Source organism: Homo sapiens, chromosome 13 (assembly GCF_000001405.40).
Source record: "Homo sapiens chromosome 13, GRCh38.p14 Primary Assembly".
Taxonomy (NCBI): Eukaryota; Metazoa; Chordata; class Mammalia; order Primates; family Hominidae; genus Homo; species Homo sapiens.
In genome coordinates this window covers 67686114-67749752 of record NC_000013.11, presented here as the reverse complement: position 1 = coordinate 67749752, position 63639 = coordinate 67686114, and the positions used below count along the sequence as shown (strand labels likewise).

The following is a 63639-nucleotide window of genomic DNA, read 5'->3' as shown; positions in this document are numbered from 1 at the left end:
TAGTGATAGAAATATTTTAAATCTAAGCTTGATAAAAGTGGATATAAATAAGTGTGCATAGTTTGCTAAATTTGGCATATTAAATCACTTTGGGATTTTAAAAGATGAATTTAAATCTCTCAATTTCAGGAAAACTTTCCTTGTGGCTTTAAATTTATAATTCCATGAAAATAAATACTAAGATACAAGTAAATAAAAAAAAAACATTCTTTCCTGCTCTAATAAATGACAAGACTTGCATAATACATAGAAAATTATGTGAATGATCTTCACAGCTTTGACATTCGGTAGAATAATTTACATGAGTCCAGAGTAGCTGCCAGAAAGGAAAAGAACAAAAGAAAGACAAATGACGGTCTGTTCTAAATGGCAAAAATCAGGTCGAGAATGTTAACTAAAGAGACAGGACAATATTCCTGAAAGGCAGTTTGATATCATGTATAAAAATTTTTGAAAATGTACATATCCACTAGTCTAGGAATTTAACTTTCGGAAATGAGATACATCTTTTTCTAAGAAGTATATAATCAGAATTAGAAAAAGCAACCCTAAAATGTATATGGAACCAAAAAAAAAAAATAGTACAAACAGCCAAAGCAATTCTAAGCAAAAAGAATAAAGCTGGAGGTATCACATTACCTGACCTCAAATTATACTATAAGGCAATAGTAACCAAAACAGCATGGTACTGGTAAAAAATAGACACTCAGATCCACAGAATAAAACAGAGAACTCAGAATTAAGGACACATATCTACAACTAACTGATGTTTGATAAAGTTCAACAACATGTACTCCAGGGAAAGGACACCATATTCAATCTTAATGGTTTTAGGAAAATTGGGGAGCCATAAGAACAAGAATTAAACTGGACCCCTATCCCTACCATATACAAAAATTAATTCAAGATGGATTAAAGACTTACATTTAAGACCTGTAACTATAAAAATCCTAGAAGGCAAATCATTTATGACTACGTTCTCAAAAAGAAATGCAACGAAACCAAAAATAGACAACTAGCACTAAACTAAAAAGCTTCTGCACAGCAAAAGAAATAATCAACAGAGTAAACAGACACCCTACAGAATGAGAGGAAATATTTGCAAACAATGCATCCAACAAAGGGCTAATATCCAGAATATAGAAGGAACTCAAACAAATCAACAAGAAAAATGCATAAATAACTCCATTAAAAAGTGAGCAAGGAACACTAACAACCATTTCTCAAAGAAGAAATAGAAGTGACCAACAAATGTATAAAAAATGTTCAACAGCACTAATCATCAACGCAATGCAAACTAAAACTGTGATGGAATATCATCCTACACCAGTCAGAATGCCTATTATTAAAAAGTCAAAAACAACAGATGTTGGTGAGAATGCAGAGAAAATGGAATGCCTATACACTGTTGGTGGGAATATAAATTAGTACAACCTCTACGGAAAATGGTATGAAGATTTCTGAAAGAACTAAAAATAGAACTACCATTCCATCCAGTAATCCCACTACTAGGTCTCTCTACCAAAGGAAAAGAAACCATTAAATCTAAAAGACACCTGTCGTCATGTTTATTGTAGAACTATTTACAATAGCGAAGTCATGAAATCAACCTAAGTGCCCATCAACAGATGATTGGATTTAAAAATGTAGTATATATCATGGACTACTACTTAGCCACAAAAAAAGAATGAAATCATGTATTTTGCAGCAACATGTATGGAACAGGAGGTCATTGTTTTTAGTGAAATGACTCAGACAGAAAGTAAAAAACTGCATGTTCTCACTTATAAGTGGGAGCTAAACAGTGGGTACACGTGGACATACAGAGTGGAATAATAGACATTAAAGACTTTAAAAGGGGGAAGCGTGGCAGGGCAGTGAGGGATGAAATATTACCTATGGTGTCCAGTGTACACGATTCGGGTGATGGGAATATGAAATGCCCAGGCTTCACCACTATGCAGTATATCCATGTAGCACAACTGCATTTATATCCCTAAATCCATAAACATAAAAAAAAATTTTTTAAAGAAGAAAAGGGAAAAAGGTATACAGTCAGGAAGAAGGGCCCAATATTTCCTCTTGATTCCATTATTTCTCATTTTAAAATATTCAAATAATTCAAATGCTTAAGAATAAATGATAACTTAATTAAACTAGTATGTTGTATATAACAATTTAATGTCATGAGAAATAAATACTGTTAAATTGTTAAGTAAAAAATTCATTTGAATCAATAATATGATATAACAATTGTATATATGTGTGTCATCTATATTAGACTATCCCTGTGTTGAAATTCATTTTCTTTCAATTAACTCCATACAGAAATCATGAATTTATATATATAAATATAATTTAAAACAGGATGTCCAAACTGATAAAATATTCTTATTGCTAGCATTAATATAGAGCTGCATGGCCCTTGAGTTAATATTTATCAAGTAGTTGCTCTGCATTAGGCAATGTGTGGTAACTTTATATAAATATGTGGGTATGTGGTAGAAGTGAGTGGGTGCATGTGGGTATAAAATTATATACATATTTATGTGTATATATAAAACTTTTTGTAATAGTGGTACTTTTATCTCAATATCTAAATGCCTATGTTACAAAACACTGTCATCATTTGCCTTATCTATTTTAATCCCCAAAATAATCTTAAGGAGAAAATGATATTATCACTGCTTGACAGAATGTTCATTAAATTTTATCATGTATTATTTCTAATCTTCATAAAATAATAAATGAAAAATAACATTATCAAAACTATATAGACACAGAAAATGAAGTTCAGAAAGTTTTAAAAATTGCCCAGGGCCACACATCTCTAACTGTCATCAGGAATTAAACCAAGATCTCCCTGACTTTACAACTAAAATATGATTATCAAATTTGTGCAGATAGAAAAATGAGACAAGATGTAGAGAGAGACCCAAAGTCACACAGTGATTCAAAGAATGCTAACCACGGTCATCTGGGTCTATATTATCTGAAGGCAAAGTCCGTTCTAGCCTAGCCCTTTATGAATGGAGTTAAGATCAAAGAGATCCAGAACCCCTTTCTCCAGGAAAATTCAACTGTTCTCTGATTCTTGTTGACTTCCCACCCAATCCCTAGACCCTCAGGACCTAAAAGACAAGGCTGGACAGTAATACTTACCCTGGCACATCCAGTTTTCTCATTACTAAACCAAGTGTCTTATCTTCTTTTAATTTCATTTTCCTCCTTTCTAAAATGATACTTACTTTATAGAAATGGAAGAATGTAGACATGTGCAAACAGGACAGTGCCCCACACGGAGGAAAAAAATGAGTACAAATCTTGCTTTCCTGCATATTCCCTTTGCTTTCACTAGCCTCTATTCCTGTTTCTCTATTTCTGTTTTTACTTATGCTTTAATACTCCACTTATATTCCTTCTTCCTTCAGAAAATGTTGTTTTATGCCCTAGGAGAGATCTTACCCACTGCTGAATTCTGAAAGCCTTTTCGCCGTACCTTTATGGTGACCATATTTTTACTTTGTATCAGAATCAGATTGATACATTTCTTAACCTCCTACTTGGCTATTGGCTCCTCAGGAAAACTTAGTTTTGTTCAAAATTCATGAGGTACTTCTTAAGAGTCACTACTTATTAAGTCATTAGATATTCAGAGAAAAAAGGCAGAATCCATGCTATAAAATGTCTTACAGTCTGGTAAGATTGAGCCAGCTTTATAGCCTTCATACTCCCAGCAAGATGTTAGTAGTAACACATTACTGAAATACTCCCCTGTGGATGAACAAAGAAATGAATTAGTTGGTTATTTGGCTTATTTATTGCCAGGAATTTTACACTCTTTATCAACCAGCTAATTGTTAAGTAATTAAGTTTTTACAAATATATTTGGAAATGTATGTGTAAATATGTTATAAATACAGACGATTCTTGACATAATGAAGTTACATACCAATAAACCATCATAAATTGAAAACATTATAAGTTGGAAATGAACGTAATACACCTAATCTACTGAATATTGTAACTTAGCCTAGCCCACCTTGAATATGCTCAGAACACATACATTAGCCTACAATTGGGCAAAGCCATCTAACACAAAGCCTCTTTTATAATGAAGTATTGAACTCTAATGTCATTTATTCAATACTGTACTGGAAGTGAAAACCAGAATGGTTGTACGGGTATTCACCATTATTGTACACAGCTGAGGGCACACTGGGCCTGAGGAATCTTCGTAGTGTTTAACTAAAATTAATTGCTAGATGACGGGGATGCTACAGCCACAGGGTCATCAATTTCTCACTCTTCAGATGAGTCTCGAGAATAGCCGGTAGAAGCCACTGAGGATCACTTGTTGATGGCTTAGCAGGCATATTATTCTTTAGGAAGGCATCAAGTTTTGACTGTATAGCTTGTTTCTTCTTTTTATTATTATCCCAAAAAAATGCTAGCAACACAGTCCTCTGTATAGTTTCAAGTTGTTTATGCTTGTGACCATGAGGCTGACTGGGAGCTGCAGCTCACTGTTGCTGCCCAGCAGCATGAGAGAGTATTTTACTACATATCGTTAGCCTGAAAAAGGATCAAGATTCATAATTTGAAATACAGTCTCTGTTAAGTGTGTACTGCTTCCAAACCATCATAAAGTCAAAAAATTGTAAGTCAGAGCATTGTAAGTAGTTTGTAATAAATATGCATACATATCTATGCATGTATATTGACAAATAAAGCAAATTTCTCAACAAGAACTTTACCCAGTAATCTTAGCTACCTCAAAGGAAGATAAAAAGAAAATGATGAATTGCCTGTTCTTCCTAACAATAACTTCTTTGTTGACACCTTAAAACTTAGCTAAAGACTTTGAAGCAGCTGAAATTTGGGCTTTGGACAAACTTGCCTCAAAATTGTGCCTCTACCTACTACACATATTACCTAGGAAAATAAACCAGCAAATTAACTATGTCCTCAATCACAATCATCACCAAAAAGCTACGGATTACCAAATGTTTAACATGCCAGATATTACATTAAGCACCTACAACATATTATCTAGTTTAATCTTCATTAAATCATTGAAATAAATATTATTAGAAACACATAGACAATTGAGGTCTAGGGAAATGAATTAATTGAATTCAATCCCATGTCTGACTCCAGTGGCTGGACCCTTAAGTACAAGCAACATGGTGCTTCCTGTTTGAATTCATTTCCTTTATCAATAAAAAGAGGTAATTACATTTAAAGAAGACTGTTAAGAAAATCGAATATATAAAATCATATGAAAGATTTGGAACACCAGGTTGACATTCAATAAACTAATGAAAAATAAAAAACAAAATTATATAGCAATGTAAGATGTGAGTGTCAGAATCAACCCTTATGATTTGTCCTACCTTTTTAGGTTGCCAATAAATTAACTAAGCAATTGGAAAGTTCAGTGACTTCCAAAGAATTCAAACAATTAGGTGGTACACCTAATAGAAGCTGTATTGGGGTTAGGTGCAGTGGCTCATTCCTGTAATCTTATCACATTGGGAGGCCAAAGCTGGAGGATTGCTTGAGGACAGGACTTCGAGACCAGCCTGAGCAACATAGGGAGACCCCGTCTCTACAAAAAAAATTTAAATAGTTAGCTGGGCGAGTGACACGCACTCTAGTCCCAGCTACTCAAGAGGTTGAGATGGAAAGATCACTTGAGTCCAGGTAGAGGCTGCAGTGAGCTATGATTGCACCACTGCACTCCAGCCAGGGTAACAGAGTGAGGCTCCATTTCTTAAAAAAAAAAAAAAAAAAAAAAAAAAAAAAGTGGCCAGGCATGGTGGCTCACATCTGTAATCCCAACACTTTGGGAGGCCGAGGAAGGTGGATCACCTGAGATCAGGAGTTCAAGACCAGCCTGGTCAACATGGCGAAACCATGTCTCTACTAAAAATACAAAAATTAGCCAGGCGTGGTGGCGCGCACCTGTAATCCCAGCTACTCAGGAGGCTGAGGCAGGAGAATTGTTTGAACCCAGGAGGTGAAGGTTGCAGTGAGCAGAGATCGCAGCATTGCCCTACAGCCTGGGCAACAAGAGTGAAACTCTGTCTCAAAAAAAAAAAAAAAGTTTAAAAAAGCGATATTTCTTCACAGCTTGGACCTTGCAATACTAAACATATTGCAAAATACAGAATGAGATTCAGAGAGAAAAGAAACAGCAATATCACTAAAGGTGGACCTCTGAAGAATAATGGAAAGTGATAGGGCTATTTAGCATTGAGAGAAAAATATCACTTAGTAACTCTCCTTAAACATACAGAAGTTTAATATGATATGTAAAATCACTATTCTCTTTTCCATTGAGAATAAAAAATATTGCCGTTAAATTCAGCATGAACTATTTACTTAATGTGAAAGCCTGTTTTGCTAAAAATAGAGCAGGTTAGTAGAAGAGGTATTAGAAGTAGTCTTTTAGGGCTCTAAGAATATAATAGATAACTATCTTCCCAAGATGAATTAGGCTTAGTGCTACATAGGCAGTAGAATAAATTTGAGGCCATCTGACGCTCAATATTTAGTAATTTGCATTCTGCCAAAGTACCAAATTGGCTTACTCCTCAGATCTATTATATTGAAAATCTGATATTTTATATAATTAAGAGAAATTCTTGAAAAATTAAAGCATTTTAAATAAGCCACTTGGCTTTAAGATTCTACCAAATCCTGCGTTAGTTGAAATAACTCCTACTGAAGAAGATAAAATAATGGTTTCCTTTTACTGTCTTTTACATTCAGTAATAATGGCTTGTAATTATAGAGCACCTCTCTTCCGTGGAGCTTAATGTGTTTTGCAGACATTGCTCATTAATCCTTTTCCCTTACTTTTAAGGTAGGTATCACAGTCCTCATTATACAGATGGAGAACCCGAGGCACAGAGAAGTTAATTGATTTGCCCAAGGTCACACAGCAAGAAAGTGACAAGGCTATGACTTCTGATTCACCATCTAATGCCTTGCACACCAGGTCGTTCAGCTTTTCCCATTGGGGAGAAGTAATCCATTCATTTTTATCAAAGTTCAACTCCAGGCTGCTAAATTCCTGGGGGCAGAGTTGCATACTTCAATTTCACACCACAGCATTGGCACCTTGTGAATTCACACAGAGAAGCTCTCATACTGAGCTGCAAGGTTACTAATAAAAATAGAGAAGAAAAGAAGTCTAAAAATGGCTTTCTGAGATGTCTGAGTTTGCACTGCTAACAACACATGCTATCCTTCTCCAACAACCAACAGCATAAAACCCTGCAAACTTCAGATATCAAATTCTAATGATCGTAAATGTTTTGAAAACACTTTACCAGTGATAAAACAAAAGCCCTTAACTAGGTCACAGTAAAAGTGTTTTACAGATGTGCTTCATTTATTTATGTGTGTGTTTTTTAATTGATTTGTCTAAGACACACAAACGCCTCTATCTGGTCTTCAGAAAACATTCATAAATAAGCACCCTCATCCAAACAAGACAACCAGCACTTAAAATGTTATCACTTCAAAACAACAGCAAAACATTATGTGAAACCACTGTCTAATGGGCAAAATAAATCGCTGATTGTGTAAAACCTGAAGGAAGATATTCCAGACGCAAAGGTTGTCTGATTATTTCATATCCCAATATTCTATGTAAGTGAGCAGCACAGAATACCATTTTCTTGCTGGCTGAAGATGCAATAACAACATTCAGGAGCCCATTTGTCCTGCTTAATTCAAAATGGGAGAAATTCAGAGAAGTGCCAAAATGTAGCTTTCTTCATTCCACGTAAGCCTTCAAAGATTATTGTCATTAATGATTTTTCCTCTGAAGCATAACCAAGCAAGTGCTATAGAATTCTTAGCTGACTTAATGTTCTGTAGATGCTGTGAAGTGTTAGTGAAAGAGAAACAAAAACAAAAATCCTTTCCCATGAAATGATACTGGGATTTAATTAGTGAATTGCCTCCTTCAGTGCAGTTCTCTTAGATTTCCAGTGGGTTAAAACTTCAGTTTACTTTTGCAGGCACTAAAAATCAATCATCACCAGCTTGTAAAGGTGTGGTATTGTTACCAGAAAGGGGTCTGGATCCAGACACCAAGAGACGCTTCTTGGATCTCATGCAAAAAATAATTTGAGAAGAATCCATAAAGTAAATTGAAAGCAAGTTTATTAACAAAGTAAAGATATAAAGAATAGCTACTCCATAGGTAGAGCAGCCCCAGGGGGCTGTTGGTTGCTATTTTCATGGTTATTTCTTGATTATATGTTAAACAAGGAGTAGATTATTCATGAGGAATGGTGGGAAATTATTCATGAGGAAATGGGTGGGTAATTCCCAGAACTGAGGGTTCCTCTCCTTTTTAGACCATATAGGGTAACTTCCAGTCATTGCCATGGCATCTGTAAACTGTCATAGCACTGGTGGGAGTGTCTCTTAGCATGCTAATGCATTATAATTAATGTATAATGAGCAGTGAAGGCAAACAGAGGTCACTCTTGTTGCTATCTTGGTTTTGGTTCGTTTTCTTTACTGCATCCTATTTTATCAGCCAGGTCTTTATGATCTGTATCTTGTGCCAACCTCTGATCTCATCCCGTGACTTAGAATGACTTAACCCCCTGGGAATGGACCCCAGTAGGTCTCAGCTTTGTTTTCCCCAGCCCCTATTCAAGATGGAGTTGCTGTGGCTCAAAGGCCTCTGACAGTATAGCCAAAAAAATAAATTATGCCTAAACGTTCTGAGACATATATGGTCATATCACTCTTGGGCTAGGATCCTCTTCACACTCACTGTTAGGTCAACGATGTTTATTCCTTGTCTGTTAGGCAAAAGATAAAAAATAAGCAAAATATTGTCTCAAAAATTTCTGCCTTTAGAAAGTAAACTCAGTGAAGGTGAGATTTGATGTCTTTCTGTTCACTGTTGAATTACAAAATCCTACAACAAGCATTTCAGTAAACATTTGTAAACTGAATAAATAAAAAGAAAAGAATCAATTGTTAAAAACAAAATCATACTAATATCTATGTGCACATATTACAGAATGATATTTTATATTTTTACAACTGAAATATGTCATGTTTATGAGGTTTTTTTTTTAAGAAAGGTGTCTTCAAACTTGTGCTAGCTTGCTGTTTAATGTTTCTAGGTGTCATAGTGGTTAAGAGTGCTGGGTTTTATTCACAGTTCTAAAACTTAATAGCCGTGTAACTTGCACAGGTTATTTGACCTTGTCTGTGCTTCCATTTCTTCTTGTCTAAAATTGGAATAATAATGCCTATCTCCTACAGTTATTATAAGGATTAAGTGAGTTAACATATATGGAAATCACATAAGAATCCTTGAAAAATATTAAATCCTATGTAAGTGTTGACTATTATTAATTAATAATTGAAATCTTCTGTTGACATGCTACTTCAAATGATGTTATCAAGTTGGAATTAGATCTCACCATTGCTAACAATTTTTGTCTCCATAACAGGTATGAAGGGAACTTGTGATCCTCTCTCCTTTAAAGCTTCTGGTCTCTCCTCTCCCCCTAACCAATAACAGCAAGCAACAAATTTCACAATGCATACAAAATAGCCTAATATTGTAAATCATAAATCATGAGTAAAATCTGGATCTTATGCAAAATATCTCTGTGCAAAGTCACTAGATCTTATGATTTCCTGAGAATTTAGATCATTGCTTATTTGAAAAGAAAAATTAGGCCTGAGCTAGAGAATACATCAACTAAGATTCTCAGCAAACACATATATCAAAGTAACCTTCAGAATGTGTACTCATCAGCACTTGCATATATCTTCTTGGTTATGGCTGTTGCTATTGGGTCATGGAAAAGACTTCAGTCTAGAACTCATATAGTTTACAAATGTCTCCCAGAAAGAGGCATTTACATGCTTAATGATTTATTTTTTCTTGCAACATCAGACTAAATTGGTTGCCCAGAGAAGCCTCTGGCTTTGGACCTCCCAACCAGCTCACAGGATTAGAGCCATGGGATCAGAAGAAATGTCAGGGCAGGTGCAATATTTCAGACTTTAAAAATCATCAATATCTGTATTTGTAACACATACCACAAAGGAAAAGCTAAACAAAATGAAAGAAATGAAAGGGAAGGCAAGGAAATGCAAGGAAATGAAGACTAACTAAAGTGACTATAGCAGGGAAATGACATATTTACCTGTCTCATAATGATGAAAGTACAATAGGAATTGTCATTCAGATTTATTCTAAATCCTCACCTGTACTTTGCTAGCTGGTAATAAAACACCTTCTCATGATAAAAATTGATGACTGCCCAATACCCTCACAATCTCCCTACCAAGAATTTTTTCCTAATCCCGAAACTAAAGCTGTTATCCAGAAATACATACTCATAGTTGTTCTGGAATCTTCTATTTCCACTACCCTTCGCAGGGAATCCAAGAGATAATTCCATAAACTCTACCTATAAAATATATTCTTTTTTTTTTTCTCTTGAGATGGAGTCTCAATCTGTCACCCAGGCTGGAGTGCAGTGGCACAATCTCGGCTCACTGCATCCTCCGCCTTCTGGGCTCAAGCAATTCTCCTGCCTCAGCCTCCCTAGTAGCTGAGACTACAGGCAAATGCCACCATGCCTGGCTAATTTTTGTATTTTTAGTAGAGATTGGGTTTCACCATGTTGACCAGGTTGGTCTCAAACTCCTGACCTCAAGTGATCTGCCAGCCTTGGCCTCCCAAAGTGCTGGGATTACAGATGTGAGCCACTGCACTGGCCTTATAAAATATATTCTAAATAGATCACCTCTCACCATCTTCACTGCTATCTCCCTCGCTTATACTCTATTGCAATAACCTCCTAACTAGTCTCTCTGTTTCTCTTCTTGCCTACCTATAATCGATTCTACTTAGCTACCAAAAGTGACTCTCCACCTATTAAAACATGCCCAATGGCTTATGTTCACATTTAAAATAAACCTGTAACTTCCATTTCTAGAGTAGAAAGCCCAAGATGGCCTGACCCTGCCTACCTTTCACAATTACCACTACTATACTCTGCATCAACTGTACTGACTTTTTCTTTTCTTCGAATACTCTGAGCTTATTCCTATTCCAGGCCTTTAGAATTTGTTGTTTCTTCAACCTGAAATATTATTTTCCCTAAAATCTTCACACAACCTCATCATTCCAGGCTCATATCAAATGTTACCTCTTCATATGCCTTCTGACATTATCCACACTAAACTAATCTCTACACACATTACGCCCTTATTCTGATTTATTTTCATCACTACTCTTTTATATATTTGTTTATGTTTTTAATATTATTTCCCTTGACTATAGGTTAGATTTATTTCTAGCTTATTCACTATTTTTAGGTCATCAACAAATAGCAGATTCTTACTAAATATTTGTTGAAAGTGAAAGTAGATGAACGAATGAGTATAAAAAGTCAAGAATCAAGAAAAGTTAGAAATATATTAAGGATCAACAAGTCCAAATCTCTGTTTCAAGAGATGGGGCAATAAAATGATATGCCCCAAACAACAAAAGTAGTTCATATTCTACATGTGTTTACAATTCTGGTGTTGGCACTCAGGTTATTATCATTTCTATTAGCCAACGCTGTCTCCCAAAATCATAAATATTGTGATGGAACCACAAAAGTCTAACAAGTATATTACACAATTGACATAAAAAGATTAAAAAAACTAATTCTAAATTAATTAATTATGTTTTCAAAAATTAACCTGCCTTGGAATCCGCATTAAATCCCGAAACATCTGTATACTCCTCATTCTTGTAATTCTCACAGTAATCTTTCTCTGAATCAGAACCTGTCTGTTTTTTGAAAGCCTGAAGATATTCTGATTAAAAAATAAAAAAAAGTAAAAATAGTATGTCACATTAAGATCATTTTTATGGTTAAAATTAAAAGCAAGAAAGGGGGATAGAAAGTACCTGAGAATGGAGTACATGGCCATAAGCAAAAGCCTCAAAGAGTTGTTCGTGAAAAAAGAAGTTTTTGATGTTTTCAGTTATTTTAAATAAAAGAATAAATTTAATATTGGTTGTTATTACTACCATGGAGTATAACCTTTATCATTTAAAAATATTCTAAAGACTTTTCTCATATTTTACTATAAAAAGCATACTGTTAAATTCAGGAAGATCTATGTTCATCAAGTTAATGATTAAACACTGGTAAATTTCCCCTTTTATTCTAATTCATTTGAAGTTTGCATTGTCAAGAATCACTTTTTAAAAATATATTGTGTAGCATGTTTTAGATTTGTTTTGATAGCATCCTTTTCTTTCCTCCAAACACAGTCTCAGTCACTCTCCATCCAGTCATTTTCAAGTATTTTATATATACTTTATGAAACCTCGTAAAACATCTTAATGGCCCAGGACGGTAAAAATGTGAGGTTGAAATGTGATATGGGTTATGATGTTTATAAAATACAGTTAAAGATTAATCTGGCAGCCTCAAATGTCTTTTTAAAAAATGGCAGTCTGCTGCTGAAATAAACACGCACACAATTTGAGGCAAAAACTTTTTTGTTTTAACTTTTTTTTTAACTACACAAGCTATTTACCAAAAAAAAAATACTTCATTCTGTGTTCTGTCTTACATTATATTCAGTATGCATCATGATGATCTCCCAGGGGACTTTTCAGGATTACTCATTCTTTGAATAATGGCTTGTATGTGGGCTTCAAAGAAATGCAGTAGGAGTGGGAAGAAAAACATTTGCATTTCCAAAGAAATGTTCTGAACTTCCCAGGGGACAGGGGACACTGAGAAAAGATTTTGTTGAACTGAGGGACACCTGACAGCCACTTAAGTGGCTCAGTGCATTCACAGTAAAAACTATTTTGCCTTCTCCCCATACCCTGGTTTTATGCATGAGAACAACTTGGTATTCAAATAATGCATAATCTCACTTACAGCACAGGGAATTCATTAATGGGTAATGCAGAGGAAAAGTGGGACAAGGTCATCCACAGAAAAAAGCAAAGCGCTCCCTTGTGGCAGGATAAGGTTTTATACAGTCTGATCTGAATTGAAAGACTTTGAGCCCCTTCTCTGCTTAGAGACAGTTTTGCTTTTCAACAGGAGCTGCTGAAGAAATGTAGAGTTTTGAAAAAAAGAAAATATGTTTTGATCAGCATTAAATTCAGGGCACTACTCTTCTGCTACTCGCTAATCATGAGTCTGACATTACCTTTCTTGGCCAAAGAAAAGTGGGGTCAATTCAATGGAAAACAAATGGCTTGAGCATGAAGCCACAATGCACTTGAGTCAGCTTTGTAAGGAAAAACTCTACCTTTATTTTCACTTAAGGGTTTGCAAAAATTTAAATATGAACCTAATGGCATGAGCATATAATGCACTATCCTCTTATACATAAATCTTGAAATTACATAGATTGTAGAACCATTAGAATTTTTTTCGTATAAAGTCTTTTATATTTTATACTCTATATTAATGCATTCATGTTTAATACTAAATATATTAATATATTTAATATATGAAATAATTTTATATTTTATAATGAAGTCTATAAATAAGTCTTTAGTAAGTCTTATAATCCTCAATATTTTCATTTAATATCAAAGTCACACAGGTAACAGATGACATCTTTTGCAAAATCTTTTTTTTTTAAATCATAGATATAGTTTTCTACTCTTACAGAATTTTCCCCTAAATGAACATATAAGTGTTCCTTGTAAAGGGTACGCATTCTGATCACTGGTAACTTTGCCCCTTGGTTCACTGACTGTATCTCCTCATTAGCATACAGATATTTAAATTTTCTCTAAATTGTCAAGAACTATAATCCACTCAGTCAGTTACTCATTGACTTTAATGATGAGTTTAACAACTTGTTGAGTTCCTGCTATGTGCCAAATACTGCATTCAGTGTGGGAAATTCAGCATAAATAAGGCAGATACTGAAACATTGTGGGGATTTTACAAGAGGATGTGTTAGTATTTTTAAGAGAGGATTCAGTTGGCATTTTAAAAGATGGTTGGCCTACTCTATGAAGATGGGTGTGAAACAAATACAGAGGCTTCAAAACCAGAGAAAAGCACTTTCTCCCCATTAGGGTAGATGTGATGGTTTTGCTTAGACTAGTGGCAGTGGAGGTAAAGTCTAGTGAATGGTCAGAGGGAAAGGACACAACTGGATAGAGAGAGAAGGAGATGTCATATTTCTTGCTACCAAGATCTCCGGGGGGCAGTTTATTTACTAAGATAGGTTAACTGGAGAAAAAATTTGTGGGGAACTACGTCTTCAATTCTGAACATGTCAAGATTTTGTTATTTCTTTGGCAAAAGAAAAAAAATCCGTTTAAAAAAGCACACACTAGGCTGGGCACGGTGGCTCACACCTATAATCCCAGCACTTTGGGAGGCTGAGGCCAGCGGATCACTTGAGGTCAAGAGATTGAGACCATCCTGGCCAACATGGTGAAACCCTGTCTCTACTAAAAACACAAAAATTAGCTGGGCTTGGTGGTGCATGCCTGTAGTCCCTGCTATTCGGGAGGCTGAGGAAGGAGAATCACTTGAACCCTGGAGGCAGAGGTTGCACTGAGCCTAGATTGCACCACTGCACTCCAGCCTGGTGACAAAGCAAGACTCCGTCTCAAACACACACACACACACACACACACACACACACACACACACACACGACACATGATTTTGGGGGTCAATGTGAAGGACTGCTCTGGATATACATTTTTTGTGATCCATTGAGATTTATATTATACCAGAACCACTGAGATTTATTTTATACTGGAAATTATGAAAATGAGTAAGGCATCTTAGAAAGAATGATTAAAATGACAATATAGCCATGATAAAGGCAAGTCTAGAAGAAGTCAAAATATAAGAATCATATAAAAAAGATAAAACCAAAAAGTAGAAACCAAAACAGTAGCCAAAAGGTGGAAACAAGAAAAGTGTGATATTGTTTATTCCATAAAGAAATGCTTTAATGAAAGAGTGTCTTGTATTGTCCAATAATTCAAATAACCTAACAAAAAGTAAAGTGAAATAAAAAAATAATTAATCCTGTGTTTAAATAAACAAGGAGATCTGAAAGAATAAAGTTTCCCCTTTATAAATTGATGCACAGCAGGGATAACAGCCTCTGAAGAAACAGTTTCAAAGAGATTAAACTGGATAGGGGATTTATAGGGATTTTGCTGATGAAGCCATGCTTGGGACAAGTGGTAGTGATTCCGGGAAAAGAAACTGCCAGGTTTTCAGTATCCTGACATTCAAGTTTTCAGCAAAATAGAACAGTTGTTGATTTGAGCAAAACGAAAGCACCTCTTCAGTTTCCTTGAGAAAGGCACAAGTTGTTACTTCTGGTAATTTTGCTTTTACTTAGAGTGGACTGGAATTTTCCATCTGGGATAAATGGGGCCTGCAAAAATGTTCTAAACATGGAAAGAGTCAAGTAAGTTGAGGAAAATACAGGTTTTAAGCTAAAATACACTTATTAAATATATCAACATGGGTGTCATTGATGACTTTAACAGAGATATATAAATTGCAATATGTTCAGAAGTTAATTACAGAAGATAAACTTTTATTAGGACTTTGGAAAGTTCTTCTGAGAAAGTTAATACTAAATAAAAGGCAAGAGGAAGGGAAAAGTAGAGCTGTGTGTGGAATAGATGGACGACTGTATATGGATGAATGATTTCTGTTTTACTTGTTTTTGTTAATTTATTACTAATAGTATTAATTTTAATGTGTAATTAATTTGTTATTTATTAATTTTATTTATCTATTGACTGATGTGATAAATCAGAATGTGTGTCAATGAAAAGATACAGTAGAGGGGAAAATGTTGAACATGGATGAGAGTTAGAGAATAACCAACAGTACAAGGTTTTAATATGTGAGAAGGAAAAGAAGTGAAACAAAGGTAATGCACAAGACTTTGAAGGAACACTTTTGTCTAATTGTATCAGGATAGAAGGATAATCACAGATGAAAAATGATTCTAAATTGGCATCAAGGAGACTAAGAAATGGTCATTTGATGACTTCCATTTTTGTCTACGATGAAAACAAAACTCTTCTGACAAGAGAGTGGGAAGAGACGTGAGATATATGAGAAGGGTGAAAATGTTTTTGTATTGTTTTTCAGGGGAGTGGAAGAAAAAGCTGTCAAGAGAAAGAGTAAAATTGATTGCAAATAATGAAAGCCCGATAAATATTAATCACCATTCACTACTATACACCCAAATGCTCAGAGAAGAAGGTGTAATCTTTCCCAACTTTAAAAATCAAATGCACAGAAACATTGAAGTGAATATCTAAAACTGGAGCAGTAGCTCTAAAGGATAGATAAAATTTTAAAAATGAAAATAAACATTATTGGGAAAACATTAAAAAGTAGAATTTTCTCAGACTCACTTAAATCATCGGCCCACCTGACATAATTTTACATATGATTTACAAATCCAGATCAGTTATCAGCAAACTAGAGCTCATGGGCTAAATCTGGCCTGTCAGCAACATTTGTAAATAAGGTTTTACTGGAACACATCCATGTCTATTCATTCACATATTGTCCATGGCAACTTTTGCAATACAATGCTGAAACTGAACAATTACAACAAAAATTATATGGGCCACAGAGCCTAAAATATTTACTATCTGGAAATAGAGACAAAACGTTTTCTGATAAACTGTCTAAATTAAAACAGTGAGAATAATAAATTTATAGAATATTTTAGATACGTAATTAATTCTTCACATAAACTCTTGTAATTCATTCATTCAGCATATATTTTTAAGCCAAATTGAAGTGTCAGGCACTTTTTCAGACACTGAATAGTTAACAGTGAACAGGACAGGCAAAGTGTCTGTACTTAACAAGTTTACATTTTGGTAGAAAGAGGAAAACTCAGTAAATATACCAGATAATTAGCCATGAATACATGCTAAACAGAAAATTAAAAACTAATAACAGAGAGAAGTGACCGGTTAGTTACTTTAGTTTGGGTTTCAGGGAGACCTCCCCAGCAGAGGAGATGAAAGTTCAGGGGCTCAGTGGGCTGGGAGCACCTTCCAGGCAGAGGGGCCAGCTAGAGCAAAGGCCCTGAAACTAAAACAAGCTTGGTAGATTCAAGAAACAGAAAGCAGATCTGTTCCTTGGAATTACCAGACAAGGAGCTCAGTGGGCTGGGAGCACCTTCCAGGCAGAGGGGCCAGCTAGAGCAAAGGCCCTGAAGCTAAAACAAGCTTCGTAGATTCAAGAAACAGAAAGCAGATCTGTTCCTTGGAATTACCAGACAAATGCGAGAGTAGCTGTAGAGGAGTTTAGTCAGATAGATAAAAGTTAATTCATGTAGTAATTAGTATATCAGGATAGCCGACAGAATTTTAATTCAGTTAAAATGGAAAGCCACTGGATTAAAGTAAGCAAGCAAAGTGGTCTGATTGAATTTGAGGTTATTTGCTGGGGCTGCTATGTAGAGTTGTAGGGGGTTAGGTGGAGAACAGACTGCTGGTGCCAAGAGGAGAAGCAGAGAGAAGTTAGAAAGCTATTACAATTTCTGAGGCTATAGTTGAGTTTGGTGCAGAATAAGTGTTTTGTAGAGATGGAGAAAATTGAACCACTTCGAGATTTGTTTTTAAGACATAGCGGTAATAGGATTTCCTGATGAAATGAAGTAGGGATGAGAACTATACACAAATAATAACATATGGTTTTGACATGAGCAATTTAGAAATCAGGGGTTTTCTGTTAATAATATTGAGCCAGAAAAGCCTGCTTTATATCATAGTAGGGGAGTTGCATAAGATATTTGTTATCCATCTGCAGTTCCAAAGAGATCTGTGTCAGAGACATAGATTGTGATTGTATTGGAAGATGTGGGGCTAGATGAGATAAAATCAAATTTATACTAGGATGGAAAATAGAAGGAGCACCAGAATGACACATACAACATTTAAGGATCAAAAGAAAAAAACTCAGTACAAAAATTGGGGTCAAAGTGCAAGAAATATAACAGTTTAAATTGTGAATTTGGTGTGAAGAAAGCCAGGAGAATAAAGATTTTTTAAAAAGAAAAGAGTTAGCTGTTTCTAATGCTCATGGTAGATTAAGAATAAAAACCAAGAATTAACTTTTGAATTTGGAAACATAGAGTTCTTTGATTTTGATAGAATGGAAGGGTGATTATAGAAGATTAAGAAGAGGATGTGAAATGAGGACATGGATATAATTTCTATAGTTAACTTTTTTATGAACTTTTTTTTTTAAATACAGGAGTACAAAGGTATATAGTGGTAGGCAAAGAAGGGATCTAGTATGAAAGGACATTGTTCATATAGGAAATTTTACCGTATGTTGTATTCCATATGAGAATAACTCAGTAAAGAGGAATTAAAATATTGATAATGGGGATAATTGAAGGAGGCTGTGCTGTATGGCAGCAGAGAAGGAATTGAGCTAAAATTATATCTAGGATGGTTCTTACACTGTAAAAAGAAGGAATGGAAGATCATGAATAAGGATGGTCATAGGTTGATGCATTTTTGGTAGGCATATAAAGTAGTTCATATCTGATTACTTTTGTTTTCACCATGATAGATAAAATTGTGTCAATTGAGATTAGGAGGTAGGATTGAAACCATATTATTTCCTGGCCTTTCAGCACAATTCTTCCCTTTCTCAATGCTCTTTTCTGTATTGCAGGTGTTATAACCCCAGAAATGTCATTTTCCAGCATCTTTGCCATCACAGTTTTGGTATGTTTTGGCAGTGGGAGATCCCCAATACTGGTGACAAGAGCAGGCAGCAGTAGAAAAGAAGTAGAGCTTTTGAAGGCACAAAATATAAGCTTGGGTTCCTTTGGCAACTGCACCAGACAAATTTCTGCTCCTTCAGGAGTATAGCAGTTTCCCATTGACTACCCTCCCTTTTTAAGTATTTCAGTTCTTCCTACAATGTTGTAACCTAGTCCCTCACAAAAAAAAAAAAAAAAAAAAAAAAAAAATCCCTTCTGCCCGAAATACTTGAGAGTGGTAGCTTCTGTTTTGTCACCCAAATCCTGAGAGATACAATAATGTATGAAGTCTGAGGAAGAGAAGCAAGTGTGATATAGTCATATTCAGAAGCCTGATATGCAATGCATATAAAATCTAGCCTGTTATGTTTTAAATAAGACAAATTTGAGAAATAAGAACTCAAATTACTTGCCCATTTCGTATTGCTTCTGTGGTAGTGTATAGTTTGTTAAGCAACTCCACAAAATCACTCGTGTCGTGCTGCATAATTTAAAATCCTCAGTGGATGTTTCAATGTACCTTTGAAACTGAGCAACAATGTTGTCCAATGACAATTTGAGTCCTGCCAGTGGAAAAAATTCTTACTTCTTAACTCCTTCGACCATTTTATTCTTTAAGCAAATGTCTTTTTTTTTTGAGACAGGGTCTCCCTCTGTCACCCAGGCTAGACTCTGCAGTGGTGTGATCTCAGTTCGCTCACTGCAGCCTCTGCCTCCCAGGCTCAAGTGATTGAGTAGCTGGAATTACAGGTGTGCGCCACCATTTCCAGCTAATTTTGTATTTTTAGTAGAGGCAGGGTTTCACCATGTTGGCCAGGCTTGTCTTGAACTCCTGGCCTCAAGTGATCCGCCCACCTCAGCCTCCCAAAGTGCTGGAAATATTTCTTAATAAACTCTTAAATATACCATTCTACTATAATAAGATTTCCCTATAGGTCTAAAGATTTGTTTTATGACTGCTTAGAAAAAAAAATTGGATTTCTTTCTTGAATAAAGACCCTTAAATATTTCAAGATACCTGTTATGGAGATACTTTATTTTTTTCATCTTTAATACAAAATTACCCTAGATCTTTCCTTGCATACAATGGTATTGAGTCTACTCAATTAGTCTTCTGACTGCTTGCTTGCTCAAGCCATTAATCTCTCCCTCTCTTTTTATTCTTCTTCTCTACCTTATTTTATTTCTGTAATTCTCTAGCTTCACATTCTGTTGTCCACCTTAGGACTTATTACGGGCTGAATTTTGTCCATCCAAAATTCATGTTAAAGCCGTACCTCCTAGTACCAGTAGGCCTGTCATCTCGACCTCATCAGGTTAGTTAATATCTCTCTTAAAGTCTGAAAGCTAGAATTATTTAAGTACAGCATGAGCAGCCTAGAAAATGCTGAGAAAATTACTTTTCTTGCATCTAAGTTTATATCAACCTTTATTGCAAACTTAACAGCATTGATAAATATTTCAATGACAGTTAATTAAAATGTCCAAGTCTGTTTTAGTTTTTTGTTTTGTTTTTTTTTTTTGCATCACATGTGGTGTTTTGGTTGTATCCTCTCTCCTTTATATTAGAAATTCAGTTTTGAGACTTAAATGTAAGGTTTTACATTCATTCTTATTTAATATTACTTTATTGCATTTGGCTTCTTCCCAGGTTGGATACCTCTTCAGTCACGTAGCCTATTCCCTACATTGCCATATCTAAATACATAAATCAGTAGATTTTATCAGCATGGAATTATTACCATAATATAGTCAATATAGTCAATATCTAAAATATTTATGGATGGTTACCTTCAGATGACATCAGGGACTTAAAATCTGTATTTCTCAAAACACCAGTGCAGATTCAGAGAAGAAGGTGGAGCAAGATGGCAGAATAATTGTCCCTCCAATAAGGACATCAAGTTAACGACTACCTACACAGAAAAACAGCTTCATAAGAACGAAAATCAGGTGAGCATTCGTAGTTCTTGGTTTTAACTACATATTGCTGAAACACTGAAGAGATTAAAAAAAAAAACAGTTTTGAATTCTCAGCACCACTCCTCTCTCACCTCTTCCTCTGCAGGTGGGACATGGTGTGGAGAGCATTTCTGGCACTGGGAGAGGGAGAGCAAAACAATTGTGAGGCATTGAACTTACCGCTGTCCTGTTAGAGCAGAAAGAAAAACCAGACCAAACATAGCTGATGTCCGCACGCACAGGAAACATTTAAAACAGCCCTAGTCAGAGAGACTTTGCTAATCCCATTGGTCTGAATTTGAGTGCCTGCAAACCCAGAGCCAAAGTGCTTCTAGTCTCTAAGTAAACTTGAAACTTGCAACAATTCTTAGGTAAGTCTAGACCCAGAAACAGTGGACTCGGGGGACACATGACATACTGAGACACCAGCTGGGGCAGCCAAGGAAGTGCTGGCATCACCCTTCCCCTAACCCCAGACTGCAGAGTCTATGGCTCCAAAATTGACCCTTTCTTTACACTTAAAGAGAGGAGAGGGAAGACTGGAGAGAACTTTGTCTTGCATCTTGGATACCAGCTAACCCACAGCAAACAGGGCACTGATCAGTCATGAGGCCCCTGTTATAGGCCCTAGCTGCCAGATGACATTTCCAAACACACCCTGGGTGAGAAGGGAATCCACTGCCTTGAAAGAAAAGATCCAGTCCTGGAAACATTCATCACCTGCTAATAGAAGAGCCCTTGGGCCCTGAATAACCAGCAGTAATACCCAGGTACCACAAGGACCTTGGTAAGCCTCTAAGACTTGCTCGCTTCAAGTGAGACTCAGCACATTCCCAGCTGTGCTTGCTATGGGACAAAACTCCTTCTGCTTGAGAAAAGCAGAGGGAAAAGTAAAGGAGACTTTGTCTTGTACCTTAGGTACCAACACAATCACAGGAAGGTAGAGCACTCACCAGGCTCTTGGGGTACCCGACTCCAGGACTCAACTCTTAGACGGCATTTCTGGACCTGCCCTGGGCCAGAGGAAAACCCACAGGCCTGAAGGGTGAGTCCCAGGCCAGGCAGCATTTACCACCAGCTGACATAAGAGACCTTGGGCCTTAAAGAAACAGTGGTGGTAGTCTGGCCATAGTCCTCATGGCCATGAGTGTCAGTGGCTATGGCGTGATGCTCCCATGCCTTTGGAAAAGGGAGGGAAGAGTGGTTTTTTTGTTTGTTTGTTTGTTTGTTTTTGTGGTTTGAGTGCAGCTCAGTCACAATACAACAGAATACCAGTGAAATGGTTTGGCTCTGTGTCCCCACCTAAATGTCATCTCAAATTATATTCCCCATATGTTGAGGGAGGAGCCTGTTAGGAGGTGATTGGTTTATGGGGATGGTTTCCCTCATGCTTTTCTCATGATGTGAGTGAGTTCTCACGAGATCTGATGGTTTAAAAGTGTTTGGAAGTTATCCCCTTGCTCTCACTCTCTCCCTTGCCACCATGTAAGATGTGCCTTGTTTCCTCTTCACCTTCCACCATGATTGTAAGTTTCCTGAAGCCTCCCCAGCCATGCAGAACTGTGAGTCATTTAATGCTCTTTTCTTTATAAATGACTCAGTCTCAAATAGTTCTTTATAGCAGTGTGAAAATGGCCTAACACAATCAGGTAGACGTGTAAGGTTTATGGCTCTATTCCCTGACTCCTGGAAGGCACTCTGGACCCACCTGGGGCCTTGACAACCTTGCTGCCCTCAAGGGAAAGACACAGGCCTGGCTCGCTTTGCCACCTGCTGATTGCATAACGCTATGGCCTTGAACAAACATAGGCAGTAGCCAGGGAGTGGTTACAGCAGGCCTTGGGCAAGACCCAGAACTGTGCTGGCTTCAGGTCTGATCCAGCACAGTCATAGTGGTGAAAAGGAGCTTCAATATGTCTGGCAGCAGACTTTTTAATGAAAACCTTACAGGTCAGGAGAGAATAATGTAACATATTTAAAGTACTGAAGGAAAAAAATTACCCTAGAGTACCATATTTGGCAAAAATATCCTTTAAACATGAAGAAGAAATAAAGACTTTCCCAGACAAACAAAAGCTGAAGGATTTTATGAATACCAGACTCATCCTAAAGAAATGCTAAATGGACTACTTCGATGAGAAAGAAAAAGATATTAATGAGCAATAAATAATACCCTGAAGGTATAAAACTTACTGGTAATAGTACACAGAAAAACACATAACATTATAACCCTGTAACTGTGGTATTACTTTCTACTTAGGATAACTTTCATCCTAAGTAGAAAGGTGAAACGATGATCCAATCAAAAATAATAACTAAAGCAACGTTTCAAGACATAGTATAATAAGATATAAATAGAAACAACATAAAGTTAAGAAGCAGAGGGACAAAGTTAAGGCAAGCTTTTATTAGTTTTCCTTTGGCTTATTTGTTTAGGCAAATAGTGTTGTTATTATCAGGTTAAAATAATAGTTTAAAAGATAGTATTTGCAAGCTTTATGGTAACCTCAAACCAAAAAACATACAATGAATACACAAAAAATTAAAAGCAAGAAACTAAATCATATCAGAGAAAATCACCTTCACTGAAGGAAGAGAAGAATGAAAGAAAGAAGGAAGAGAAAACTACAAAATAACCCGAAAACAAATAACAAAAAAGGTCAGGTTTAAGTCATTACTTATCAATAATAACATTGATTGGAAATGGATTAAACTGATTAATAAAAAGACATAGACTGGCTGAATGGATGAAAATACCAGACCCATTGATCTGTTGTCTACAAGGAACAGACTTCATCTATAAAGACACAAATAGACTGAAAATAAAGAGATGGCATAAGATATACCATACCACCGGAAATCAAAAAAGAGCAGGAGTCACTATACTTTGACAAGATAAATTCCAAGACAGAAACTATAAGAAAAGACAAAGAAGATTACCATAGAATGATGAAAGGGTCAATTCAGCAAGAGGATACAAAAATTTTAAATATATATATGTACCGCAAACTGGAGCATAATATAAATGAAATATTATTACAGCCAGCCAAAGAGAGAATTGCTTGAACCTGGGAGGTGGAGATTGCAGTGAGCTGAGATCACCCCATTGCACTCCAGCCTGGGTAACAGGCAAGACTCTGTCTCAAAACAAAACAAAACAAAAAAACCCTCAGACCCAATGGCTTCACTGCTGAATTCTACCAAACATTTAAAGAAGAACTAATAATACCAATCCTACTCAAACTATTCCACAAAACAGAGGAAAAGGGCATATTCCCAAACACATTCTATGAGGCAAGTATTACCCTGATAACGAAACCAAAGACACATCAAAAAAAAAGAATACTACAGGCCAATGTTGCTGATGAATACTGATGCAAAAATCCTCAACAAAATTCTAGCAAACTGAATTCAACAATACATTAGAAAGATCATTTATCATGGCCAAGTGGGGTTTATCCCTGAGATGCAAGGATGGTTCAATGTATGCAAATCAATACATGTGATACATTATCAGAATAAAGAATAAAAACCATATAATCATTTTAATTGATGCTGAAAAAGAATTTGATAAAATTCAACATCCCTTAATGTTAAAAACCCTCAGAAAACTTGGCATACAGGAAACATATTTTAAAATAATAAAGCCATATATGACAGATACACATCTAGTATTATACTAAATGAAGAAAAACTGAAAGATATTAGAGGAAAGACTTTCAGTTTTTCTTTGTCTTTTCTTATAGTTTCTCATCCTTGTTTGCAGGTGATATGGTCTTATATTTGAAAAATCCTGAAGACTCCACAAGAAAGCTATTAGAACTGCTAAACAAATTCAGTAAAGTTGCAGGATACAAAACCAAAATACAAAAATCAATAGCATTTCTATATGCCAACGGTGAACAATGTGAAAAGGAAATTTAAAAATCCCATTTACAATAGGCATACATAAAATTAAATATCTAGAAATTAACTTAACCAAGTAAGTGAGAGATCTTCATGACTTAAGCTATAAAACACTGATGAAAGAAATTTAAGAAGATAAGAAAAGGAAAAATATTCCAGGTTCATGGATTGAAAAATAGATATTGTTAAAATGTCCATCTACCCACAGCAATCTACAGATTCAATGCAATCTCTATCAAAATACCATGACATTCGTCACAGAAATGGAAAAAAACCCCATAAAATTTATATGAAAGTGCAAAAGACTCAGAATAGCCAGAGCTATTCTAAGTAAAGAGGAACAAAACTGGAAGAATCACATTGCCTAACTTTAAATTATACTACAGAGTTATAGTAATCAAAACAGTGTGGTACTGGCATAAAAACAGACAGACAATGGAACAGAACAGAGAAGTCAGAGACAAATCCATACACCTAAGGTGAACTCATTTTTGACAAAGGTTCCAAGAGCATACATTGGGGAAAGATAGTCTATTCAAGAAATGTTTCTGGGAAAATTGGATATCCATGTGCAGAAGAATAAAACTAGACCCCTATTTCTCACCATATACAAAAATAAAATAGAAATGGATTAAAGACTTAAATCTAAGAACTTAAACCATGAACACACTACAAAACATTGGGGAAAGTCTCCAGACATTGTTCTGTGCAAACATTTCTTGAACAATACCCCACAAGCATAGGCAACCAAAGCAAACATTGACAAATGGGATCACATCAAGTTAAAAAACTTCTGCGCAGCAAAGGAAACAATCAACAAAGTCAAGAGACAAACCACAGAATGGGAGAAAATATTTGCAAACTACCCATCTGACAAGAGATTAATAACCAGAATATATAAGGAGCTCAAACTACTCTATAGAAAAAAAAAACCAAAAACTAATAATCTGGTCAAAAGACAGTCAAAAGATTTGAATATACATTTATCAAAAGAAGACAAGTAGCAAACAGGCATATGTAAAGGTGATCACTATCATTGATCACCAGAAAAATGAAAATTAGGACTACAATGAGATATCTTCTCACTCCAGATAAAATGGCTTATATCCAAAAGATTGGCAATAATAAATCCTGGCAAGGATGTGGAGAAAGGGGAGCTCTGGTATGCTATTGAAGGGAATGTAAATTAGTACAACCACTATGGAGAACAGTTTGGGGGTATCTCAAAAAACTGAAAATAGAGCTACCATGTGATCCAGCAATCCCAATTGCTGGGTATATAACTAAAAGAAATAAAATCACCAGGTGTGGTGGCTCACACCTGTAATCCTAGCACTTTGGGAGGCCCAAGTGGGTGGATCACTTGAGGCCAGGAGTTGAAGACCAGCCTGGCCAACTTGTCAAAACCCAATCTCTACAAAAAAGAAAAAGAAAAAGAAAGAAAAGTAAAGGAAAAGGAAAGGAAAGGAAAGGATAGAAAAGAAGGAAGGAAGGAAGGAAGAAAGGAAGGAAGGAAAAGAAAAAGAAAGAAAGAAAGAGAAAATCAGCATATTGAAGACAGATCTGCACTCCCATGTTTGTGGCAGCACTATTCACAATAGCCAAGATTTGGAAGCAACTGAAGTTTCCATCAACAGATGAATGGATAAAGAAAATGGGGTACATATACAGAATGGAGTACTATTCAGCCATAAAAAAGAATGAGTTCTAGTCATTTGCAACAACATGAATGGAACAGGAGATTATTATGTTAAGTGAAATAAACCAGGCATAGAAAGACAAACGTCACACATTTTCACTTACATGTGGGGTCTAAAAACCAAAACAATTGAACTCATGGATATAGAGTAGAAGGATGGTTACCAAAACCTGGGAAGGGTAGTAGGGGACTGGATAAGAAGGTGGGGATGGTTAATGGGCACAAAATGATTAAGGGGATGGATACCCCATTCTTCAGGATGTGCTTATTTCACATTGCCTGCCTTTATCAAAATGTCTCATGTACCCTATAAATATATATACCTACTATGTAACCACAAATATAAATGAAAAATTTAGAAAATATATAAAAATTACTGCAAATATTTAGGATTATCAGAATTAACTAACATGCAGAATAGAAAACACAGAAGAGGGAGGCAAGTGGGGAAAAATATGGGCTGAAACCAGAGACAATAATACAAAAAATCACACAAACAAGGAAGGACACTGTACTAGTTTTCCAGGGCTGCCATAACAGAATGCTATAGGCTGAGTGACTGAAACAAGAAAAATTTATTTTCTTACAGTTCTGGAGCCTTGAATTCCAAGGAGCCAGCAAAGTCGATTTCCTCTGAGGCCTCTCTCTTTGGCTTGCAGATGGCCACCCTCTTGTGCTGCCTCTTCAAGTGGCCTGTCCCCTGTGCATGCATCCCTGGTGTCTCTCCGTTGTCTCTTCTTATTAGGATATCAGAGAGAGAGGTTTAGGTCCCACCCTAATGGCTTTATTTTAACATAATCACATCTTTAAAGGCCCTAGCTCAAAATTGGGTAACATTGTGCAGTATCAGGGTTTAAGGCTTTAATATATGAATTTTGAAGGGAAAAATTCAGCCCATAACAGGTATTTAGATTGACAACAAAATATAAAGCTAGAGAATTACTGAAATAGAAGAAGTGGGAGTAGAAGGGAGAGTGGAAAAAATATATATATGTGTGTTTGTGTGTGTGTGTGTGCGCACTCACATGTGTGTATGTGTGTGTATATATATACATGGTTTAAGCAAGCAAGCAGAGTGAGACTACTAATTATACTTAAGACATATATTGACATCCTTTTAGTTTTCATAATCTCTATACCATCATGCAGAAGCAGGCTTGCTACATTCCGAAGGCCAGGAAGCAGCTCTCTCCATATCTATCCCATGTTCTCTGTCTTAGATGAAACAGACACAGAAATCTTCTGGATTTCCCTATGAATTTTAAAAAGTTCTGAAAATTTTCTGAAGAAGTGATATTTTAGATTATTATTAATGACTGTACCTTCATAAAATACCTAAACTCACTCCTGATCCTCTTTCCATTACCAAAATTGGCAAATAATATTTGCCTTATCTAATTTAAAATTTCTTTAGCTTTTAACACCTTTTATATTTTTTAAAATGTATTTGTTTTCAGTATTTCTTCACTCTGCACACTCTAGTTATTTTTTTTTACCTCCTTCGACAGTTAACACTTCATTTCTTTTGATATTCCTTACAATTGGATCCCTGAAAGTGTCACCCTCAGACCTCATTCCTTGGGTATTTGCTTACAATTCCAAAATTTCATACTTCATTCCTTGTGATACAGACCTACAAAGTATGTAATTTCTCCTTAGAAGATCTCCAGCTAATTGCCTCAGTTGCACTTAAAATTCAATATATTCAAAACAACTCATTTTCTTTGTTGTTAACCTACAAATATCATCATGGATCTAATCTGCTCTTCTCCCTGTGTTACTTCTGATTGATGAGTTTTATCATAATACCTAGTGGCTGAGGAAAGTGGAGCCATTGAGAAACCATCATCGCCAGTGTTTTTCACTCCAAACTCCATGCTGCTAGGGTGTCTACAAGAACATATACATGACCTACCTTCTCCTTCCTCTCAGACATCACATCATATTATATTTCCTCTCTTTCATTGTCTTTTGTGTGTACTGGGCATCTGCTTGTTCTTAAAGTACACTAACCTTTTCTTAGTTTCAGCATATTTGATCTTGCCCTTGACCTTGACCTCTACTTACAACTTTATTGAACGAAATTTTTAGGTGACTTATTCCTTCCCAATATTCAGTTCTCAGCTCAAATGTCTCTCATCATTAAAGTCTCTGCTAAAATGTCACCTCTTCAAAGATTCCTTCTTCACTACAATATCCAAATTATGTTCCCTGATGTCATCACCATTTGTCACTCTCTCTACTATTGCCTGCTTTATTTTCTTCATGGAACTTATCATTTTTTAATATTATGGACTCGATTTGTCTTGTTCATTAAAATCTAATCCTACAACTCCATTTTTTCACATCCCTAAAATAGCTTTTCATCATCTGCAGAATGATAGCTGACATTTTTACCACGGTATATGAGCCCATTATTATCTGGCCCTACCTACCTTTCTGTCTAACTTTAGTTAATCGCCATTCTTCCTTATCTCAAACTCTTTCACTTTATAATACAATTATTCAAAATCAACTTCCCTGCTTGCCCCATAACACAATAATTCTGTTTACCTGTGTTAACCTCAATATTCTCATACATAAAGCAGTTGGGGGAGGTAGCAAAAATTGAAAGAAATAATTTCTTTATAAATTATCTTGGGGAATGTGATAATATGTGTATAGTGCTATATATAGTGACTATCACATAATAAACACTCAGTAAGAGCTAGCTGTGATTATTGTCACTACTTCATTCCTGTGAAATGCTGTTAGAGATAAAATTTACACAACTAATCTGGCGATTGTAACTTTCAAAGAGTTTATCACCTCAAAAAGCACAATTTTGTCATTGTTAGCACCCTACATTAAAATTTTCTCAACTTTATTATATTTGCGTGTCTGCTTCATAGTGACAAAGTGTCAAAAGCTTAAGTTGAAAATGTGACAAACATGATATTTCTATTAAAATATAACATTTCAAGCCAAATTGCATTCAACTTTACAATGTGTTTACTTACGTTTTCTTGCCATTATGAAGCTATTTGACTATGTAATCTCAAGAAATTATGTATAAGAACACTGAAATATGATTTATTCTTAAAATTTATTTATAGTACGTCACTACCATCCAACTCATATTAAAAATTTGACTATTTTAAATACTTTTAAAATTTTGATTTAATAATATAAACAAATGTTACCTAATGAATTATAATGACTAAACCTAACAGTAGGACTTTATAGTCATTAACTGAAACTATACAAATTCAAAAGGAATATTAGAGCCAATTCACATAATAACTGTATTACTTAATATATTTAAAGTGGTGGTAAACAAATAACAGAGTAATAATACTTGGGCTTTCAGGTGGTCTTTACACTTTATTGGTCAGGGAACTAATGAGAATCATACCTGGTTGTTTTTATGTTTAATAAAAGCAGTAGTTAAGCTTAACACAGTTACTTACATAATGGACTGTGGCTGTCTAGCACAACTGAGTCATTGCGTTTGCCTCATGACGAAGTATTGAAACGTTCATTCAAAAACTATGTAAGCCAGGTGGTATACTAATTTTCATGTTGGTATATCATTGGCTACATAGTAATAGAATCTTATGGCAGATGGTGTTTTGAAAAATGATGACATACGGAAAGTCTCTCATCAGGTGGTATATGTAATATCTGCAACATATCCATTTCTATAAACTAAAAGATCATGAAATTTGAATTCTGATATTGGAGGAAACTTAGACATCATCCAGTTCAATATTCCACCAAATGGCAAAATTCTGACACAAAATTCATAAAGTATCTCACTCATCCTTTCCTTAAAACCTTCTAATAATAAGTAATGTGGTCTTTCACATGTCATCTCATTCTTTAAAAACAAAATGAAACATAACAAAAACACCTCCAATAATGAAACATTATTACAAGTTGAATTAAATGTCCCTTCTAGTTCTTACTCCTAGAGTGATGGATAAGCCTCCTGTTCCACAGAGCAGTCCTTTTTTTTTTGCTTTGATGGTGGATATCATACTCTAATCTCTTCTAATTCAATATAAATCATTCTAGATTCTATAATACTTTACTTTTTGCCCCTATTCCCAATCCCAATGTTATTCCAATTCTTGTCCCATAGAATTGCTCAAAGTTTATTTGGTTGATACCTTCCTGAAAAGAACAAAATATAATAGAAGTAACTTGAATAGTTGAGCAAGACAGTGTGAATCACAGAACGAACAAATTATAAACCTAAAAGAACACATTTAGGTACTTCTCTAGTCTATTTTCCATTCTATCCTATAATCTGTGGTCAAAATTAAGTATGAATACCTCTAATAATAGAGACATGTCTATCTCCCAAAGATAACTATTTGTATTTTTAGACAATGAATCAATTTTTAAGCCTTTGGTTTTAGTAGAAATCAAATATTCTGTAGTTAGCATATTTATTTTTTCTTCTGATATGTTTAGATCTATATTATTAATGTAATTGCTTTCACGTAACAAATAGTTAAACATTTAAAGATAGTTATAAATTGTCTTCCACTCCCATCTTTCAAGTCTGCATTTATTTTTTTCTTATTCTAAATACTACACTGTACACAACCTAAATTTTAGAAAGATTTTTGGCACTGAATTACACCTACATTTAGCTTATGGTTTAATAATATTATTACTGTTAGTTGCTATAGACAACAGTCTTTTTCACTTATGTTCTTTTCTACAGTTTTATATTTTCTCAGTTTCAAATTATTGAGATCAAGACATTTAAGTATAGGATGAGGATCTGAGAAGACTGACACGGAATGCTGTTAGATCTATTTTTAGAGTTATAAGAATCAGGTAGACATATCCCAGACCATTATTTCTTTAAGTCTTGTACACTTACCTCTAGTAGGTCATTCGCTGATCCTATTTTATGTTTATTTAGGTACCTATAATATTAACATTTCAAACAGGAAACAAATTAGGCAAAAATACTCTTCTTTGATGAATAGAATCCTGAGAGTAAGTTGACAGAGAGAAAGAAGTGAATAGATTGTCCAAATAAGTTAATAATAATATAACTACCAACTGAAAAATTGATATGGAAAAAAATGTGAAGGCAGAATAGAAATGTCTTATATTAAGTAAACTTTAATTGACTCTTTCCAGCTTCATTTGACCTAGACTGGTTTACCAGAACTAGGTGTATGTGGCGAATGTACAACTGATAATACATGTTCCATTAGCTCTGGTATCAAATACCTGGGTTTGAACCTTGGCTCTGACACCTACGTTTTAGTGAATGTGGATGAATTTTTTAAATTCAGTATTTCTATTGGAAAATGGGAATTAAAATACTCACTACCTCAATGATTTATTTTAAATAATACATTAAAGAATCCATGTAAACAGCTTAGTGCAATGCTTAATACAAAGAAATCAATAAATCAGCCTTTCCATTATCACTATCATTGCTATTACTTTTGCTTTAATCTTAAGACTTCTCTTTAGGTTGCTGTGGTGAACAAATTTGGAGAGACCAGATACTAGCTTTGATCAGTACGGCCTCAATAATTCTCAGCTTCACTAAACATTAGACAGGTTTCTTCCTGACTACAGACCCAGATTTCTATTTTCTTAGAGCATTTACTATAGAAAACTTACAATTGTAAATATTTTTCTGTCTCTTTGAGATGTAAAACTTTTCCCAAACTCATCAGTTTTTTAACTCAGGAATGTCTTTGTCAAGGGCCTTGATGCCATGTTTTTGAGATGCAACTATCAATAAAGATAGTGCCCTCTCAGTCTCTGTAGGAATGTAGGAGCCTAACTTCTATAAGGGACAATTAGCAAACACAGATGATGTAATCACATTGACCAACTTTTTTGTAATACTCCCCAGTACATTTCCACTTGTTCACCCCAACACTTAAAAACTCTCCTACTATTGTTTCAGCAGAGTTGAGTTCAATCTTTCTCCCTTGTACCAATAATCTTGATTAAAGTGTTTCTTGACTATTTAACATGGTTTAATGCAAATTTTCTTTAACAGCTCACAAATAAAATCGTGTTCTCTGAATAAAACCATTAATGTAGAGTTCAAATTTGAGCATAACTAGGGCTTTTCCTAGGGTTCCAACACGCCTGGAGATGTCTAAAAGACTGGTTGGGTATGTCTATTTGGAAACTATTTGCATCATAGACTAAGCTGCTTCTTGGGAAAGGCTTTACTAAGTGAAGAGGGAGGAAAGGCTCAGAAGCTGAATGTCACAGCAACGCCTCAGTGCTATAGGAGTTAAAAAGAAATTATTTAGGCAGGTAGTGAGGGTAAGGAAGTCCTTGGTAAGGTTTTCCTTTTATTGAAAAGAAGCCCCCAAATCATTTCTTTTCTAACAAAGAGCAGCCTATAAAGTTGAGTTGCAAACATAGATAAGCAAGCTAAAAACTTGCATAGGTAAATGCTGACAGCTGTGGCAATAGGAGACAGATACCTGGAGGCCAGGGATGTTCAACATGGCAGCTCCATCTTCTCTTTTCTTTATCAACCACATGTACAGTAAGAAAAGACAACATGGCACCGGCTGGGTAGAGACCCCATCCGCATAATAAAAGATTAGGGCAGATGGCTGGCTTCTTTACACGTTATGCGAACTTCATACCTGGTCTGATCCATCTCTCAGGCCCTGTGTAAATCAGACACAACCTCCTCAAGCTTGTCTATAAAACCTTGTGCATTTCATCATGAAACTGGAAGACCCACTCTGGTGCTTCTCTCTCTCTGCAGGACAGTTATTCTCTATTCTTTTTCTTTTGCCTACTAAACCTTCACTCTTAAACTCACTACCTGCGTGTCCCCATTCTTGATTTCCTTGGCATGAGACAATGAACCTTGGGTATTACCCCAGACAATGACACCGCTTCATTTGTATTGTTGGGGGGCTGGGACCATTTGGAATCCATGATGGTTCCTTGTGGACTGACCTCAGACTCAGGCCCTGCCGCCTCTTGTTTGAGTCCTAAAGAGAAGGAACTGCAAATGAAATTGAAAGAACTGTTTCACCAACGATTCTGCAAGATTCTAAAACATCCTTCAGAGTCAAAGATGTGAATTAGAAGTAAGGCAAAAATGCCTCTGTACTTGCATGGAAAAAAATAGCATGACCCCAGTGAGGATGTCAACTGACTAGCTGCTTGAATGATACTAGTTGGCAGAGCTCAGAAGCCTGATCACAGAGTTGTCCTATTTCTACACTTCAACACAGTGACATTTTGGTAGTATTATCAGGAGACAAAACTGCAGACAATTCATAAACTTGACATAATAACCTGACTTTGTATGTATCTAAAGTTTCAGAATCAGATATCAAAACAAAAAGATAGAACCAGACAGGAGAAAAACACTACGTATCACATTGTAGATAAATAGGCTGTTTTCTGGGGCATTCTCTTGAGTCTTCCAGAAATAGTTAGTTGAAACTTTTCTTTGAAACTGCAATGATGTCCTGCCATTCTCCATATATGTGACTTTCACAAGCATTCTAGTCATGGATCAATATATGATAATTACAATTATAAATACTTTTGAATAGTGAAATTAAAATATATGTCAAGTTTTTACATATAAGAAAACTACTACATTTTAAATTTATCAATATCATATTCTTGCTGAATTTTGGAGGCCTACTGAATGGAATACTTCTGGCTAAAGCCTAAATATTTACAACATCTAGGCTACAGATAGCATTAATGAGAATATATTCAACAAGTCATTAGAAAAAAGTAGGGGATGGAATCTCTTCATAGCAGTTTAAAAAACAGTTCCTTCTTTATGTAACATTAACTTTATTTATTTTAGGTAAAATTGCAATTACCAGTTCCACAGTTCTATTTCATTTGACTCCTGACTGCTTTTGTTATTAAAACCTACCTGTTGTTCAATATGTAATTTGAAAAATTGACTCTGATATTTAAACAGTTAGCAATCATTTTGTCAATAATTTGTCAATCTATTACTTAAATATGTATATGATTACTTTATTGTTTTGATATTAATTAAATCTGTTATGAGAGTCCCTAATTTTAAGGGATAAAAGTATAAAATAAATGTCATACATTAGATATTTAGAATTGTTCATTCTTCATATCTGCTACTTTGTAATCTTTGACCTCCATTCCATTGCCTTCGTCTCCACCACCCCAACCGTGGTACACAACCACTGTGTTCTCTATTTCTATGTATTTAACTTAATTTTTCCTTTAGATTCTGCATATATGTGGGCTTTTGTAATATTTTCTGAGTCTCACTTATTTCTCTTAGCATAATGTCTTCCAGGTCTATTCATATTGTGGCCTGTAGCAGAATCTTCTTTTCTTCTTTTTTAAGTCTGAATAATATTACATTGACATACATATATATGCATTATATATTGTCATATTGACACACATATATATGTATGTGCATAATATTTCCTAATGTACAGAAGTTTCTTTATCCATTTATCCATTGATGGACATCTAGGTTGATTCCATATCTTGCTATTGTGAATAATGCTGCAATGAACATGGGTATACAGTTATATTCATGAGGTGGTGATTTTATTCCTTCTGAGTATTATACCCAAGAGATGTAATCCAAAACATAAGGACTATATTTAATAACAGTGTATTGTATTCAGGATTTTTGCTAAATGAGTTAATTGTAGCTGCTCTTGCCACAGGGGAAATGGGTAGCTACGTGAGATGATAAATATGTAAATTTGTTTACTATAGTTAACCATTTTACTATATATATGTATCTCATAACATCATGTTGTATACCTTAAATACACATAGTAAATACAATTATTAATTATTATTTTATTAAAATAATATGTCAAGAGTGTAAATATATGAGAGCATAGTCCGTGGGTATCTATAAATGAAAGAGTATATTATTTTCAAATGTTAGTCATTTTGATAATCGATAGCTTTATATAATCCAAATTATAATTTATATTGTATTATCAACTCATAGTAAATCATGTTTCTTTATTTTTTATTTTGTTTCCAGAAATTAGCAGATATACTTACAGAAACATTTGGAGAAACTTATCCAAATAAAATCTGAAATAGTTTAACTTGAAGAAATTTACATGTGACACAATTTATTCTCAGAAAACTTATCAAATATTATATGTTTAAAAACTTAATTATTTGCATCAGACTTAATGTGTGTTTTTTTGTGTGAGATTTGAGTGACTCCAGACATAATTCTGTAGCCAAACTAAATATATGTAAGAATAAATTCAATCATCTTAGGTGAAATTATAAATTGTAGTTAAAGAGTATTGTTTGAAATTAGAATAGATTATACCTGCCCTATGTCAAAAGCATTATCTGTATTCTTTTATTTCAACATTCTTTTACTCTCTGCTTAAGTAGTTTTACTGTCTCCTTTTTCTTTAGTATACTTTAAAGAAAAATATCTTCCTTACTGGCTTTAGAACAGGAAATTTGAATGCTAAGATTCTGCTAAGATTTTATTCATGACAACATCATATTGTCTCTGATATGCTTATAGTATTAACAACTTGCCATAAAACAAGTTATAGCTGAAAGCCTTAAAATCCATTCCCTGTGAAACACACCTGCTGATGACTCACTCTTAAATGATGTAATTTTCAGGGTTATTTCATTTCCCTTATTGAACATTTTATATTGGGTCTATCTTTTAATCAGAGCATATAGCATGTCATATCTATGAACTGTGACCAATAAGTGTTTGCATATTGATTGTTCAGAATTCAAGACACATTTTCTCATGAAACGGTACTTTGGTTTCAGGATTTGGGGTGCACAAAATCATATTTGAGCTATAAAGTGGCAAAAATAATAATGCAATTGTATTAACCCACATTTTCGTTACTGTGACCAGAATAATTTGGGAAGGGAGGTAAAAAGTGAAGGAAAGAAAATAGCCAAAGATAAATTTTAAAATTTCCTACATTTGTCCTTGTCTTAAATCCTTTTACCTGTTAGCTGTGTGAGTTTGAGAAAATTAGCCAAATTTTTCTGGTCTGATTTATAAAAATAGGTTTATTATTACTACATTGATTATTTTTAAAATTATTAATGCATCTTGATGTACTTGCCTAAAGTTTTTATATCTGCATCTTCTGCTGTAAATCTTCCCTTCATAAATGAAAATTTTAATAAAATCAACTATGTGGAAATATATAATTAAAGGAATTCACTAACTGTGATTTTCATAATTTAGGGACATTCTCTTCTAGTAAGCATGGTGCATTATTTACTAGAGATATAATATGCATTAAAACAAAAAATGTTTTCTATCATCATAGAAAAGTTTGAGGTCCAGGGATAATCATCTCTGGATACATTATTTCCTACCGTCGTGGTACGTTACCACTAAAAGACTGGGCTGTAGAGAATGGTGGCACCCTGAGATCCTCATATTTAACATTCAAAAAAAAGTTTGTTAGCTCTCCAAGGATTTTTAGAGCTCACATATGGGAGCTGTCACCAAAGCCAATGCAGTTTTTATTCCTCCTCTATGTATGATACTAAATCTCAAATCAGCATCAGCATCAGCAGCAGCATCATCATCATCATCATCTACAAATCTGAAATTATTTGAAAATCACACGATAGCATTTGAAAAATAAGATTCAACAAAGTAAGGAATATATTTTGCAAACACAAAATAAATTTTGTAACAATTGGGTTTTTTTTTATCTTGGCAAAAACATTTATAGTGGATTTATTTTGGTTGTTTCAGCATGCTAACACACAAAACAAGTTTTATTGTTGCTGCTTATGGCTGCGTTTTTTTTTCACCACATCATACCTCTGACTAATAGGTACAAAGAGATTGATTTAAAAAATAAGTGTTAATAAGAGTGACATGTAAAACTCTTGAAGGAGATCAAACTCTTTAGCAGGGTAAATGGCCTATGGCAGTATCTGTAAATAGTTGTTATTTTGACTGGAGCATGCATCAGACACTTTAGAATGACATAAGGGGTACATTCCAAGGTGGTTTTATGATATGAAGTGCTCCATTGAAATCATTTCCTTTGAAACTGAAGCAGTCTACTTTTGTAAGATTTTATTCTCATTCTGAAGTGAATACATTTCAAACAGAGTGTTTTCTCCAATTATCAGTGCAGTGTATCATTCTATTTAGTTGCCTTTTTGTATTCAGTCATCTTTTATGCTTATTTTGGAAATTGGAGCTTGCAATATTCATAGTTTATTATGCTAACAAATTATAGTTAACAATAAAGACTTTTTGGCAGCCTAGTAGTCATTTTAAGTTTTCCTTACAATCAATAAGATGAGAGGAAAAACTCAATCAGCAGTAAGCTTTTTTAGTTCAATAACAATAAATACTCACAATGAATGTATAAACAGAATCAGGTCTGGGCCATGAAAAAGGAAAACGTTTTCTCATTATTTTTGTTTTTTTTAAAGGTGACTTTCCCTTTCAGATTCTAATTATCATTGCTCAAATTTTACACATTCTAGACATCCTACAAATGCTGCTATTTGATGAGCACAAGAGATTTTGTAAAGAATGTCAAAAAGATTGAAACTCAAATTCCCCCCTAACCGAGAAAACTTGAAGCAGACGTCATTATGCTGATGTCTCTATTTCAAAAAGAAAATAATCACCTAGATCTTATAGAAAAAGGTTGGATCTCAGTTTGTCATACCCCATCAGCCTTTATACAGTATAGATTTGTAGGTTGAAATAGTGATATTAATAATGTTAGAATTTGTATTTGCTCATTTTAAAAAACACAAGTAAGTTAAATATCAAGATTTCAAGGCTCAAGATATGGCTTTGCAATGGTTACAACTTTACACGAAGATAAATGCAACGTTCTTTGTCTTGGGAGATACACACACACACACACACACACACACACACAGGATACATATAAATAAGATACATTTTACATATACAGTATATATTTATATTAATAAATATAATTTTATATTACTTAGCATCTTGTGACATGAATATTCCTGAAGTCTTCTGCTAAATATATGCATGTGGATATATTTGAATTTATATATCAACATTAATTGTTCACTTGTTAGGAAACTGTATATAGTGCTCCTATAATGGTAAAAATACTAAAAATATCTGGGACTTCTGAAGATTAAAAATCACTTAAGGTAACATATATCATAATATTATTATCATATCTGATTTGAACTTCGAATGATAATATTCATAAAAATCATCAAACGTATTTACCAAAATTGACTACTGGTATTTTGGTATTTCCAAAAATTAAATTTCCACACAAAGGACTAAGCTTTGTTCCTATTTAACAAGAGTAAATACTAAAACTCTGTTATTAATTGTTGACTCCTCCTTGCTCCACAGGCTTTTTCAAACCATCTCTCTAATAATGTAACACTTTCATTTTGTTAAGGAGTATCTTCAGTTACTCCATTTTGACTGGTTCCATTATTTTTCTACTTATAATCATCTTCAGTTACCTCTCACCCAGTAATTACTAACTATAGTCATGTCTCTTATCAAGACACCATTTTCTTTTACTGTCTGACCAGATATCTTGAGAGGTTAATTAGTATCCGTAACTTTCACTTTCTCATTTCCCTTGGGTCCCCCACAGCAGCCGGGTCTCAGCCACCACCATACTTCTGATACTACTCTCACCAAATTTATTGATGACCTACAGCTGACTAGAAGGTGTTCTTTTTTCAGATTTCATTTTATTTTGACTTTCTGAAGCATTTTGGTCTTTAGGATAGATTCTATGGAGTCTGATAATCCTTGTGCAAAAGCCACCTGTATTACTATTTGTTCATAACTTCTAGGTACCTTAAACTTTTTGGATTCTCATTTTCCATATATGTAAATGAGAGTAGTGAGCCACAGTCATTGGGTGGTTTTGGTGATTAAATGAGATAATATATAGAAAGGATATTTTATACCACCTGACACATACTAAACACTCAAGAAATGTTAACTAAACTTTCTAAAATAATCCCTACATTTGACTTCTTTATGCTATTTACCTTCTCACCCAATATCTCTATTTTCTTCCATAGAACTAATTCGACTGTTGATGCCCATCGGACAAATACTATCAGGAACACAGGTATTGTCAACAAAGTTAGATATATTCATTGCTTTAACAAGCAAAAACCCGTAATGTAGTACCCGTGGGGCCTCTTACTAGGAGGAAAGTTAGGAAAGGATACTTTGTTTTTGTGCTAGAGGGTTATAGGAGAGTATTGAAATGTATGGTTTAGAATTTCCAATCACAGAAGTCAGTGTTCTTTCCTTTAAACCTGTAGTCATAAAGACCACTCAAATGAGAACAACAAAGATTGTTTTTTCAAAACTTGTTATAACAAGGGAGTCAGTCACCATCACTTGAGTTTTGCGGAGACTCAGAGATAGGCAGGGAAATGGGAAGGCGTTTCTTTAAACTTTTGAAAATAGGAAGGGGGAGGCTTAAGATGTTCTGTGATTGGAGATTGTTTTCAGGGGAACGCTAGAGGCAGAGTAACTGGAAGTGAGACATTCTTTATGATTGGTTTGGGAAACATATTTGTCTTTCTCTGCTTGGAGGTACGGACAAAAATTGTGGAAGCTGGCAGTCAGTGACCATTTTTGGCTGATTGCTGCAGAATTTGTGAGTTAACATTCTATAGTCATTCATGACTTGACCACTGTCCATTTTCATATTCAGTTTGTCAGAATCCATGCATTTGTACATAGTGAATTTTAGACTAATTTGTCTGTGAATATTTTGGACCATCTGGCTCTGAATGAATTGGTATTTTTTAAGAAGCAGTTTAGATATTTTATGAAAGCTATTATGTTTTTGTTTTATTTGGTTAATTTACTTTGAAAGTCAGGGTGCGTTGTACAGGTCATGGTTTATTTTTCAATTTTCAGTTATCCCCTAACAGCTAAGCAGTCAGAAGGTCATATTTTCACTTATCACAAACTACAAATAAGATACCTCCATCTGGATGTTTCAAAAGCATCTCAAAACAAAACAGCTAAAGTCTTTTCACCTGTACCTAGAAAGCATTTTTTACTTACATTTAATTGCTAAATACCTACTGATCTCCTTTTTCCTTGTGTTTTACTAGTATTGACTTGCTCTATGCTTTAAATATCTCTTGCCCAGGCAATTGTAATACACCCCTAATATCTATTCTATCCTTTCTCTCCTTCAGTCTACCTACTCCCAAGTTAGTAAGGTTACATTTCTAAAGTACAGAATGTGCCTTCTAACATAAGGTGAATTCCCATTTTCAACACACAAGAAGGCCCAGCTATGTCATAATAGACACTTCACCTCCTGGTTCAGCACACCTTTCCACTGGCTTCACCTTCCCATAGCCTTCCACCTTTCTCTGCCATATCTGTATTCTTAAGTCTGACAAGTGCTTTAACAGCACTATTTATGTGTTGCTCTTCCTCCCTTTTCTTGTCTGGTGATTTTATATTCATCTGAACCTTCATGGTTCAGATTTAATATAATCTCTTTATTAAGCTTTCTCAGACAAAATTAATTGCATTTTCCACTGTGCCCTATAGCATTTTATTTTAGTATTCCAATAGTATACCTATCACATTGTAACAATGTGGGGCCACACTCTATTAGGTGCCTCATACCTCACTTTCACTGTCTTATTTTACCCATTGTACAGATGAGGAGACTTAGTCTTAGAGAGATAACATTTTGTGAGCTAGCTTTAACATTTAGTTTTCTCATAAGTAAATTTGTTCTTACTGGCCTCAAAACACCTATTATTTAGTAGTATATTTACTTGTTCCTCTTTCCATTATAATGAGAGGTTTAAGTAAGTTTATGTCTCCCAACATTGTATCAGCTCCTCCAAGACAGGCGTCATGTGTAATTCATTTTTAAAATTCCCTATAGCACATTCCCTTCCATATATATATATATATGGATATATATATATATCCATATATATATGTGTGTGTGTGTATGTGTGTATATGTGTGTGTGTATATATATATATGTGGTGTGTGTATATATATGTATATAATCTGGGCAAAAGTCAAATGAATGTGACACAACTTCTAAATTTTAAATATTCCAAAATATCTTAAGAAATAAAAAATTTACATCAAAACATTTGCCAATATAGAGTTAAAGTTTTTCCTTACTTTCTCATATATCCATGGAATATAAAGCAAACTTTATAAAATACTGTATTAGTTCATTCTCATGCTGCTAATAAAGACATGCCTGATACTAGGTAATTTATAAAGTAAAAGAAGTTTAATGGACTCACAGTTCCACATGGCCAGGGAGGCCTCACAATCATGGCAGAAGGTAAAGGAGAAGCAAAGGCACAGCTTATATGGCGGCAAGCAAGAGAGTGTGTGCAGAGGAACTGCCCTTTATAGAATTATCAGATCTAGTGAGAACTAACTCACTATCATGAGAACAGGATGGGGGAAATCGCCCCCATGATTCAATTATCTCCACCGGGTCCCTCCGCTGATGTGTGGGGATTATGGTGACTAAAATTCAGTATGAGATTTGGGTGGGGACACAGCCAAACTATGTCAAATACTAACTTGTATTTTAACTTTATGATGGAAATTTAAGTGGTAAATCAATTTGCTAATTTTTTTACTTTCTCTAGTTAATTTTTAAAACAATGTATGTATTAGAATAAATTTGAAAACATAAAGTAGTGATTGTTTGTCAGTTATTGTTTTAACCAAATTTCAAAAGCTTTAAGTAAAGCATATTTAAGGATAAATTAATGTTTTGTGACAAATGTTGAAATTAGATAGCTGAAAAGAATAAATATAACAATTTGTAGCTAACTCCTTGAGTAACAACTATTTTTCAATCTTGTCATCACACAGAAAACAAACCCAACCAAAACTTAGTAAAAGACATTATTTGAAAGGATTATTCCAAGAGTGGGGAAAAATCTATTTCAATAGAGGGATGAGGAGTAGTGAAATAGGGAGAACGTTATTAACCTTTGCTGTTTTCCAGAATCACAAGGCTCAAGTAAAATTCTACATTGCCAGTATTCTTTTATATCAGTTTATGCTTTTTTATGTATTAATTCCTACCTGCCCTGACTGGGGATGATGATTTAAAGAAGCTAGAGTCCATCATAAACCCAGCTTTCTCATACAAAATAGCCCAAGCTACAAGTTACTAGTCAATTGGAAGGACAACTTTAGAGAGGTAACATGAAATGGTGTTCCATGGTGAAGTTTCATCAACAAATCCAAGGCTATTTCCATTAGTTTCTCCCTGTCTGTTTTCCAGTATCCTGCATTACTTATTACTGAAGCAAAAATCCAACTGCAACAGTGCTCTCTGACATGTTTTCTATGTTTACCTTAAAAATGATTGTTTCTTTAGAAATAGTATATACTACATTTATAAAATTAAGAAAGTCCATCAATATAGAAGAAGTGAATATTACACATAATCCTATCACCAATGAATAACCTCTTTTTAAAATTCAATTTTATCTATTTTTAATTTTTTATTTATTTTTTAAAAAAATTAAGTTCCAGAGTACATGTGTAGGATGTGCAAGTTTGTTACATAGGTAAACATGTGCCATGGTGATTTGCTGCACCTATCAACTCAACCCATTACCTAGGTATTAAGCCCAGCATGCACTAGCTATTTTTCCTGATGCTTTCCCTCCCCTCACCCACTTCTGACAGGTCCCAGTGTGTTGTTTCACTCCCTGTCTATGGGTTCATATGGTTCAGCTCCCCACAGAATACTATGCAGCTGTAAAAAGGAACAAGATCATGTCCTTTGCAAGGACATGGATAGAGCTGAAAATCATTATCCTCAGTAAATTAACACAGGAACAGAACACCAAACATGGCATGTTCTAAATTATAAATAACCACTTTTAACATAAGTGTATAGCATAGGACTGTGGTGTCTGCAAGAGCTGGGTTTATGTTGGATCGTGGCTTCTATAAACCATTGTCCTCAGCAGGGGCAACTTGGAATAAATATATAATGTGGTATAAACTAATATAATACATATATACTTAGTTTAAAATAATGCTGTGTTTACATTTTTGTATCCTGCTTTTCTTATATTTCACATGTGGTCATGCAAATAAAAAAGTTATAAAATATTTAAAATATGATACAATAGTTTATTCTATATAATAGTCCCATAAATAGGTATACCATATTTAACTATTATCATGTCCTTAAGATATTTATTTTTATTTTCCAGTTTCCCTGTAAAAATGAATGATGCTTAATAAATATCATAGTGTATAAGTACTTGACTTAAGTGTATAGGTAAATCTGATTGCTTATTAAAGTTATTGTCATGTAACCATAATTACTTACATAAAGGGTAGGAACATTTTAAGGTCAAAAATATTTAATTCTGAGTTGCCTTCCGAAAAAGCCATTAAAATGTATTATTGTACCATATTTTTAGCAGATATAGTTATATGTATATTCAAATATTCTCAAATATATAAACATTTAATGATAAAGATTTTTTTTAAGTTTTTTTAAAATTTCTGGTAGCATATTAGATGTATATGTTTATGGCTTACATGAGATATTTCGATACAGGCATGCAATGTGAAATAATCACAACAAGGTAAATGGGGTATTCACTTCAAGCATGTATTCTTTGTGTTACAAACAATCCTATTATACCCTTTTAATTGTAATATATAATTAAATTATTTTTGACTACAGTCAGCCTCTTGTGCTAGTAAATACTAGGTCTTATTTATTATTTCCTAATATTTTTTGTACTCCTTCACCATCCCCACTTTTCCCCCAACCTCCACCACGCTTCCCAGCCTCTGGTAACCATCCTTCTACTCTCTATCCCTATGAATTCAATTGTTTTGACTTTTAGCTCCCCAAAATAAGTGAGAGCATGCAAAGTTTGTCTTTCTGTTTCTGGCTTACTGCACTTAACATAATGATCACCAATTCCACTCACGTTGTTGCAAATGACTAGAACTCATTCTTTCTTATGGCTGAATAGTACTCCATTGCATATGTGTACCAGATTTTTCTTTATCCATTCATCTGTTGATGCACATTTAGATTGCTTCCAAATCTCCCTTATTATGAATTGTGCTGCAACAAACATGGGAGTGCAAATATCTCTTTAATATACTGATTTTCTTTATTTTGGGTATATACCCAGCAGTGGGATTTGCTGGATGATATCATAGCTCTATTTTTAGTTTTTGAGGAATCTTCAAACTGCTCTCCAGAGTAGTTGTACTAATTTACATTCCCACCAACAGCATACAGAGGTTGCCTTTTCTCCATATCCTTGCCAACATTTGTTATTTCCTGTCTTTTGAGTATAAGCCATTGTAACTGGGGTGAGATAATATCTCATTGTAGTTTTGATTTGATTTTCATTTCTCTGATGATCAATGATATTGAGCAACTTTTCTTATGTGTGTTTGCCATTTGAAATATCTTCTTTTGAGAAATGACTATTCAGATATTTGGCCCATTTTTTATCAGATTATTAGATGTTTTCTTATAGAGTTGTTTGAACTCCTTATATATTCTGGATATTAATCCCTTCTCAGATGGGTAGTTTGACAATATTTCTCTCTCATTCTATGAGTTGTCTCTTGACTTTGTTGATTGTTTCCTCTGCTGTGCAGAAGCTTTTTAATTTGATGTGATTCCATTTGTTCATTTATGCTTTGGTTGCCTATGCTTGTGGGGTATTGCTGAATAAAATATTTGCCCAGACTGATGTCCTGGAGCATTTTCCCAATGTTTTCTTGTAGTAGTTTTATAGTTTGAGGTCTTCAATTTAAGTCTTTAATACATGTGAATATGATTTTTCTATATGGCAAGAAATAGGAGTCCAGTTTTATTCATTGGCTTATGGATATCCAGTTTTCCCAGAAATATTTCTTGAACAGTCTGTCTCTCCCCAGTGTATGTTCTTAGCACCTTTGTCAAAATGAGATCACTAGGTCACTGGGCATGTATGGATTTATCTTTTTGTTCTGTATGCTATTCCACTATCTATGTGACTGTTTTTATGCCAGTACCATGCTCTTTTGGTTACTATAGCTCTGTAGTATAAAGTCAGGTAATGTGAAACTTCCAGTTTTGTGCTTTTTGCTTAGGATAGCTTTGGTTATTCTGGGCCTTTTCTGATTCCATATAAACTTTAGAATTGTTTTTTCTAGTTAAGTAAGCAATGCTCCCGGTATTTTGATAGAAATAACATTAAATCTGTAGATTGTTTTGGGTAGTATGGATATTTTAACAATATTGATTCTTTGAATTCATGAACATGGAATACATTTTGTTTTCTTTTTTTGTTGACCACTTCAACTTTTCGTACTGATGTTTTAGTTTTCATTGTAGAGATCATTCGCTTCTTTCCTTAATTCCTATGTATTTTGTTTATTTGTTCCTATTGCCTATTGTAAATGGAATTACTTTCTTGATTTCTTTTTCAGATTGTTTTCTGCTAGCATATAGAAATGCTACTGACTTTCATATGTTGATTTTTGTATCCTACAACTTTACTGACTTTGTTTATCAATTCTCATCATTTTTTGGTGGAATCTTTAGGTTTCTCCAAATATAAGATAATATTATCTGCAAACAAAAATAATTTGACTTTCTTCTTTTCAGTTAGGATGCCTTTTATTTTTTTCTTTAGTGTGAATGCTCTTTCTAGGACTTCCACTACTATGTTGAATAACAGTGGTGACAGTGGGCATCCTTGTCATACTCCAGATCTTAGAGGAAAGCCCTTCCATATTTCCCCACTGTGTGTAAAGCTAGCTATGAGTCTGTCATGTATAGCTTTTATTTTGTTGTGGTATGTTCCTTCTATACTCAGTTTTTGAGGGTTTTTATCATGAAGAGATGTAGAATTTTACCAAATGCCTTTTCAGCATGAATTGACATGATCATATGGTTTTTATCTTTCATACTGTTGATGTGAGGCATCACATTGATTGATTTGAACCATCTTAGCATCCCTGAGATAAATGGTACTTGGTCATGATAAATTATCTTTTTAATGTATTGTTGAATTAAGTTTGCTAATGTTTTGTTTAGGAATTTTGTATCAATATTTATCAGTAATATTGACCTATAATTTTTTTATGTCTTACTCTGGTTTTGGTATCAGGATAATACTTACTTTGTAGACCGTGTTTGAAAGTGTGTCCTTTATTTTTCAGAATGGCTTGAGTAGCCATTATTAGTTTGTTTTTAAACATTTGGTGGAATTCAGCAGTGAAGCCATTGGGTCCCAGGCTTGTTTCTGGGAGACATTTTTTGTTTGTAAATTCCAAATAATTATATTTATTAATTTTAAAATATTGTGGCAAATGTATTTATTACTAAAATGAGTAGGCTTTGGTTCCGATTAGGTTATGTATTTTTAAATAAATATCACTTACTATTAGAATGAGACAGAATTCAACATCACTTCTATTTCTTTCTCTTTGTTTTTTGGTCTTTCTTTATTTTTTAATTTTTTTTTATTTTAATAGGTTTTGGGGGAACAGTTGGTGTTTGGTTACATGAATAACTACTTTAGTGGTGATTTCTGGGATTTTGTTGCACCCATCACCTGAGCAGTGTACACTGTACCCAGTGTATAGTCTTTTATCCGTCATCCCTCTCCCACCCTTTCCCCTGAGTCCCCAAAGTCCATTGTATTATTCTTATGCCTTTTCATCTGCATAGTTTAGCTTCTGCTATGAGAGAAAATATATGATGTTTGGTTTTCCATTTCCAAGTTACTTTACTTAGAATAATGGTCTCCAAATCCATCCAGGTTTCTGCAAATGCCATTACTCTGTGTGTATGTGTTTGTGTGTGTGTGTGTGTGTGTGTGTGTGTGTGTGTCTGAGTAGTATTCCATGATATATATAGACCACATTTTCTTTATCCACTTGTAGGTTGATGCGCATTTGGGCTTGTCCCATATTTTTGCAGTTTCAAATTGTGCTGCTATAAACATGCATGTAAAAGTATCTTTTTCATGTAATGACTTATTTTCCTCTGAATAGACACCCAGTAGTAGGATTGCCAGATCAAATGGCAGATCTGCTTTTAGTCATTTAAGGAATCTCCACACTGTTTGTCATAGTGGTTGTATTAGCTTACATTCACACCAGCAGTGTAAAGATGTTTCCTTTTCACCAGATCCATGCCAACATCCACTATTTTCTGATTATGGCCATTCTTGCAGGAGTAAGGTGGTAAGGTGGTATTGAATTGCGGTTTTGACTTGCATTTTTCTGATCATTAGTGATGCTGAGCATTTTTCCATATGTTTTACGGCCATTTATTATCTTCTTATGAGAATTGTCTCTTCATGTCGTTAGTCCACTTTTTGATGAGATTGGATTTTTTTTTTTTTTTGCTGATTTGTTTGAGTTCGTTGTAGATTCTGGATATTAGTTCTTTGTCAGGTGTATAGATTAGGAAGATTTTCTCTCACTCTTTGGGTTGCAGAAGATTTTTAGTTTAATTAAGTCCCATCTATTTATCTTTGTTTTTGTTGCATTTGCTTTTGGGTTCTTGGTAATGAAGTCTTTGCCTAAGCCAATATCTACAAGGGTTTTTCTGATGTTATCTTCTAGAATTTTTATAGTTTCAGGTCTTAGATTTAAGTATTTGATTCATCTCAAGTTGATTTTTGTATAAGGTGAGAGTCCAGTTTCCTTCTTCTACATGTGGCTTGCCAATTATCCCAGCACCATTTGTTGAGTAGAGTGTCCTTTCCCCACATTATGTTTTAGTTTGCTTTGTTTTATGGCTGCATAGTATTCCATGGTGTATATGTGCCACATTTTCTTTATCCAGTCTATCATTGGTAGGCATTTGGGTTGGTTCCAAGTCTTTACTATTGTGAACAGTGCTGCAATAAACACACGTGTGCATGTGTCTTTATAGTAGAATGATTTATAATCCTTTGGGTATATACACAGTAATGGGATTGCTGGGCTTTCTTTGTTAAAGATCAGTTGGCTCTAAGTATTTGGCTTTATTTCTGGCTTCTCTATTCTCTTTAATTGGTCTATGTGCTCTATTTTTATGCCAGAACCATGTTATTTTGGTGACTATGGCCTTATAGTGTAGTTTGAAGTCTGTAATGTAATGCCTCCAGGTTTGTTCATTTTGTTTAGTCTTGCTTTGGCTATGCAGGTTCTTTTTTGCTAGTCCTGTCAAAATTTTAGGATTGTTTTTGCTAGTCCTGTCAATAATGATGATAGTATTTTGATGGAAATTACATTTAATTTGTAGATTGCTTTTGGCAGGATGGTTATGTTCACAATAGTTTCTACCGATCCATGAATATGGATGTGTTGCCATTTGTTTGTGTCATCTATAATTTCTTTCAACAGTGTTTTGTAGTTTTAATTCTAGAATTCTTTCACCTTCTTGGTTAGGTATATTTCTAAGTATTTTATTTTATTTTATTTTATTTTTGCAGCTATCATAAAAGGGGTTGCATTCTTGATTTGATTCTCAGTTTGGCCATTCTTGGCGTATAGCAGTGTTGTTGATTTGTGTACATTAATTTTGTATTCTAAAACTTTGCTGAATTCATTTATCAGTTCAAGGCGCTTTTTGGAAGAGTCTTTATGGTTTCTAGATATATGACCATATTGTCAGCAAACAGCGACAGTTTGGCTTTCTCTTTACCGATTTGGATGCCATTTATTTCTTTCTCTTGTCTGACTGCTCTGGCTATGACTTCCAGTATTATGTTGAGCAGAAGTAGTGAAAGTGGGCATCCTTTTCTTGATCCAATTATCAGGGGAAATGCTTTCAAAATTTCCCCATTCAGTACAATGTTGACCGTGGGTTTGTCATAGATGGCTTTTATTACCTTAAGGTATGTCCCTTCTATGCTGATTTTGCTGAGGATTTTAATCACAAATTTTTGCTGGATTGTGTCTAATGCTTTCTCTGAATCTATTGAGATGATCATGCGATTTTTGTTTATAATTTTGTTTATGTGGTGTATCACATTTATTGACTTATGTACATTAAGCCATCCCTGCATCCCTGGTATGAAATTGACTTGATCATGGTAGATTATCTTTGTGAGATGTTGTTGAATTAAGTTCGCTAGTATTTTGTTGAGGATTTTTGCACCTATGTTCATCAGGGATATTAGTTTGTAGTTTTTGTTGTTGTTGTTGTTGTTATGTCCTTTCCTGGTTTGGGTATTAGGGTGATACTGGCTTCATAGAATGACTTAGGGAGATTCCCTCTTTTTCTCTCTTTTGGATTAGTGTCAGTAGGATTGATATGACTTATTCTTTGAATGTCTGATAGAATTCAGCTGTGAATCCATCTGGTCCTGAACTATTTTTTGTTGTTGGCATTTTTTGTATTACCATCTCAATCTTTCTACTTGCTATTGGTCTGTTCAGAGTTTCTATTTATTCCTGGTTTTATCTAGGAGGGTTGTATATTTGCAAACATTTATGCATCTTCTCTAGGTTTTCTTATTTATGTGTATAAAGGTGTTCGTAGTAGGCTTGAATGATCTTTGACTTTTTTATGGTATCGGTTGTAATATCTCCTGTTTTGTTTCTAGTTGAGATTATTTGAATCTTCTCTCTTCTTTTCTTGATTAATCTCACTAATGGTTATTGATTTTGTTTATCTTTTCAAAAAGCCACCTCTTTGTTTAATTTATCTTTTGTATTTTTTTTTTGTTTCAATTTCATTTAGTTCTGCTCTGATCTTTGTTATTTATTTTCTTCTGCTGGGTTTGGGTTTAGTTTGTTCTTATTTCTCTAGTTCCATGAAATGTGACCTTAGATTTTCTTTCTGTGCCCTTTCAGGCTTTTTGATGTAGATATTTAATGCTGTGAACTTTCCTCTTAACATTGTCTTTGCTGTGTCCCAGAGGTTTCGATAGGTTGTGTCACTATTATTGTTCAGTTCAAAGAAGATTTAATTTCCATCTTGATTTCATTGTTGACTCAATAATTGTTCATGAGCAGGTTATTTAATTTTCAGGTATTTGCATGATTTGGGGGGTTCTTTTTAGAGCTGATTTCCAATTTTATCCCACTGTAGCCTGAGAGGGTACTTGATATAATTTCCATTTTTAAAAAATGTATTGAGACTTGTTTTGTGGCCTATCATATAGTCTATCTTGGAGAATGTTCTATGTGTTCATGAATAGAACGTATATTCTGCTGCTGTTTGGTAGAATGTTCTGTAAATATATGTTAAGTCCAATTGTTTTATGGTATAGTTTAAGTCCATTGTTTCTTTGTTGATTTTCTGTCTTGATGACCTGTCTAGTGCTGTCAGTGGAGTATTGAAGTCCATTGTGTTGCTGTCTGTCTCATTTCTTAGGTCTAGTAATAATTGTTTTATATATTTGGGAGTTCCAGTGTTAGATGCATATATATTTAGGATTTTGGTATTTTCCTGTTGGACAAGTCTTTTTATCATTACATAATGTCCCTCTTAGTCTTTTTTAACTGCTGTTTCTTTAAAGTTTGTTTTGTCTGATATAAGAATAGCTACTTCTGCTCGATTTTGGTATTCATTTGCATAAAACATCTTTTTCCACCCCTTTACCTTAAGTTTATGAGAGTCCTTATGTTTTAGGTGCATGTCTTGAAGACAGCAGATACTTGCTTGGTGAATTTTTGTCCATTCTTCCATTCTGTATCTTTTAAGTGGAGCATTTAGGCCATTTACATTCAGTGATGTGAAGTAATATTCTATTCATCAGGCTATGTTTTTTTTTTTTTGTTTTTTTTTCATCATGTTATTGTTTTATAGGTCCTGTGAGATTTATGCTTTAAGGAGGTTCTATTTTGGTGTATTTTGAGGATTTGTTTAAATATTTAGAGCTCCTTTTAGCAGTTCTTGTAGTGCTGGCTTGGTAGGGGCAAATTCTCTAAGCATTTGTTTGTATGAAAAACACTGTATCTTTTCTTCATTTATGAAGCTTAGTTTTACTGGATAGAAAATTCTTGGCAGATAATTGTTTCGTTTAAGGATGCTACAGCTAGGACCCCAATCCCATAGAGCTTGTAGGGTTTCTGCTAAGAAATCTGCTGTTTTCCTTTCTAGGTTACCTGATGCTTTTGCCTCATAGCTCCTAAAATTCTTTCTTTTGTCTTGACTTTAGATAACCTGATGTCTATGTGCCTAGGTGATGATCTTTTTGCAATACATTTCCCAGGTGTTCTTTGAGTTCTTGTATGTGGATGTCTAGATCTCTAGCAAGGCCAGGGAAGCTTTCCTCAATTATTCCCTCAAATATGTTTTCCAAATGTTTAGATTTCTCTTCTTCCTTGGGAACCCCAATTTTTTTTTTTTTTTTGAGACAGAGTCTCGCTCTGTTGCCCAGGCTGGAGCGCAGTGGCATGATCTCGGCTCACTGAGAGCTCTGCCTCCCAGGTTCATGCCATTCTCCTGCCTCAGCCTCCCAAGCAGCTGGGACTACAGGCACCCGCCACCACGCCTGGCTAATTTTTTTGTATTTTTAGTAGAGACGGGGTTTCACTGTGTTAGCCAGGATGGTCTTGATCTCCTGACCTCGTGATCCACCTGCCTCAGCCTCCCAAAGTGCTGGGATTACAGGCATGAGCCACCCCACACAGCTCAGTTATTTTTATATTTGGTTGTTTAACATAATCCCAAACTTCTTGGAGGCTTTGTTTATTTTTTTTAAATTCTTTTTTCTTTGTGTTTATTGAATTTGATTAATTTGAAAACCTTGTCTTCAAGCTCTGAAGTTCTTTCTTCTATTTGTTGCTGCTGGTTATTCAGAGGCCAAGGTCTCCTTTGTCAGCATGTGATAGATCCTTTCAGGACTTTATCCTTCCCATCAAGGCAGCGGATTCCCTTCCAGCCCAGGGTGTTTCTAGAAATGTCTTCCAGGAGCTTGGGCCTGGGAAAGGGGCCTCATGACTTTGACTGGTGCCCTGACCTACTTTGGGTGAGCTGGTATCCAAGTCACAAGACAATGTGCTCTCCCTTTTCTCTTATCATGTGGAAGGAAAGGGTATTTTATTGGAGCCTGGGTTTGGGAAAGGGGTGACACAAGCACTGCCTTAGCTACCTCAGCTGGTGTCTCAGTAGGTCCCATGCCCTTCAAGTCCACTGGCTCTGAGGCCAATTCAGCACGAGGACTCACCTACAAGCTGCTATCCTTATGGCCTAAACTGCCTTTCAAGTTTATTTGGGGCCCCCAATCACTCTAGACTGTGGTGGTGAGGCTTATCAGAACTCAAATTACAACTGCTGGGATGGACAGTTCCCCTCTGGCTATGGCTGATTTAAATACTCCATGGACTGGCTTTAACGGAGTTCAGCACAGTTTTGCTTTCTGTTGTGACAGGGAATCACTGAGTTCAATACAATGTCTCACAATTGCTGTGCTTTCCCTCTTCCAAGTGCATAGATTCTTTCTCGGGCTGCTGCCAGGCAATGGGAGGTGGATGACATCAGCAATTTAAGACTGTCTTTTCTACCTTCATTAGTGCCTCTTTCGACAATATGCAGTTAAAACCAGGTAATGTAAGTGCTCACCTGATTTTTGGTTCTCGTGAAGGTGCTTTATTTGTGTGTAGATAGTTGTTAAATATGGTGTTCCTACCGGGGACGAATGGTGCGGCTTTGTATTCAACTCTTTTGCTTTGCCGTTCTTCATATTTTATAATTTAACTTGCATTTACTGATAATATTGAACATAGTCATATTTTATTATTTATTTTTATTTACTGATTATGTTTCAACATTTGTTTTTTCTTTCTCTTTGAATTGTTGGGCCTCCTTTTATGTAAGAAATATGACCATATATCTTATAAATTACATGAGCTTTCCACAACTTGTTTCACTATTTAGTTCTATTTCTTTTTCGATACTTAGCCCTTCCTACACCCATTTATACTCCTTGGAATAAGCCTGCTGTCTTTACTCTTTAGCAAAATCTAACTTTCTCTTTTCTCCACCTCCATTCTGTGATTCATGCACTAATAATTTAAAATGTCCTTGCTTTCTTGTGCTCCTTTGAAAATGTTATTCTGGCAATAATGATTTGACTGTGAATCCCACACAATTCTTTTGCAACTCTTTTACGTATTATTATTTCTGTAACCTATCAAAATTCAGGTTACTATGCCTTTTCCATTTTTTTGTACTGCTTATATCTTTCCATTTGCCTGAATTTTTGTCTTATCATTTTATTTTCTGGAAAAATCTTACTTTATCTTCTGGAATTAATTCAAATGCCATTAACATCTCTATAAGTTTTTTCAATCAAGAGTAAATGACTCCTGTGTGCTTTGAGAATTGTTTGTCTTTCTAACCCCCAAGTTTAGAAGTCTCTTAAAAAATAGATGCTAAAAATTTTTTAAGTAAATGAATTTATATCATGCATAATATCATCTTCTATAGTTGTGTTCTTTGTATTTTTATGTGTACATTCATATCACATATACACAAACTCTTTTTATTCTTGATGGTTCATTCATTAGAGATAAAGACCAGGTATTTTTCATAGAATGTATGTAATAAACGTTTTTGAATAAATGGCTTCAGCGCATGCAACATGCATATACACAGAAACATGTACAATCAACTGGTAACATGGATGAGCTAATGTGGAGTTGGTTATTCAAGGTTAGCAGAAGATCATTAAAGAGACAGCAAATTCCGATAGAATATTTAAAACCAGAGGCAAGGAGAGACAAAAAAACAAGTTGTTCTTTAATTTGTTTAAAGCTGAATTTATAGTTGGATATTGATTAGCAATCATCAGAAATATCAGAGTAAAAGTATAGCAAGTAGTGTTAACAATATAATTTGAACTTAATTGAAAAATTTTTTTTTCAGATTTTCCACCACTTTTTGGAGTAGTTAGCATGAATCTACTGACAATCCAATAGCTGAATTTAAATGATCATTTCTCTGAAAATGTGTGTAGTCTCAGACACAGAATGTACAGATATTTGGACTGTCTTAAGATCTAACTGAGATAGTTTTATGCAAGATTAGATTGGCTATATAAAACCCAATAGAAAATAAAGCTAATTAAATGACACATACAGAATCAAAGATAAGTGCTGTGTAAAAAGTGAATGTTCAGAAGTGGTCCAGATAAGTGATTAATGCAGAGTGATATTCTGAAAAGTCAAAAGAATGCATTGCACTTTGGTGCTTTATGATCTACAATTGATAAAAATATCCAGGCTTAGTTTGCACTCCAGTTGGTGAAGTATATTCTCACTTTTAGCTATATTTTGCAATGAAATGCTAGATAGCAGTTGGATATAATTTTTCCATAATAGAAATAGCAAAACATCTTCCCTATTATCCCATAACAAACAATATTCATATCAAAATGAACCCATTTAATGAAAAGTGTAGCTGCTTTTACACACTTTTATAGCAGTTTGATCATATTTTGGCATAATCAGCATTGAAGTAAATCTAGTGTACGTCTCAATGGAAAATGTTAAAGCTGAATAAAAAACTGCACAGATCCAGTTTTCTCATGCACAATTTTTAAAACGATGCTCAAAATTATACAGAACTATGCTGCTTAGGCATTTCCTTAATGAATTGGAGTGAATGATGGTACTTTCTTATAAACAAACAGGCACATAGAAACATTAAAGTGGAAAGGAGAATTGAGAAAATTGCATTATGCTAATCCCAAGAAACTAATTCCTGTGATGTAGTACAAGAACAGTCTATATCCCATTCACTTCACATAAGAAATATACTGCAGAGGCCATTCAGAAGTTACTATTACTTCAGAGTGCATTCAGCAAGTCAACGTTATATGCATTCACTATTTTTTTTTTTTTTTGCAATAACGGTTGTATGGGTGCTGTCAGAGTTGTAAAACTCCATCAGTATTTTTGGAAAAAGCAATTTGATTTAAAAAAATGTAAAATTGGGGACTCATAATTGTGGCCTCATCTATAGGATACTAAACAGAGGAGTATACTTAAATAAAATAAAAAGACAATTTTATTCAAATTTTTATACCTCTTGTTACAAAATTTAGTTTTAAATACTAGTGTTATATGCCCTCCTAATGGAAAATAACTCATTTAAGTAGTTTAACAATATTAATTTTGTTAAAAGAAATGTATTATTACTTAGTGAAGTATTCCTCTGAAGAAACTTACAATGTTTGATTTTAAATATATTACCTTTATATTTCTGTGGAACCACCATGATAGTTTTTTCTTTCTGTGTCTTCTGTGAATATTTTGTTTGATAATTAAAATGGTTCTGCGTTCAAAGTCATGCCAATTGTGACTTTTTTGTTTGATATAATTAATATTGTCTGTATAAGATTCATGCTTATTCAGATAGCAAAAATGCTCAAATCCTGTTGGTTGTAGCAGAAAGACATGTTCAAGCCAACTGATAAATTTTATTAAGTTATTTAAAAAAACAATATGTTTGATTTGAAGAGGACTTCGTAGTAAAAAATATTTAAAGAATCTGGTGTAAGGTCAAGTACCAAACTCAATCATCAAATGTGACCTGTGCTTTTATAATTTCTCTTGCAAAATACTCTCAGAATCACATTAGAAACTAAGCTTAAAAATGTCCTTGACAGTCTAGCATATTATAACCATGTGCAGGGTGAAAATTTGGCAAACATGCCAGTTTTTTAATCCCAATTTTTTTCATTAGGATAGTATTATGAAATGTGTTCTGTGTTCTGAAGTGACTGTTGATTCATATTGATATGGTTTGGCTGTGTCCCCACTCAAATCTCAACTTGAATTGTATCTCCCAGAATTCCCACGTGTTGTGGGAGAGACCCCGTGGGAGGTAATTGAATCATGAGGGCCAGTCTTTCCTGTGCTATTCGCATGATAGTGAATAAGTCTCACAAGATCTGACGGTTTTATCAGGGGTTTCTGCTCTTGCTTCTTCCTCATTTTCTCTTGCTGCCACCACATAAGAAGTGCCTTTTACCTCCCGCCATGATTCTGAGGGCTCCTCAGCCATGTGGAAATGTAAGTCCAATTAAACCTCTTTTTCTTCCCAGTCTCAGGTATGTCTTCATCAGCAGCATGAAAATGCACTAATACAGTAAATTGGTACCAGTAGAGTGAGGCATTCATGAAGAGATACCCAAAAATGTGGAAGCGACTTTGGAATTGGGTAATAGGCAGAGGTTGAAACAATTTGGAGGGCTCAGAAGAACCCAGGAAAATGTGGAAAAGTTTGGAACTTCCTAGAGACTTGATGAATGGCTTTGCCCAAAATGCTGACAGTGATATGGACAATAGGGTCCAGGTTAAGGTGGTGTCAGTTGGAGGTGAGAAACTTGTTGTGAACTGGAGGAAAGGTGACCCTTGTTATGTTTTAGCAAACAGACTGGCAGCATTTTGCCTCTGCCCTAGAGATTTATGGAACTTTGAACTTGAGAAAGATGATTTAGGATATCTGACTGAAGAAATTTCTAAGCAGTAAAGCATTCATGAGGTGACTTGGGTACTGTTAAAGTCATTCCATTTTATAAGGGAGGAAGAGCATAAAAGTTTGAAAAATTTGCAGCCTGACTACATGATAGAAAAGAAAAACCCTTTTTCTGGGGAGAAATTCAAGCTGGCTGCAGAAATTTTATAAGTAGCAAGGAGTCTAATGTGAATCCTCAAGACCATAGGAGAAATATCGCCAGGAAATGTCAGAGACCTTCATGGCAGCCCCTCCCACCGCAGGTCCAGAGGCCCAGGGGGGAAAAAGTGGTTTTGTGGGCTGGGCCCAGGGTCCCCATGCTGTGTGTAGCCTAGGGACTTGGTGCCCTGTGTCATAGCTGCTCCAGCCATGGCTGAAAGGGGCAAACATACAGCTCAGGCTGTGGATTTAGAGGGTGAAAGCCCCAAGCCTTGGCAGCTTCCATGTGGTGTTGAGCCTGTGGTGCACAGAGGTCAAGAATTGAAGCTTGGGAACCTCAGCCTAGATTTCAGAAGATGTATAGAAATACCTGGAATCCCAGGCAAAGGTTGGCTGCAGGGACAAGGCCCTCATGGAGAACCTCTGCTGGGGCAGTGTGGAAGAGAAATGTGGGGTCAGAGCCCCCAGAGAGAGTTTCTACTGGGGCACTGCCTAGTGGAGCTGCGAGAAGAGGGCCACCAGCCTCCAGACCCCAGAATGGTAGATCTCCTGACAGCTTGCACTGTGCTCCTGAAAAAGCTGCAGACACTCAATGCTAGCCCATAAAAGCAGCCAAGAGGGAGGCTGTACCCTGCAAAGCCAGAGAGGCAGAGTTGCCCAAGACCATGGGAACCCACCTCTTGCTTTAGCATGACCAGATGTAAGACCTGGTGTCAAAGGAGATCATTTTGGAGCTTTAAAATTTAACTGTCCTGATAGATTTCAGACTTGCATGGTCCTGTAACCCCTTTGTTTTGGCCAATTTCTTCCATTCGGAATGGCTGTATTTACCCAATACCTGTATCCCCATTGTATCTAGGAGGTAACTAGCTTGCTTTTCATTTTACAGGCTTCATAGGTGGAAGGGACTTGCCTTGTCTCAGATGAGACTTTGGACTATGGACTTTTGGGTTAATGCTGAAATGAGTTAAGAGTTTGGGGGAATGTTGAGGAAACACAATTGGTTTTGAAATGTGAGGATGTGAAATTTGGAAGGGCCGGGGCAGAATTATTTGATTGGGTTGTGTCCCCACCCAAATCTCAACTTGAATTGTATCTTCCAGAATTCCCACGTGTTGTGGGAGAGACCCAGGAGGAGGTAATTGAATCATGGTATCTGGTCTTTCCTGTGCCATTCTCATGATAATAAATAAGTCTCACAAGATCTGATGGGTTTATCAGGGGTTCCTGCTTTTGCTTCTTCCTCATTTTCTCTTGCCACAACCATGTAAGAAGTGCCTTTTGCCTCACACCATGATTCTGAAGCCTCCTCAGCCATGTAGTACTGTAAGCATAATTAAACCTCTTTTTCTTCCTGGTCTCAGGTATGTCTTTATCAGCAGCATAAAAACAGAAAAATAGACATATAGAATGCTAAGGGTACATCCTATAGAACCAGATATCTTTATTAGAACCCTACCCAATCTAATCAGAAATATGTGAGCCTGAGCTAGTTGCAAAGCCTGACAATACATCAATGTATTTAACTTTGAAACCAGGATAATAATAAAATTTTTCTAACAGGATTTCTTAAAGTGTGATTTTCAAAAGGTTAGAAATTATGACTCTCATTCAAATATAAAATTAACATTTGTCAAAGTTTATATGTGACTCACTACTTAATGATGGAACCAGTAGCATGTTATGAATAGTTTAAAGAACATTTGAGAGTATATATAAAAATAAAGCTAGAGGTAAACACAGCATTTGATAGGTTGCTGAATTAAATGTGAAACTGGCTAATGTCAATGAGGCTATAAACCATAATATACTGCTCAGGAGATGGGTGCACCAAAATCTCACAAATCACCACTAAAGAACTTATTCATGTAAACAGATACCACCTGTTCCCCTAAAACCTATGGAAATAAAGAGTTAAAAAATAAATAAAAATTTTTTAAAAAAAATAATACTTTGGTTATCTCTTTTACTGGACAGACAGATATTACATCTCAACCAGACAGAATTCTACAGGTTAAGCACTACCTGTGGAAGGTTGAAAATCACTCAGAAAATAAGGCCAGTACTGCACTGAAAAATACACAGTAAACTCGTTTACCTGTATCCAAGCTGTGAACATTTTTGTTTTGACAGTTTTCTCTCTTATGGTCACAATCTCCAAAGATTATTCTTGATCACATAAAAAGCTGGTCTTATTAGATTTGGCTTGATTATTATCATAGATAAAGCAACAGTGTTACTGAACTTAATATGCCTTCTTGAATTTGTTCTGCAAATTAGACTCAAACAGTTTTGACAACTAATACTGCCAAATGTTTACTCTCTGTGTATAAGTTCAAAGGAAATCACAGATTGGCTCCCAAACACTGACTTATTCTAAGACTTCTGGGGCTGGGAAGCAAGCCCATGACACTCTTTCAGATTTCCAAATTATATATTTGTATAAATTTGTCTCAAATTGAGATTCTTCAAGTTTTTTTAAGGTCCTCAACTTGCTAGACAGTGAATTTCTTATCACCTGTGAGACTCACTTTGTAATCCAGGTAACAAGTTAATTTTAGATTTATGGAGTTTGTCTCCAAATATATAAAATTGATATCTATCTCTTAATATGAGCTTGAATACCTGATTAAACAATATTTTTCTCAAATTTAACACTCCAATTATGGCCTTGGATGAACTATTGATTTGATCAATTATATCCTAATAAGATGAAAGAAACAGTCATATTTCATCTATGCAAATAAGGGATTACCAATAAAAAACCTCAGCAAAATTATGTTTTTATCTTTAAGGAGATAGTAAAAATTACATATTAATTTTAAATAATTTATTTCAGCTTAAAAAAGAATAATCTGCTAAACTGTGTGTTAGAAAGTGGTTGAAAAGACAGAAAGAGCTTTGTATACTAACTTAAAATAAAACATTAAAAATAATGAAAACAATATTCCAAAATTTCACCTCTAGCCAAGATAGAAAATATTTGTGGTAATTTGTTACATCAACAATAGAAAACTAATATAAGTCTTATAAATTAAAGTACAGAACTTACCTTCCCATATTAAACAATTGTAAGTCCAGACAAAAAGTTTCAAAAAAGCTTTTAGGATATAAACAATTGGCAGCTAAGGACATTGATCTCTGAGTAAAAGAAAAACAAGGTAACTCCTGCATGTTCCACCAATGAGTTTCCAGGCTCAGCAAAGTACAATTCAGGTTGAGCCCTGTGGTCTCCCTGTCTTGGAGAGATGAAGTTGAGTATTCAAAAGGATGAAGCCAACCAGTATCGCAATGCCAAGTATTGAAGAGAGGAGAGCTGCACAGAGAGCTCTGAAGACATGCAGAGGATGTCCCTGAAGTCTTCTCAGTGATTATTAGACTATGAGTATAAGGATGGGAAAAACACACAGAAAGGGAGAAGACAAAACAATTTCTGGAGTTCATAAAGAGGTAGGGATAGACATCCAGTTTCCCAACTGCTCTATTGTTAAACTTCATAATATACAGCACTTGAGAAGAATACTCAATAGTAGGGACAAATTAGCCCTAATTTAAAGTTTGCTCTGGTTCCACTTTAAAGCTTAAAAGCTTCCCTTGAAAGTATGAAACTATTTCCAAGACAAATAACTGCATCTAAGCACAAAGTTCAAAATCATTTGAAGAAATACAATATCACAAATCTGCACTCAACAATAGAGAGTTCAGAATGCTCATCATCTACTGCCCAGGTATGAAAAGAAATGGAAAAACATGACCCATGATAAAAAAAAAAAATTAGTCAAAAGAAAGAGACTCAGATATGATACTTATGATACAGTTAATAGACATAGGTATTGATTAGCTAATACATGTATACTTCATATGTTCAATAAGTTAGCAGGAAGCATGAGCATGTTCAGAAAGATATGGGAACATAGAAAAATACCCAAATTGAACTCATAGAAATTAAAAATACAAGATCTGAGATGAAAAATACACTGAAGGGGCTAACAGTAGAAGAAAATGTTATTGTTGCAGGCAGGTTTTAAAATTATTATCATTAATTCCTGCCTCTTGGCATTCATAACAATGTGGAAAGTCTTATCCTTAAGTAGCTTACTTTTAAGACAAGATACAGCAATGTTGAGAGGCTATCATTTATGTGTTAGAAGATCGTGACTTCATTCAAGCTAGATTATTCACCATTGCCTTCTCAGCTTCCATGCATTGATAAAGCAAGCAATTGTGGTGCACAGGCCCACATGGCAAGAAACTGAGTGCAGCCTCTAGTGAACAGCCAGTTAGAGACTGAGGCCGATGACAAACAGACCTCTAGGAATTTAACTCCACCCACAACTATGTAAGATTGAAAGTAGACCCTTCCCACATTAAGCCTTCATGTGAGACCACTGACCTTGTCAACATCTTGATTTCAGGCTTGGGAGAGACCATAAAGCAACAGACTCATTTATTCCATGCCCATGGCTCCTAGCCACAGAACATATGAAATAATAAATGTATTTTTTTTTTTTTTTTGAGACGGAGTCTCGCTCTGTCCCCAGGCTGGAGTGCAGTGGCAGGATCTGGGCTCACTACTAGCTCTGCCTCCCAGGTTCACACTATTTTCCTGCCTCAGCCTCCGGAGTAGCTGGGACTACAGGCGCCCGCCACCACGTCTGGCTAATTTTTTGTATTTTTAGTAGAGACGGGGTTTCACCGTGTTAGCCAGGCTGGTCTCGATCTCCTGACCTCGGGATCCGCCCGCCTCGGCCTCCCAAAGTGTTGGGATTACAGGCGTGAGCCACAGCTTGGCCAAACGTAGCTTATTTTTAACTGCTAGCTTGTGGTAATTTCTTATGCATCAATGGTAACTAACATAACTAGAAACTTGATATAATTACAAATTTGCACAATTGTAACACATTTCATAGTTTATTTTCAGACCTAGGTCTTGTAATAGAAGAATTTCCACGTTCTAATCCCTAAACCTGTGAATATGTTACAACACATGGTAATAAAGACTTTTCGGTTTAATTATGAAATTTCAGATGCGGAGAGCATCCTGGATTATCCAGTTAGGCCCAATGCAATCCCAAGGGTCTTTACGAGGAAAAAAGCAAGTCAGAGAAGAAGATGTGAATATGGAAGCAGAGGTCAGAGTGAGGTGGTTGCTGGCTGCAATGGGCGCATGAGTGAAGGGATCGGGGGTAGCTTCTGTAAGCTGAGAAATACAAGTTAAATGAATGAGGTTATTCCTAGAACCTTCTGAAGGCATGCTTCCCTGCTGGCTCCTTTGTTTTAGCCCAGTGAGACCCAATTTGGAGCTCTGATTACAGAATTGTAAGATAATAAATTTGGGATTCTTTAAGTCACAAATTTTGTGGTAATTTGTTACAGCACCAATAGAAAACTAATACAAATCATATAAATTAAGGCAAATAATATCCACTCTTCTAAAATCTTTTATAATCTGTTATTCTTCCTCAAGTTTTGTCTTTCTTTATACTCATATATTCTGAGACAACCTAAATATACACTTTTCCACAAAATTATTTACTCTACGCTTGAAAAACAGTAATTTTTTTTATTATCTGTCATGCATGGTTCTATTTCTTGTCACTAGTACTCTGGGTATACTCTAAACCACTCAAATAAATAACTTTCCATCAAAGTCACTAACTTTTATTTCCCAGGAAAAAATGGGAGAGAGAAAGCTGTGAAGTGTGTCTTAATCAAATATTTTAGAAGATTAGCAAAATATAAAAATACACTTAACACAACTGTCTATAGCCACACATCTTTTACACCTTTTTTTAAGTGATTCATTAATGTGACTCAAAGATAAAACCACCATTCTGCACCATATAAAATGAAGCAAAAGTATAAAAATTTAAATCTATGCATTACAATAAATTTTCATTATTCAGTCTTACTAAGAATGTATGCAGATATGCAACATTATTTATTAATTAACTCAATTTAATAATGCAAAATTTTTAAGTTACCTAAAGCTCTTGGAAATTGTTTAAATTTACAAAGACAAGAACAATCTAAGCTAATAGAGAAAAACAATCTATCACTATAAAAATTTTTGTTGTAATTATTATTCTAATAAACATAATAAATTTAACTTTGTCATAACATTTGATAGTATGTGATAGCTTATGTAGTCCACTTGATCAGATAACCAGTATAGATTTAGAATGTCTGTCATAATCTTCCATGTTATGTGATGATTTATGTAGCTTACTAGATCAGATAACCAGTATAGGATTAGAAAGTTAATATTAACTGGTTTCTTCACTGGTAACAAGCACAAATTTGTTAAAGATAAATAAATAAAATGTACACTTGTATTATCTTCCCAAATGATAAGCTCCGGGAAAAGGCACATAACCATTTAATTTAAACACACATCCAATTATTACACTGCCCTAAGATGTAAGATTTACCTTCATTATGGGGGAGCCAAGATGGCCGAATAGGAACAGCTCCAGTCTACAGCTCCCAGCGTGAGCGATGCAGAAGACGGTGATTTCTGCATTTCCATCTGAGGTACCGGGTTCATCTCACTAGGAAGTGCCAGACAGTGGGCGCAGGTCAGTGGGTGTGCGCACCGTGCGCGAGCGGAAGCAG

General features: G+C 35.0%; 1 long non-coding RNA gene across 1 annotated transcript, besides 2 other annotated features; it reads left to right on the top strand.

The window, feature by feature from the left end:
* Positions 12345-13243: an enhancer, noted in NCBI's record as "OCT4-NANOG hESC enhancer chr13:68310642-68311540 (GRCh37/hg19 assembly coordinates)". NCBI's record gives its function as "activates a minimal SCP1, AML or CMV promoter by ChIP-STARR-seq in naive and primed H9 embryonic stem cells {active_cell/tissue: H9 hESC(naive and primed)}" and the evidence as "EXISTENCE:reporter gene assay evidence [ECO:0000049][PMID:30033119]".
* On the top strand, positions 15398-39536 carry LOC107984622 (uncharacterized). Its single transcript, XR_001749894.1, has 3 exons — positions 15398-15483; positions 20671-20784; positions 39461-39536. It is a non-coding gene; the product is annotated as an uncharacterized LOC107984622 (long non-coding RNA).
* Positions 52483-52984: an enhancer, noted in NCBI's record as "H3K27ac hESC enhancer chr13:68270901-68271402 (GRCh37/hg19 assembly coordinates)". NCBI's record gives its function as "activates a minimal SCP1, AML or CMV promoter by ChIP-STARR-seq in naive H9 embryonic stem cells {active_cell/tissue: H9 hESC(naive)}" and the evidence as "EXISTENCE:reporter gene assay evidence [ECO:0000049][PMID:30033119]".